Raw genomic sequence first — 72,089 nt, 5'->3', positions numbered from 1 at the left:
GTTTCAGTACACATCATGCAGTTTCAGCACACAACAAACAGACTCAGCATACAAACCTAGACACACATGCAGTCCTGTCTCAGTATACATACCTAGACACACATGCAGTCTCAGCACATATAGATAAACACACAAGCAGTCTAAGTACACAAAAAGCCTTACATGCATACACACACACACACACATGACAGTAAAAAAGTAAACAAAGGGCCAGCCAGTATCTTGTGTGAAGGGCAGCATGTATGGAACAGCAACCTTTAGACTGAGCAGTTTAAGGCCACCCTTACTTACTTGCCAATTATTGTAGTCTGGCTGCAGCTCTTCATACTTCCAGCACTGTCTCTGAGTTCAGGGGACGGAGAAAGCCAGATGGGAGGAGCCTGGTGCATAGACAGTAGTGTAGACCTGCCTATGCTGCCCCAATTTGTTGTATGCTGCATATCTCTTCTCCCGCTGGTGACAACACCCGGCAAATCATCTTTTGCAATCATCCAACAGCAGTGGCCTTTGGGAGACTCGGGTCCCTGAGTCACTTCAACCTCTGTGACCAGCATCATATTTTACAAGAGTCGGCCGAAACCTCTGCTGCTTGTAGTATTAGCTGCAGCCGGCTATAGTAAATGACGCCATCGGTTCCCTAGGCTAGGCTCCGCCCTGCGGTAATAGTGGGCATGGCTTTAATCAGCGGGGCCCACCGGGGATTACCCCGATTTACCGGTGGGCAAGTATGACCCTGCCTCAAGAGTTACCTTTGAGAACTACGACTGTTCGTAAGAAAAATCCATCTTTTTGTACTAGATATCAACTGAAGGTTGCTAAATCTATAAGTTCCTCATACCGAGGATGAAAATATTTTTGGGATTTCTCAAAGTTTTGAGTGCTTGAAGATATCTGACAGGCTCAATCAAGATTGAAGAAGTTTTTGTTTCTTTAAGTTTTTCTGGAGTTTCAAGTTTCACCTTTTTTGGAAGTTTTCTTGTATTCCTGGAATATTTTCTGGAAGGACATTTTGTGCACATTTTCGGTGTCTGGAGTCCACACTGTCAGGATGCGGTATGGGATCGGCCGCTAAACACCTCCGCACAGGCGTCCTTGGGCTTAGGTGTTCAGTCGCAGGGAGTGGTGGTGAGTGGTGACTGAGTATTCTCCCCAGGGTCTGCTAGGGCTTCCATGCATGCATCCTGGTTTCCGGGGTGCTGGGCATGGGTGCAGCCAAGTTGGTCCATATCACCTGACTAGTCTCTCCCAATGGTAGTCCTGTGGTCACTGAGCTGATCCAATGATCAGCTACCCAGGGGTATTTAAGTCTGACTCCATGAACAGGAAACTGCTGTTCAACTTTGCTGTTCCAGTGACCGTGGGACTCACCAGTGTTGCTCTGTGTTATTTCCTTCAGAGTGTTGCTTCAGCCTACTCACAGTTTTTCAGTGTTAGTTGTATTAGCTTCCATGCTGATTTTCAGTCTGAGACTTTAGCTCTCTCTCAGAACTCCAGTGTTTTATGTTGTTATTCCTGTGTGTCATGTAGTGTGCTGCTGAGTTTTAATGCAGCTTTCCTGTGTTACTGTGGAGTCAGATTTCCTGCTAATTATTAGTTACTCTCAGCTGAACCTTTAGCAATCCCCAGTACATGCCTGTGTCCACTTCTTTCAGTGCAAATCAGCACCTGAATCTGTAACAATTCCCAGTATATTTCCCTGTGCTCTCAAGCAAGCCTGCAACTAGGATCTCTAACATTCTCAGGTTCATCTCCAGTGCGTGCATATAAGCAGAATTGTGATCCGTAGTGAATCAGGCCTCCGTAGTGAATCAGGCCCCCAGTTGTAACCAGCAAGAAGCGACATTGTACAGGCAACAGAGGCCAGTCAGGAAATTTAATTTATCGGGGAGAATCCCCAGGGATAGGATGCTGAGATCAGCTGGTATTGTAGAAGCACTTTGAGTGGTGGAGGAGAGTCAGGTTACAGAGTCCAACATGGCTGCACCTATTCTATGGTTTAGGAGGGAACTCTGGCATGCAGCTTGTGTGCCATAATGCTGGGAAGACACGCTGTGAGCAAGGAGCTGCAGAGAGCCATCTCCATGCTCAGTGACAGGACACTGAGCGAACGGGGCAGGAGCAGCACTGACAGGCCTCAGTACCTGCCGGGAGCAATGTGCAGCATGAGCAGACCTCTGTGTTAGCCTAGACAGGCACCGGAGAAAGTATTTTTTATTGTCCGAAGCATGACAATTACACAGTAGTGTCATCAGAGTCAGTGTTATAACTGCATACTAATGTAGAACACCCCAGTTGCTAGGCTTCAGGCTAGGATTAAGCACTGCATGCAGCAGCTATGAATGATCCATCATGGTCTAAGGTATGGGCAAGTGAGAGATCTGATCTAATTTGCGTTATGGAAATTATGCTATTCATCAAATTCCGAAAATTTTTGTGTCAGAACAGCAGATGGAGCCGGAGGTGGCTGCAGCGGGCAGGTAAGTCGGGGACAGGGGTGAGGTGAGGGGAGGGTTGGGGGACACACACAGAATTACCACAGCTGTAGGCAGTGCTGCGCATGCGCTGCTTTCACGGATGTAACAGCGCATGCGCAGCACTGATTACAGCTGCGGTAAGTTAGAGCAGGCAGGGAAAACTATCTATTTAATGAAAAGCTGTCATCGCAAAAATGACAGCTTTTCGAAATAGTTATGGAGAGGAGGAATGATGAATTCCTCTAGTAATTAGGTAGAACTCCATGCGAGTTCTAAACCTAATTGCCTGCAGAGAAATATCCAGTAGTTCCGGTCTTTCTGCCATTCCCAGGTACCTGTCCAAAGGGCCGCGACCTGCCCACTTGGTGCAGCGAAACCCAAATCCCGACTGGAGGGGTCACTAGTGAAGACCACCAAGTGGGTTAGACTCTGTGCCTCTGGGAAGGTCTAGCCAAACCTGGGTTTGGCCGCAATAGGGACACCTAGCTGTCACTCACCTGCTTATTCACTAACCTTCCTATCCCCTGGCTTCTCCTCTATGGTTCCTGACATTACCTTTCAAACAAAAAAGCAAACCCCCTGTTACATTCTTTTGATATTCTGTGTAAGTACCTTCAGGCATGTCTAATCCCATTATAGATCCTGTTCTACCTTCTAACTTATACTACCAATTACTACCATCTACTACCATTTCTCACAAGAAAGTTGCCTTCAGGGAATACATATATTTCTCCCAAGCTTTGGCCTAACATTGGGATAATGTTTCTTGGGTCACTTCATAATTAAAAAGACTTTGGAGCTTCTACTTTGAGGGAACAGGTGGACTACTATTACAGCAGATGTTAAAGTGTACATTTCTGCTTGTTCTGTTTGTGACCAACGTGAAATACCCACATAAGTTTCTTTTATTTAATTTCTACCATTGTAAATACCATAATGATCATGGTCCTGTATATCAATGGACTTCATTACCAAAGATATAGAGACGTTTCTTAGAACACAAATCTCCGCTTCTCAAGACGATTGGTAGACCTTCTTCATGAGCTGAATTAGTTCACAGAAAAGCTTTTGGTAGACATGCAACCAATCTTATCTGCATCTTGCATAAAATTTTTTTTAACAAACTGCTGCTCTGAGCCCACCCCCAAGATGAGGGATAATGTCATGCAGCAACGGAACTCAGGGCCTGATTCAGAGCTGGACGCTATTTGTGCTCGCTCGTTCAGAAAAAGGGGCCAGATATTTAAATAGAGCGCTCGCTCTTTGCGGTCTGTTGACGCCGCTATGTCTGAATGAGCGAACGAAACATGCGCTCGCTATTTTTTGAAAACGCCCCCTGGCCGCTCGCATCCTACGTCATCTCCGCTATTTATTAGATTAATTGAGTACATCGAAAGGCGTATGAACTGCTCGCAGTGCTTGTGGTAGCATTTTCCTACCGCAATCATGCGAGCAGTTCAGGCTAAAAGACAACCAAGTGACGTGGTCGATGACGTTGCTTTGTTAATTATGCACACCCTTAAAACGCCCGTTTTGACCGTTTGGCACGCCTGCGTTCTGATCTCCACACCCCGTTTTCAAGCACCTTCCCCTGTTACCACCCACAAACGCTTTATTCTGTCACTCAAATTAGCAGGCATTCGCTATTTTGCGAGCACACAATTTCCGACCGCAATGACTGGTTCGCGCATGCGTATTATTACAACCCATACGCATGCGCAGTTGTGCGAACATCGCTCGGAGCGAACGAGCGGCCGCTTACGAGCGGCTCTGAATCAGGCCCTCAGTCGGCACTTACAAGGTCTGCTGATTCATACTGCCTCACTACTACATTTTTATGGCTTGCAGTCTATGGTAGGGAGACAACTGCCAATTAAAAAAAAAGTTGCTTAAAGATTAAGGAGCCTATGGGCCGTATTCAATTAGTTTTGCATCCGCTGCAAAGTTTCGCCTGCCAGGCTTTTCGCCTACATCACGTGTTTTGGACGCACACACTTATTGTGCACGTCCCCGCTGTTCGCCGTATAAAATTCCAAACTACGCGAAAACGGCAAGCGGCGAATTCAGAACAGGCGGAAAGTGCTGTCAGAATTGGGGAAATCAGTCTGAACCCCCCAAAAAGATGCACTAACATTGGGGATCAATGTAGATGTGTCCGAATAGCCCTAATAAAATTGTTTGGGGTAATTAAGTTGTTTCAATGGCTTCTTATTAGTGTCTTTGCACAAGTGGTGAAGAATAGCATAAAGCTGTATTTTTTGGTGAAAATAAGTAGTCCTGTTAAATTTGGGTCTCTAATAAAGTTTAAAAAAACTTGAAAAATGCACCTGTTGCAAGCACCTGCAATCTTACAAACACCTGGCCCATCCTTGCAGACCCCCAAGAAGCCTAATTCACTAGTTTTTGTGCTTGTCCCCCCACTTTGTGCTTTTTCACTACCAAAATGAAAGTACTTTTTTGGGGTGTTCTCAAATTTTTTCCCAGGATATTTTGACACAGTTGTCCTTTGGGGGGCTGTCCCAAGGCTTCGGAGTGGTTTCCCCACGTTTGCACCCCAAAATAAAAATGTTGCACTTCTTGTTACCTGTTATTCTATTGCGTTGACTTTCCGTGTAGGAATTGAATTTGGAGATAAGTTCCAACCACGCGAAAAACTCAGTTCCGCAATACTTTTCTACGGGAAACGGCTTTTAGCTTCTAATTGAATACGGCCCTATGTATCAAAGCTGGGAGAGAGATAAATTTGTGAGAGATAAAGTACTAATCCATCAGCTTCCAATTTACATTTTGCAGGCTGTGTTTTAAAAATGATAGTTAGCAGCTGATTGGTTGGCAATTTATTTGTTACAATTTTATCTCTCTCCCAGCTTTGATACATAGGCCTCTAAGTGCTTGCAGTCTACCACATGGACACATGTTATTTTAGTCATAAGTTAATTAACCTATCAATATGAAATAGGCTCCTTTTTCAGAATCAAACCCATGACCCCAACACTCTGAAGCAGCATTGCTAACCACTATGCCACTTTGCTGCCTGGCTAATCTTATGTAATTTGTTAATTTTAGTTGCTGAATTCTGATTTTATCACATAACAGTGATCATTTGAAAAGTATTGTGAGAGCTAACACATCTACTGTATAATTACAATTATTTGATGTCAACTCAGTCTTCTACAACCTGAATAAAATCAATTAGCCTGTGGTCTAATTAAGTTGTGATTTCTGATATCCTTGTAATCTTCAATGAGTGGGATGACATGAATTATTCCATATATAAATGCCCAGAAAAATATATGGGCACATGTCAACCTTATTTATCTGCATATTTACAAATCTTCACATTCGTCAGTTTTCTTGACCATCAAAAGTAAAATATCATCTATATATAGTTGTATGAACAGCGCACCTAGGAATCAAAATGTCTCACTGTACCAATCATTAACTTAAAAGCATCTATTACCCATAAAAATATATTCTTTGACACAACATTTTAAAACATATACAAGAAACATTTGTGTATCCGGTAATTTTAGTTTGACAGAATGAACAGGTATAGTACTCCAGTTGAAAGGGCTCTGTGTGGCATAAAATGCTGTCACAAAAATGTTGACAATGTATCGATATCGACATTTGACATGTTGACAATCGTTATGTTGACATTGATATAGTATCGACATGATCAACGTGCCTACATTATGCATGTTGATGGTGAGAATGTTAACAGTACTATATAACCCTAACTGCAGCCCTACCCTAACCATTGCCTATACTAAAGCTCATATGTTCATAATTTAGGCGTGCATAATGTCCACGTTTTGAATATTACATTACAATGTCGACAATGTCACTGCATATTAAATTAACAATATGGCAGCAACTGTTCAGTTTAATGAGTAAGTAGTGTAAATGTTTAGAAAAATAAGTTTCATGGCAAATAATTCTGTTGTCGTTGACCTAAAATATATAATAAATACCATATATATTTTGTTTTGCTGTCATTTACTGTCCGGTCTTGACTGACCTGGAGACAAAAATGTTACATCAAACACCGTTCTTTGCGTCCTGCAGCATTGCCGATGGTTGTTGTTTCATGTATACACACGTATGATTACTTTAAGGCATCTGTGTTTTATACATATGAAAACTGCAAAGCAAGCTTTCTGTTTCCTGAATTCCTAAACAATTGAGCAAAAGCTGTTATCTTCAGCCAGCTGCCTGGTAATATGAATAGTAATTAGCAGCTCCCATGTGAATTACTGATTGAGACGGCTTATACGGGTGGGGGGAGTTTCTGCCATATTCAATCATAAAACTAGAAGCGTTTAACCAAAAAAATACAATAATAGTACACTATCATTTCTGGAAGCCTTCACAATTATCAACATATTTTTTTTTTTAGTTCCAGGTACATTTAAGTTAACCTTCACAGTCTACAATCTTTTAGCAATTATAATGAAATTGGTATGTGTATTACAGATGTTTAGCTTTGGACCTGTATTATTGCTTTCTTTGTAAATATTGTTTAAAGCATTCAAAGACAGGAACTCACTATATGACCAAAACCACACATACACCACCACCCCCCCCCCTCCTGAAATATGCACCATTAGTTCTTCTGTCACTTTACATCCATTCCTCATGTTTGCCTGCACAGTGCCATTCTTGATCCATCTTGCAAGAGTCTGTTGGTCCTTGACAATGTCCCACATGAAGAGCAAACAGTTTTACTGATTTTTTTTTTCAGGAAAGATACACTGAAATTGTTCTTACAAGTAGATTTATAGGGGTATATTTACGTGCAGGTTTTTAGAAATGGAGATGTTGCCCATAGCAACGAATCAGATTCTACTTAACATTTAACTAGCACCTTCTAGAAGATAATATCTAGAATCTGATTGCATAGTGTGCAATCCTTTTTTTTCTCGTTGGCTGTTTGATTCTCACAAAGACACTTTCTGTATGTAGTTTGTATGTTCTCCATGTGCTTGCATGGATTTCCTCCAGGTGCTGCAGCTTCCTTTCACACTCCAAAAACATAACAGTATGTTAATTCTAGCAAAAATAACCCTAGTGTGTATTTGTGTCTATGTGATAGAGAATATAGATTGTAAGCTCCACTGGGGCAGGGATTGATTTGAATGAAATATTATCTGTAAAGTTCTGTTACGATGTGTGCACTATAGAAATCTATATAATAAGTGAGCAAGCGTGCTTGTCTGTCTGTTTGTCCTTTATGCACGGCTAGAGTTTTGGACCTAGCTCCACGAAATTTGGCATGGTAGTGTAGTTTGACCTGCTTGACCTGGAGTAGTTTGACCAGGATTTTTGCCTAGGTTTGAACTTTGTCAGGGCCAAACACTGTCACACAATCCCTAAAAATGTAGACACTCTTAATTACAAAGGTTCTGGGGCTGGCTCCGGTGGATATTGGCAGTCTGCCAAAAACCTGTGTGAAAGCTTTTACCCTCACAGTCTGAGCAATTGTCAATTTTTATGACTTATGCAAGTTTCTATTAGCAAGAGCATAACTAAAACTTTGTGGGTCTCATAGCAAGAACTTAAAAGAGCCCCCCCCCCAGATGTAAAAATAAAACACAAACATTTGCCACCACACACACAGTCCATTCATGTTATGCCACACAGAGCCCTTTCAAATTATGCAACACAGTAGTACCCCTTACCCTTATACACGTTATGCCACACAGTAATGCCCTTTATAGTGCCTCTTATACATTATTCCTCACATTAATGCCCCTTACACTGCACATTACTTCCCCTTACACATTATACCACACAGTAATGCCCTTTACAGATTATGCCATATTGTAGTAGACATGGGTTAAAGTGGGCCAGAATGGGGCGGAACTGCATTTTGTCTCTCCTATTAGGAGACGGAACCAGTTCCGCCTCCTCCGACCCGCCTCAGCCTGGCGCTGCAGGGAGGCTCCATTTGCCAAGCACCCGCTGAGATTTTGCTACCAGCGGGACCCCGGCTCCCTCCCAACAGCAGCAACCGGAGGCTGGAGCTCACTCCTGAGCTCCAGGTTCTGACTCGTGCAGTGCATTATGGGAGAGACGTCATGACGTCTCTCTCATAGTTCCGAGGAGCGGGCCACCATACGGATGGCAGCAGACAAAGGAGCGGGGCTTAAGGTAAGTATTGCGGATTTTTTTTGTGTGTGTGCTCGGCATTACTATTGGGGGCAGTGGCATTACTGCAGGGGCCATTACTTCTACAGGGGCCATTACTGTCGGGGGCATTACTGTTGGGGGTATTATTTCTACAGGGTGCATTACTAAAGAGGACATTTCTATTAGGGGCACTATTACTGCAGGGGTCATTACAACAGGGGGCACTATTACAGGGTCAATTACTGCAGGAGGCACTACTACAGGGGGCACTACTACAGGGGGCATTACTGCAGGGGACATTTCTATTGGGGGCCTAACTACAGTGGGCATTACTGCAGGGAGCTTTACTAAAGGGAACATTACTATTACTACATGGGGCATTACTACAGGGGACATTACTACAGGGGGCACTACTACAGGGGTCATTACCACAGGGGGCACTACTACAGGGGGAATTACTACTGGCGGCATTGCATAGGGGGCCCTGCATAAGGGGCACTGCTACAGTGGCCATTGTATAAGGGGCACTACTGCTGTGGGCATTGTATAAGGGGCACCGCTACAGTGGCCATTGTATAAGGGGCACTACTGCTGTGTTCATTGTATAAGGGGCACTACTACTGTGGGCAGTATGTGTATTAGGGGCACTACTACTGTGGGCATTGTATATAAGAGGCACAAATGTGGCCATTGTGTAAAAGGGACAATGCTGTGTGTCATAACATGTATAAGGGACACTACTATGTGGTGTAATGTGAATAAGATTGTGCCACTGTGTGGCATAATTTGAATTGGGAATACTATTGTGTGACCACGCCCCTTTGTTTTGAGACCATGCCCTTTTTCAGCACGCACCTACGCCGTGCGCTGTCTTGTTGTTGAAAAGGAGCCGAGGGAGGGTGGGATGAGTTCCACCACTTCTCTAGGACCACTTTAAGCACTAGTAGTAGTGTCCCATATAACACATTATTCCACACAATGGTGTCTATAGCAGCTGCACCCCTTGCACCCACGGTAGTTACGCCACTGTTTGCATGCATGTTAGCAAACAGTGGGGTCCATTTCAGGATCAATGGAATGGGGTTATAGGCAAGGGCAATGTAAACAAATAAAGGCTGCAGGCGTACTTCGGGGTCCAGTCTTCAACCAGGGCACCACCGGTTATCCAGCTAGTAACTGTTAAAAATAAAATAAATAAATCCCACAGAAATTTGTATACATAGCTTGCCAATGATGTAGGTGAGATGTAGCTGTAGGTGGCCCAGAAGGTGAAAAGGTCTGTCATAGATAGGCTTGAACCAGTATCAGGAATGTTCCCAAGCATTTTGTATGTTGCGCTCTTCTTGTAGCTGTAATATGGCAGTGTGAGTGGAGTATTCCTTAAACTTGAGAGTGCGAAGAATACATCTGAATCATCTCTTGAACACTTCTAAAGCAAGTGTTTATCGGAGCAAACTGCCCTTTCAACAAGCCCATCTGACTGTGGGTATTGAGGGCTCTTGATCTTGTGGGTGATGTCCCATTGTGGTGTAAAGTTCTTGAATTCACTACTCCTGAATTGTATGGTTTGGTCTGCAAAAAGTTGCTACGGTATGTATATGTACCAAGAAACATCTCTTTAGCTTGTTGGTGATTGTGGTGCTTGTGATGCTGTGTTGGTGGTCCACTTCAAACCAACCAGAATAGGAATACACCAATACAATTTGCTTTCACCCCAGTCAAAAATGTCAGCTTCAGTAATGGACAATGGAAAATCAGGAACTTCATGGAGAGTGAGAAGTTCTTGACATCATGAGCATGAGAGGCATCGTACGGAGCACAAGCAACCAACATCGTGTTCGATGTCAACCAAAATGGATGGCCAGAATGTATGGCCAGAATAAAATTAATTTTTTTTGGTCCTGTGTTTTGTAGCTTCACATCCAAAGTACCCCAGTTGAACCTGAATGGCATAGAAACATTGTAGAGCAAAGGGGAGGACAAAATGCTGAGCCCTCATGAGGACTCTGTCAGACAAAGTGAGTACATCACGCATGGTAAAGAAAGGGCGTAAATCATGCTCCCAGGAACTTGCGAAGCTTAGCAGTAACCTCACTATAAGAGTGGTTGGAAGCTGAATTTGTCTGTAGGGATGGGCATTGGTGGCAGTACCAGGCATCGCACCTTGTGAGGTAAGAAGGTGACCCATACAGGAAACTTCTGTCACCTGGAATTAGAATTTGTCAGGGTTGAACTGCATATTCATAGAGCAGATTCTCTAGTAGCACCTTTAAGTGGCGCTGATCATGATCTTTAATGGTGGAACCCCAAACCAGGATTTCGTCCACAATAATTTCACAAGAATAGCCTTCAAAATGGTGTACCATGCAAACATGAAACACCTAGTTGATAGAATATATGTCTGAGGAATACAAATCTGCCAGCCAGTGTCATGAATGTGGTTAAATTGGACGATTCTTTGTCCAGGGTTATTTGCCAGAATCATTATTTGGCATCCAGAGTTGGGGTATGTTGGCAATCATTTGCTCCACAGTTTTGAGGGTATGATGGGGCCTCATGAGCACCTTATTTAAGGGTACTGTGTCAATGCAGATGTGCACAGATCCATCCTTCTTTACAGCAGCCATCATGGCCAACACCCACTGAGTAGCTTCTTCCACAGGGCATTTCTTCCACATGCAATCCTGCTTAGCAACTACTTTGTTCCACATGGCAAGTGGTATCTGCCTGGGAGCACATACTGTGTGTGACACCTATATTTAGACACATGTGATAGGTGACAGGTAGTTTCCAGATCAAACAATCGTCGAGGAGGTCTCCAGAACTTCCTGATTTCCGGGACATCCTGTTGAATGACATGCACAACAGCTCCCAATGTGATTAGACCCAATTTATCACTATCTGGTAGACCAAGGAGTAGCTCAAATGTCAGTCCCTTTTCAGGTAAGAGGTGGGTACATGTTCCATTGTTATGGATCCTGCAGATTATCTTGTGTCTGATAAGCTTGTTTGTTAGTGCATCATAATCACATTTCTTGCACTGCTGTTTTTAAATGTGTGTCTGTTCATGATGATATTTTTTGCTAGTAAAGATAGTGCCTCAGACTTTTTAGAATGAGTTCAAGATCTTCATTAACTTGTACCACTACATAAACAAAAGTTTCTGTCTTATCCTCAGCCTCAGCCCCATTTAGATTCAAGAGTGTGTAAGCCTGTACCTTTTTGGACTTGTCAGACAGCCGGAACTTGAGCCAGGTGTCCAAAATGTGGTAATCACAGACCAGCAAATCAATTCTGCTGATTGCCTGAGCCATCACGTCCTCTCATCTAACACCCTGCAGATTCGTCCAAATCAGAATAGCTAACAATGGCCAAAGAGGGCTTCCATGGCAGGGACTGGTTGTCGTGAGGTCACGCCAACCAAGATGTACACAAGTCTACAGATGGCTTTTTACTGTATTGATTATCCAACCATTTACCTGTACAGACTGTTCTCTGCTGGCAATGTGCTCCAACTTCACTGTTATAAAAATGTTATCCAGATAATGGAGAAGTAGATAGTCTGAAAGGTGTCCCGATACACAAAATCCGAGAAGCTGATCATGTTGAGCTACAACAGGAATGTACAAATATAGATATGCATCTGGAAGATCTATTGAAGTACTGTAAGGAGTCTCCTCTTTTTGTATTGGATGTGGAATGAATTGTACTGATTCTATGCAGAATGTCTTGAATTAATGATTTAATTGAGCTGTCTTAAATGAAGAGCTGTTGGAAATTCCCTACCATTTTAGTAACTGCTGGTGATGATAGCTGAGATATTCCTTCTGGGTACAGAGTGTAACTCTATCTTGTGTCTTTATTGATGATGCCAGAAGCACATTGATCCTGAGTGGCGAGCATCCATTTTTATGCTTACTATGAAATCCTGCCACCCATAGAATTCCATGGATGTAATGGTTTTGGCTTTGGTTTACCTTCCCTAACCTAAAAAGCTGTTTAAATGTTGCTGAAAAGATTCATCATGGTTTAATCATAGGGTGCCACATATTCTGCAGTACCAGACAGTTATCTTACAGATATGATATACATCTGACAGATATGATATATACATGAATGTAATAACCATAATAACAAACACATGAATAGTCATGAGATAACCATTGAATCTAGCTTAGATACAGGTACATATTCTAAGCTTGTCAGTGACCAAACCTCAGAAGATGAGGTGCACAGACATGCGACATAGGGTAAAGAGGACTCTGTGCTTCTCTGAATTGTTGGCTAGAAGACAATAAGGGAACACTATTGCTTCTATCTTGTTTCATGGTAAGTGCAGGTTCTCCATCCATGTACGGCCTTCTGTGTGTGCGGTTGATCATCTCTGTACACAACCGCCTTCAGTGACACGCCCCCGCCACCCATAGCACTGCCATAAAACGGATCATCTCCATGTGTCCGCTAAGCCACCTACCTGTCATCGCCCAATACATTTTCAAGACATTTCTGAGACTGTGCTTCTCCTGTGCACCTCAATGGCAACTCCATTCTGTGTGCATGCTATCCGGATGCATGCCAGTGTGACATAGACACATGCGCAGAAGAAAAAAACGCCCCACTGTGTCCAACATCGGCAGTGCTTGCAACCCAGAACCACGCTCATTGTGTCCAACTTTCACAAAACAGGGAAATATTGCTACAGATATGTCCTGTGGTATCTTTGCCGCTGGGCAAATCGTGCCACGTATGGCGCGAGTCACACATCCGTGACCGGGCACACACGCTGCGTTTGCACGGCCTGGCGTACCGAGGCACATGAGTATGCAGCAAGTCACATGACGTGATGTGTGCGCATGTTTGCAATCAAAGCGGCAGAGATGGAAGTGGACACATCTTTATGCCACTACTAACATAGCATGTACAATTTTTTTTAAATATGTGCAGTAGCTATTGCTACTGTTTGTCACTGCTATGCCATATATTGCTATCATATAAGATCAGATGAACCATAGCAGTTAAGAGCAGTTTACTTCGTAAACTATAAGTTTACCAGCACTGAACTCTGTTTGACTCAGGCGTCTTTCATTTGTTTGCTAGCACAGTCACAAGGTGATTGTGGAGATTGAGTGGTGTCCTATGTTTTCTTTAGAGGCCGCAACCTGTATAATGATCCTGGAAAAAACAACAGTCATCAGTCAGGACAAACAGGGCTTGTTTCAGAGCTGCAAGCAACTTTTAACCACTTCCTCTAGGGCTATATTTATTTACCATAATTGTCTACTGTTCTAAGGACAGTTCCAGGTTTTAAAGATAGGTTTCTGTAAATGTCCCTATTTTTCCGCAACAACTGTATGGAAAAATGTATTTCTCTGTGTGTCCTATACAGTTCTTACCATAGATCAATGTTCTCTGGCCTTTTTAAGATCATAATGATAGTTGAGGAGTATTTAAAATGTTAAATGAGCATTGTAATCACATTTTGTAAACATGTCATATTAGGGATTGTAGTACTTCAAGGCGAGGTACATAGATGCAGCGACTTAGCAGCAAATGATATATTAAAAAAGTAGGGGTGTGCACCGGCCACTTTTTGTGTTTTGTGTTTTGTGACCACCCACAGCTTTAGCGAGTGACCAGGTGATGGTCGCGATGGTCGCGACCATCGGGGCTTGCGACGAGACCCTTGTGGTAGGGTCTCGTCTGCCGCAAGCCCCAGTGAGCTTCCAGTGAGCCGGAAGCTCACCACTGACATCACTCATGATGTCAGTGGGGCCGCCCCCAAACGGCAGGCTTTCCTTCGGGAACGCCTCCATTTGGCCAGCCACCCCCCCCCCCTGACCCGCCTACCAAATGGGGCGAGCTGTCGATCAACATCGACAGCTGCCCCTTTTGGATGCGAGCGCCGGAGCAAGTGATTTCTCACTCGCCCCGGGGCTCGCGCACACACAGTGCGCATGCCGCACGTGCGTATTGCTCGGCCATCGACCCGCTTGCGAGCGGGTCTGAATCAGGCCCACTGTATTATAAGCCGCAATATTACAATGGATCATTTGTTTGCTCTTGTTGATCTGACTTCTCTGAACCCTAATTTTGCAAATTCTGTGTGTCTATTTTGTTTATCGTTCATGCCTCTGATTTTGGCAAATAGGGGATATGATAACAAGTAAGATATTTTTAAATCCTTTGCGTGCAACATTTTTCTAATTATAGACATTATGGCCCTCATTCAGAGCCACTCGCAAACAGCAGTACGCTCGTTGCGTTCCGATGTTGAATAACCGCGCATGCGTCGGTGTAACACTGCGCATGTGCGTACGGCAGATTGCGAGCTTTTTTGGTCTCGTTCATCAAATAGCGTACAGGAAGTGACATGTCAAATGTGATTGACAGAACAGGGCGTTTTTGGGTGTTGACGGGGGTGGAGATGGAAAAACGCAGGCGTGGCGAGGCGTTTTTGGGGCGTACATACATTAGCAGATGCGAGCGTAAAATGTGTTCGGACCGACTCATACGTCACTGGATGATCCTCTTTCCCTTCAAAATGCTCGCACAGCTTAGGGTCTGGATTACTCGACCACATTGGCGATGGCCTTCTCCTCCGTCCCGGGACTCCACGATGTTGTTGCGATTAATCGCGGGAGGTCTGAAAAGCAATTAGTGTTGGATTGAAAACCGGCTTGGTATGTGTTTTGAAATCAGTTTTTTGGGATAGCACAAAACCGTACGCAGGTGGAAATCAGAGCTGCTAATGTCAGGATGACACAATCAATTTGCGTACATTTGTGGGGGTTTATTTTGGCCTCAATTTGGTGGTTAGGGCCTATTGTAACAATAATGTCATCATGTTTTAATTTTCTCACCATTTTATTTTTGCCTCTTGAATTTGCCTCGTTATATGAATTTTTAAACGTTCCTTAAAGAGCCCTTTTTTTAAAAAAAAAATTATATTTTTTTTGGCAAGTTTTTGCCTTTTGGGCCAGGATTAAATGTAACCCATTTGTACAATAATTTCACAATACAATGTCAGATTTTTGGTGTCAATTTATTGGTCAAACCAAAAATAAATTAATAAAAAATTTTGGGACATCTTTTTTTGGCAAAGATCAGTCCCAAAATCAAACAAATTGGCCCAACATAACTGTTGACATAAACATACAACAAAAAATTAAAAACATTTCACAAGAAAGGAGAGGGAAGTTTTGACCAGAAAGGAATATGAGCCAAGCACAGAAGGATTGTGGGAAAAGTCGCCATTGCTGTCACCGTTTTTTCACCCGTTTGGATGGGGGAGGGAGGGCGCCAGACCGGGTCCGGGATGTCATCGGGCTGGCCTGTCCAGAGGCAGATGTTGTGGCCTCTGGACTAGGCACAGGGCTAGGCACATTTGGAGGATTGGCTGATGTTGTGCCAGAGGTGGAGGATCCTGATGTTCCGGCAGGAAGGGAGGTCGGCTCCACCATGTGCTGGCGAACGAGCTGCTCCAGGGCATTGGCGATGCGGATGTTGGCCCTGGTATTTTCCGCCAGGGCCTGACCAATGGTCACGTTGGCCGCAGCATTTTGCTCCAAGGCCTCAGCCACCCGTAGCAGACTGGCGTCCATCCTCTGCAGAATCTCCGTATGGAAATCCGATTTGAAATTGAGTTCTGTGAGGAGGGACACTGCCTGCGAGGGGGATTGCCCTGGACTGGCTTCTGCAGGGTCCTCAGCCGAATGTACTGGTTCCTCCACTGCAGAGCCAGCAGAAATTCGGCGGCCAAGGCTCCCCTCTGGAGCAGACTCATCCGCCTGTGTCTCTGTTAGGAAAAAAGAGAAAAGACTCACATTAGAATCTACATATTGGCACAATAACATTTCAGAGTTGGTGACATCAAAAGATTTACCTGGGACAACATGAGGAGCCGCAAAGTCTGGCATGTCCGTATCCATGTTGGACACGCCAAACACCTCCACAGGCTGCACACACCCCTGTGCCAGCTCTTCTAAATCCGTCAACTCCAATGACACATGGGTGGGACCCCCACCTGTCCCCCTTGCATGCCTAGCCCTGTCCGCGAGTTTTTGCTTTAGGCGATATTTGAAGTCGCCCCATCTGTGGGAAAAAATGGAAGCCATTATCCTTTTGTTTAAAATGGTGTTTGTTTTTAGGGGGGGCAAGTGTTTACTTACCGCCGTTTGACATCCCGGGCTAGACGGACATAATCACCCACCCTATTGACAGCAACGGCTACCTCTTCCCACATTCTCCCCTTCTGGCTTAGACTCATATTCCTGTCTGCCTGTGGCAGGATGTCCACACACTTCTGTATCAAAACCTCCATCTCCTTTCTTGTGAAATGTGGCTGCCTTTTTTTTTTGGCAGCTTTGGCCGGAATACTTTGCCCAGCAGCCTCTTCCATGTCATCCTCCTCACCTATTTGTGTAAATATTCAGATTTCACAAATTCACAACTTGCCCAATCTTATGTTTCAAATTAATCATTGATACAAAATGCATGAAAGACTTACCGCCTGACTCTTGGGCATTGTTTCCCTGGTCTGTCGCCATGTCTGAGGTCCAAACAAGAAATACACCAGAATTTTAATGTGTTTTCGTGACGTATTTATACATGCGTCCTTATTTTGCGGCCGCATCATTGATTGTGCGTTCCTATGATCCCTCCTTAATTTGTGCGGGAAACGAAACACTATTTATGGCTTGGTGTGTCTCGAGTCGAGGTGGCGTTTTTGGATTGTTGGAGGTTACCTTGGTTGGAGTTTCTTGTTTGCGGATAAAGGAGTTGGCGTTTGGAGTTTATTTTGTTTGCTAGATTTGCGTTTTTATTTTCCGTTCTCTTTTTTGGTTTTTTTTTTTTTTGGCCTCGTTTCTTGATTTGGTAAGTTTTGTGAAGTCTAACTTTGGTTCAATTGTTGTCTCATTGTGTTTCTTCTTGTTTTTAATTTTTGGATCCATAATTTCATATATTTTAGCTTTTTATTAATTTCGGACCCAAAGACCTTTTGATTTGGACTCTTATATATTTGCTCTTGGTAAGTCCATTTTTTATCTTGTATTTGTGAACTAATTAGCGCATTTTTCTCAGTTTGTATAGTGACTTGTATTTGCGAACTAATTAGCGCATTTTTACTACTTACTATTGTGACTTGTATTTGCGAACTAATTAGCGCATTTTTACTACTTACTATTGTGACTTGTTTTTGCGAACTAATTAGCGCATTTTTACTACTTACTATTGTGACTTGTATTTGCGAACTAATTAGTGCATTTTTCTCAGTTTGTTTATTAACTTGTATTTGCGAACTAATTCGCGCATTTTTAAATGCTTATTAATCCTGTAAAATTTTTTGTGGTTGCCCTTTCGCTTTTTTGGCAAACATTTCAACCCATTTTGATGTACTGTGTGCAATGTCGTTTTGCTCTTTGCCAAAAGTGTGTTTCGCATATTTTAAGTTTTGTCTAGCACAAAATTTAGAAACATAAATGCACAGAGTGAAATTTGTCAAATTATTTTTGTGATTAATTTCAGTTTGGACGTATCATGACAATACCCCGGCATGTAAGCAGCAATGGATGGTATCATCAAGCTAAGTTGTTTTTAATTTTCTTTTGGGGTGGGTCCAAAGCCTTACATTCCAATCTTGCCATTTCAGGTTGATCTTGGGCGGATTGTTCTGGCCATGCTCCCGGAAGCCGACCAACCTCAATCTCGTCCCAGGCGTAGGCATCGTAGGCGTGCAAGGCCCCAGATATTTCGAACACGTGTCACCCTTTTTGGAATGCCCGATGATGAGGTTTTAAGACGCTACCGTCTTCCTCCCAAAATCATCATAGACACTCTCTCATTAATAGAGAGTGATCTTGAGCGGCAAATTGACAGTCCAACAGCAATACCACCAGCAATACCAAATGCCTTTGGATATGGGTGCCCTTAGTGTGGCCAAGGCCAATTTTTACCAAATAGCTGGCTTCCCACACATCATAGGGGTTGTGGATGGTACTCACATACCACTTCAGCCTCCAGCACGGCTGGAGGCCATATTTCGAAACAGGAAACACTATCACTCCCTGAATGTAATGGTGGTATGTGATGCCTCCCTCCAGATCCTGTCCCTGAATGCAAAATTACCAGGAAGTGCACATGACTCCTTCGTCATCCGGCAATCAGGGATATGGCACAAATTAACCAACCTACAAGCTGGTGATGCGTGGCTTCTGGGTAAGTGTAGACCTTTAGTACATAACAATGTTAAGCTTGATACACAGTGATCCTGATGTTGTCTATTCTTTTTCACAGGAGACAGTGGATACCCTTGCATGCCCTGGCTGCTCACTCCTTATTTGGCTCCCACACCAGGTTCACAAAGTGAGTTTAATACCGCACTTACAGCCACCAGGCAAGTGGTGGAGCGCTGTATCGGCCTTTTAAAAGGCCGATTCAGATGCCTCCACCGCTCTGGTGGCGAGCTCATGTATTTGCCGGATATGGTTTCGAAAATTGTGGTCCTGTGTGGGATCTTTCACAACATCGCCATAAGGAGTGGTGTTCCAATGCAGCCAGAGGATGCCTTACCTGAGGATGGCCCCCCCGAGGTTGGTCGGAGGTCAGTATGTGGGGGGGCCATACGCGATGATGTGGTGGCCCGATATTTTAGGTAATTATTGACCAAACAACAGTGTGTATACCCAATGTGTTACGGTTTTTTAACGTTCATCTTTTTTTATATTAATTCTTGCACCATCTTCTGTTTGTTTGCATAATCTTTGGCACTCCCACGATGACTACTTCCTGCTACCCTTCAAAAACCTTTATGTTGAAACTTCGGGAATATATTCTGACACCAATATTGCAACGCCATATTTTTGAAATCATGTGGGCATGGACCTTCGTCAACCAGTTCTTGATTTGTTGTGTGTTTGTTTAGTGTTTTTGGTATGTGGTGTTTTTCGGATTATCACTGTGTGTTTTGTTTGTGAGTGACCACTTTGTATTTTGATTTCTGTTGTGAATAAATATTTGGAGAGTGTAATTTGTTTCCTTTTTGGGCACGTTAGAAGCAAGTGTAAACAAACTCCCAAACGTTAATTTTACCTAAGGGGTAACCCAGTAATGAAGCAAGTGGAGCTAAAATGTAATATGTTTTCGGGGTACTAACCAACACAACAAGGAATCGTGTACAATCAGTTGCCTTCGTAAGATTGTCCGAAGCAGTTTGGCCACCAAATAGGAACCTGAAAAATGGTGTAAACTATCATGTTGACCACCACAAAAAAGGAAAATGACATTGGTACTGGGAGGTGTTTCTTGTGCCTGTTTGCATTCAAAATACAACACACAATCTGTAGTGAGATTCTGTGGCAAACCTTGCTTGAAGAGTCTACTTATGTCAGTGTAAAGAATCTTGGATTTACTCCAAACACATGAGACAGAGCTTGATTTAAAACTGATTTATTAAGAAACAATTTGAAAAAAAATTAAAAAAAAAACTAATTCCTAAGGAGGACCAACAGATGGTCAAGGCCCTGCATAAGCCCGGTGACCTGCTCCCGCATACGGCCCACACAATTCACTAGCTCTTCCCGACGCCTCTGTTCCTCTGTGGGTGACAAAAGTTTGGGGATTAATAAATCGATAATGAAGCAACATTCTACAATAACACAAAACAAGCAAACCAAAACTTACAAGCTTGTGGGCCAAAAAAACATTACACGGATAAAACCCAGCACCCCAAAATGTCTAAGGGCAAAAATACAAGGGCCCTAAAAAAAGGCACACAGGTGTGATATGTGTATGGTGACATCAGCAGGAACAGGTAAAGACAACCCCCAAAAATACCCTAAGGCGACAAAAAGTCAAAAAAAATGGGGACGACACATGATTACATACAAACAGTTTGTGGTGTCCAAAATAAACTTTAAAAACATACCGTTCTCCAAAACGACAGAGCCAGAAGCCACTCCCTGGACCACCTCGGAGGTGGCTACATTCCCCAACCCTAGGGGCAAGGTGTTTTCGGAATCCTGGGAGGGGGTATTTGGAGGAGGGACGGATGGAGGAGAGGGGGAATTGGGCTGGAGGGGAAGTAGGCCTGAAATTTCGGCCACAGGGTCTGGGGAGGAGGGGGTAATAGAGGAATTGGGGGTTGGAGAGAGGGGCCAGGACCGGCGTCTTGTGTGGCGATGCCGCCGTAGTGTTTGCTGTGCCCCTAAAAAATGACAAAAATATTGTGGTTAGTTTCAACAGGAAACCAAAAAAAAAACACAATAGGACAGACATGAAAACATGCACATGCAGATATGACTACAATGACTCAATAGGACAGACATGAAAACATGCACATGCAGATATGACTACAAAGACTCAATAGGACAGACATGAAAACATGCACATGCAGATATGACTACAATGACTCAATAGGACAGACATGAAAACATGCACATGCAGATATGACTACAATGACTCAATAGGACAGACATGAAAACATGCACATGCAGATATGACTACAATGACTCAATAGGACAGACATGAAAATCAGCACATGCAGATATGACTACAAAGACTCAAAAGGACAGACATGAAAACATGCACATGCAGATATGACTACAATGACTCAATAGGACAGACATGAAAACATGCACATGCAGATATGACTACAATGACTCAATAGGACAGACATGAAAACATGCACATGCAGATATGACTACAATGACTCAATAGGACAGACATGAAAACATGCACATGCAGATATGACTACAATGACTCAATAGGACAGACATGAAAACATGCACACGCAGTTAGGGCCCACAAGATAAACTTGAAAACCACAGTCCAGAACACTTACTTTCCGCAATCTGCATGCGAAAGCATGCCAGCAAGCGGGGCGTCCGCCGGTGCAGGTCCGACCACCTGCGCTCCAGCTGGCCAATATGTCGGCGTGAGCCTAAGGAGCGCAGGCGTTGACGTACCTCCGCATATGCGGAACGCTTGCGCCTATTGGAGATGGGTGGAGGCTGACTGGTGATCCTCCTGTCCATCACCTCCGTCAGCACCAGCAGTTCGCGCCTGGTGAATGCGGCGGATCTCATGATGGCAATGGTGTTTTTTTGACAAAATATTTTTAATAAAGCACCACAAAAAATTTTGATTGGCTAATGTATTTGGGAAATTAACAGGACAAATTCTATTGGTTAGTGTATGAGTCATGTGTTCGACAGGGCCACAAATCTCTTGAGAGTTATGATAGGCTTGATGCAGTGACATGCGTAAGCAAATTTAAATAAAGAAATGAACCACAGAAAAATTGTGGGGAGACAAACAAATAGAACAATTGTTTAATTGGGGCTAACATGTCTTTTGAACAATAAAAGCGAAGGTTTCAGCCGTACGTATTCTGCGAGCAAATACAAACACGGACAAGATTAAAGTTTATTGCATTGTGTTGAAAAAAAAAAAAACAATTAAGCTAATTGATACATTGATTGCCATGATACGATTGAGGGAGGTAGGCCGAAAAAACGAGCAGGTAATCGGAATCTGACAGTCCCACTTCCAGTTTGTACTTGTCCGTGCATTCCCTTCAAGCCATTTCGGGGATGTACGCTCGCTATTTGGCACGCTCGTTAGTTAGAGGAGGGGTCGCCTGAGTTTGGGGCGGATTTTTAGCTGCGTACGAATATACGAGCGAGTGCTTGAATTTAAATATTTTTTTACGTACGCCGAACGTGCGTACGCCCACTTGTGAGTGGGTCTGAATCAGGCCCACTGTATTATAAGCCGCAATATTACAATGGATCATTTGTTTGCTCTTGTTGATCTGACTTCTCTGAACCCTAATTTTGCAAATTCTGTGTGTCTATTTTGTTTATCGTTCATGCCTCTGATTTTGGCAAATAGGGGATATGATAACAAGTAAGATATTTTTAAATCCTTTGCGTGCAACATTTTTCTAATTATAGACATTATATTTCAATAACCAGTCATTTTGTTTTGTAAATAGGTTTTTCTAGAAATCGCTGGTTATAGAAAACCCACAAGTATAGAGTAGTGTTTATTGTATAATTCTCATTTGAGAAAAAGCCTATATAAAAGACGGCTTTGTGTTATTTGTAAACCAAGCATTAAAATACCACTAATCCTAAAACACAGGTTGGGTTATATAAAAGAGCTTCTTGTAAAATACACAGATCAAGAAGCCTACTTAACATAACTCACTCAAAATATATTTGTGATCACATGGTGTAATTTCCTTATAGCTGCATAGTCTACAGGCATGTTTGGGAGACTGCCGCAAAATTGCAATACCTTCCAGACTGCAGAGAAGATAAGCTAAACTCCTGCATCCCTGCCATACCCTCCAAATGTATACACTTTTCCAACGCCATTCAACAGGCTAAATAAAATACTTCATTAAATAAAGTCATCTCCCACCTCCCTGACAGGACCTTGTATAGCTGTGGGATAGGTGCACTTTGATTGGTTGACTCTCCAGCCGGTCACACTGCTACTGAAATGTATAAGTAGGGATCCCTTCAGTGCTCATGAGCCCTAAAGTGTGTATAGCTGCAAGTGCTGGCATTACTAAGGACCTCATTCAGAGTTCGCTGTGCCGATGTTTACGCAGTTGATCGATTATCGGTCGTCTGAGCGTGCATCTGAGTTGCACTGCACATGCATCAAGGTACATCACCGTAGTCGCTCACAGCACGTATTTTTTCACAGCGTGATTGACAGTCAGGGAGCGTTTTGGTGGTAACATGGAATGTCGGCTAAATCGCAGGTGTGTTGCTACTTTTTCTGGGGAATGTAACATCCTGCAGCGGCAATTCCATACGCAATGAATAATACTCCGGCATCTCCATTTCTCGCACCCATTTTCTGCGGCCATAGAGCATACTTGCCTACTCTCTCGATTCGGCCGGGAGCCTCCGAAAATCGGGAACCGCTCCTGGCCCCCCAAAAAGGCAGGCAAGCCTCCCAGCCCCAGCAAGGCATTGTGAAAAGGGGGCGGGGCCACGATGATGCAATCGCACTGTCACACCCTATGCCCCCAATGACGCTGTATGATACACTCCATGCCCCCTTTTCACCGTGACACGCCCCCCCATGTGGTTGCCCAACAGCTCCCTCCCGGAAGGAGGGAGCCAAATGTCGGCAACCCTGCCATAGAGTTACACTGGGCTGCTAACATTGAATGGTCTGCGACCAATATTGCGCCTTTGTACACAGATGCTTGGCTTTGCAAAGCACCAGTGGACGTCTCAATGCATCTCCCGGCAGCTGTGACATTTGCATATTTTTGCACCACAGCTGTGTGCGGGATCACAGCTGCGGTTGCTGAATCAGGCCCTAAGTGCGCTACTGCTACAGGGAGAGGGGTAACGAGGCTACGAGATTGCCGTCTCTGCGCTGTTAGTTTAGGCTCTTTATGCTTTGTTTTAGCACAATAATGACTTGATCAGGTATAAATGTTTTTATTTTCTTCCTAGTAAGAAAACATGTTTATATAGCCCTAAATGTGTGGGCCATGTATGTAATCAGGGCCGTAACTAGAGTGGTGCGACATGTGACACGGCACAGGGCACCACAAGGCAGGGGGTGCTGTTTGGGTCTGTCAATTTACTGTTTATAATCATTCTCACTTGTAGCTTCCTTTTTGCCCGTGGGCCTCTCAATATATATGCCAGCGGCTGAGAGATTTGCATATTAACTCGCAGTATCTCTGTAAATAGATGCAGTCTCGACGGGATTAGCGTACTACTCTGAATCAGGCCCTATGTCCACTAGAGGGGCAATTTCACACTCTTTTGCCAGGCTGCATACTGGCCGGGCCCAGGATTCCCTGTGGGATGAGCTTTCATCATGTTTACATGAAAGGCCTGTTTTTTCCTAACAATGTTTATGGTGACAACATAATTCACGTAATTCAGGCATCTGTGAATGACATATGGGCCCTCCCAGACAGCCTGGAGCTTATTTTGGGTCATAGGTAATGGAATCCACATTTCTGACCCACTTCATAAACTCCCTCACAGTCAGTTCTGTCATACCACTGCTTCTGGTCTGCCGAGGCCTGTGCCATATTCTCCTATTCCAACCCCGTCAGAGCCCGCATTTTATCTCAAAGTTTCAAGACATACAGACACTGAGGATTTATATTTATTTCCTTATTGTCTTTGTAAATTGACAAAAAATATACTTATCTTTTTAACCCACCCCTCTGATTGAATTTACTTTATACAAAGTTAGTGACAGCTCTAAAACATATAAACCATAAATATATACAACACAATTGAGAACCCTCGGCGTTACCTAATACAATCGATAGTAATGATATTATGGGGCCTATTCATCAACACTAAATTAACGTTTTTAAGGACATTTTCCTTAAATAACGTTATTTTAGTATTCATGAAGCCACTTAGCACAGGAGATATCTCTGATATCTCCTTGCTAAGTCCCCCTGCGTTAATTTCCACACTCCCCATACATTAGTAGGTGAGCGGAGGTGAGCGGAGGGGGGCGACACAAACTTACCGCATGTGTAGGCAGTGCTGCGCATGCGCTGGGTTAACGAATTTAACAGCGCATGCGCAGCACTGTTTCCAGCTGCGGTAAGTTAGTGTAGATAGAGATAACTATCTATTTCCTGAAAAGCTGTCATTGCAAAAATTACAGCTTTTTGGAATAGATAGTTATAGGGAGGAGGAATGATGAATTCCTCTGGTAATTAGGTAGAACTCCATGCGAGTTCTAAACCTAATTACCTCCAGGGAAAGTTTAGTAATGATGAATAGGCCCCTATGTCCCTTAATACAGTGTAATACGCATTCCCTTGTATACTCAAAGGAGAGGAGGCCATCCCCTTCTGGAGAAATTTTCTGTTTTCCTAAATAGTAATCCCCTCAACATATATTTAACCTATAATATCAGTGAGTCCACCGTAGATTGTTTTTGGATATCACTATTTTTGAAGAAGGAGGAAGATTATGGACTAAGCGTTATTACAAACCTACAGGTTCTCACACATATTCAGGCCAGCAGTTGCCATCACGTCAACTGGCATGAAATGCAGACAAATTTTGTAAGTAGTGGCTATGAACCCACCGTGGTGGAGAAAGCAGCTCAGGAGGCAGAATACGGTATATCAATAGATGTGATCTATTGAGAAATAGCATAACAAAAAACTTTAAAAAATAAACAATCAAAGAAAATTGAATAGGCATTCGTAACTGGTTTTAATACACAACATAAATTCATATAAAAATCTTTATGAAGACACAGGGCCTGATTCAGAACTCTGAATCAGGGCTTTTTTTTTTTTTTGGTGCGTCCTCCCATGGGAACGCCTCCGTCCGGCAGCCACGCCCCCGGCACGCCCACCAAAGGGGGCGTGCCGTCACTCACCATCGACAGCACGCCCCCTTTGGTGCAAGACCCGGAGCGACAGCTAGGCTGTCGCTATCTGGGTCTCGCACATGCGCATGACGGAGCTCCCTCCGTCGTGCGCATGCGCACTAGGGCACCATCGACCCGCTTCCAAGCGCTCGCGAGCGGGTCTGAATCATGCCCACTGGCCGATGCTTAAAAAGAATTCTATAATAGGAAATATCATCCCTAATAAACCCACGGTTTTACAGGATAGCACCAAAACTAAGAAATAGTTTGTTTAGGAGTACCCTCCCCAGATAACCAACATCACATCCAAAGGCATTAAAGATGCGGATCCTGTATAGGTTGCAGGGAAAGTAAAAGTGAGGGTGTTAATTAATTAGTTGAGATATCCATCAATAAAAAGAAAACATGTAATGAAAGAGTTTGACATGTAATACTAACATTTTTATATACACCATTGAGTTTAACTGCAATTTTTTTTATATTAATCGTACGTCAAGACCGCTGAAAGTGCGCATTAATGAACACCTTTGGAATATCAAAAAAAGTCTGGATAGCGGATACTCATGCACTTTTAAATAATTTTAAAACACATCATGGTTGTTCTATTGCAGGCATTAAGAGGTTCTTGGGAATTAAATTAGTAAAGAGTAATTGGCGACAAAGTGATTTAGTGAGCCAATTAGCCAGAGCCAAAATTAAATGTATTTATAATTTTTGGGACCCTAAAACCAGACGGTATGAACCTCGATTTTGAGTTGAAATGGTTTTATACAGTAGATTGTTCGTTTATGTATCTGGGAGTTTTTATAATTCTTTTAAGAAGTTTTTAACAAGTTTTGTTTCTGTATGTTTATATTAAAGTTGCGGTGTGTTGAAGGCCTAACACGGGGACACCTTATGAAATTATATATCGGAATCCTCATGATTTACTAGTGGTGGTCAGTCACAATGGAAACCAATGCAACGCAATGCAATGCAAGGTAACAGGATGTCCCTTTATAACGGGGTTTGTGGCGTGGAGACAAGAGAAACAGGAAGTGTTGATCCAGAAGCAGGGAAATCCAGACAGTGAGTTTACGTCAGTTGAACACTAAGTAAAGTACCCTGATCAATACCGTCAAGTCGGGATTCTGTCATTGATTTGGAGGATTTCCTACAGTATTGGAATAAAGGGGGTGGATCGATAGTTAATTTTGTATAGGTAAAGTATATTTGTTTAGGGGTCCTGATAGGCCGGTCTGGATAATTGATAATAGGGGTTGGCAGTAGGCGCTCTCAGGATACCTTTCAACTATACCACTAGCTGCTTACTCTATGAGGTGTTCCAGCCTCATTCATAAAGACAAAAGAAAGAAAAAAAGGGGGGATAGAGTAGGCGCTCTATGTGTGCTAGAATTATTTGTTAATAATATATCATGTATCTTATTGCCCGTATTCAATTTGAGGCGAAATGTCAGAATCGGCGATAATCTATTGCAGATGACATCATTTTCGCCTATTTGAAATATCCCTGTATTCCATTATATTGACTTTTCGCCGGTGCAATGTAAAAAAACGGGGATAATTTTCGCCAGCCTTTAGCAGATGAAAAAAAATGCAGAATTGGGGTTTAGGGGTGCAGGATTAAAAAAAATTGCCTGCACCCTTGGGAATGCCCCCTTAAAACGAAATGTGCAAAAAAAAAGTTAAAGAATAAATCGGGACACCCCAAAAAAATAATTTAAAATTTTGGGGAGAAAAAAAAATAGGGGAACAGTGTTTAAAAATAGGGAAATAGGTTCAGGGGTATTCTGTAAGTGTTCGGCAGGTGTTTTCTAGAATAGGCTATTAGCGGCAGGTGCATTTTTTGCTGAATTTTTTAAAAATTAGTTTAGGGACTTAAAAATATACTAGTACCCATTTTCATGTACCCCAAATTTGATGGGACCACTTTAAAAAACAAACAAAAAAGCTAAGCGCTCTTCTGCATCACTTCTTCAATGTCGGGTAAAAAACACCTGCTGCGGCTATTTAAAAACCCAACTTTCTTCTGCAGGCAAAAACAGGGGTACCCATAGTCATCCCCCAGGTCTGGACATCTTAGGGGTCCTACAATTATTCCCGAAAATTCCCGTATTTTTTCGCTGGTCCCCGATTTCGCCTACTTTGAAATTGAATACGGGGAATAGTGCGCACGCGCACAATACTTTTCCGCCTGGAAAACAGGCGAAGAAGGCGAAAAGTCCAGCAGGCAAAAAGTCTGAACTTTTCGCCTCAAATTGAATACGGGCCTATATCTGTGTATATACTTTTAGAAAGTGACATCAATGTGGGCAGTGTTTACCAGTATTTACCTGTCCGGTCTTGATAATTATTGACTGATGCTGGATAGATGGACACTTACCCAGCTTTCCTTGAAAAAGACCCATGGACGGGTCGAAGCGCATTGGCGGGGAGTGGACTGCCTTGTAGTGGTGAACACTGGCGATCCGGCACAACTGAGTCTGAGACAGGAGGTGACCTGGGACTTCCGTGTGTTTTGAGAACTTAGGCATGCTTGTTTTTCCAAGAGAGCTGATATTTGCTTTACCTTACCACTGTAGGGATGTAACCACATTGCGTGTCATTGTGTTTCTACAGATGTTTCCTCATACATCTAGCCTCAATACGCCACACAGAGCGACTTGTCTGGTGTGAGTGAGCGCCCGGTCCCATGCAACTCTGCTAGCGTCAGGCGTCTTTTTTTGCAATGCGATGCGACTAGGACACACTAGCAGACTGTTGATAAGCGACACTTGTATATCTGTGTGCACCTGAGTCTGTATATGAACCACAACGGAACGTGGAATGGAAAAAGCTGCAGCCGCTACATTGTAGCACTTTGTATACAGATTCAGAGACTCAGTTGCACACAGTTATACAAGTGTCACATCACATTGTGACTTAGATGCATTTTTGGCAACAAAAAAGATGTAAAAAAATGCCCAGCAAAGTCTCACTGGCGACCTGGCGCACTGAGAGGGGCTTTTTATCGAGACTGCAGCAAAAGATGTATAAGGACACATCTGTATATACATTTCATATACATATTGCACTATGCTAATTTCAACTACATTTTAGGTATACCTGTCATGTATTTAAATAGTTTGATTAGTATACTGTAAAGTATATTTAACAGGAAGATGTGGATAGCATGCCCTTTTAAAATGTTCATGGCTTCCATTGGTCATTATACCCCACCATATTATGATAAGAAACTCTAATGAATAAGAAGTCTTTAGCTCAAAGACAAGAGACTGTTCGATTGTTTCATGAATAGTCTGTGTATTGTGCTTTATTCCGACAGACCAGCTGACATCTGCCCAGACTCACCTCCACTCGTCAGACAGGACTTTTTTTGATCCTGGCCTAGGGCCATTACCCAGACAAAGCCTATCTCAGGGAAACACATGCAAAACTTAGTGTAATCTGCTGCCTTAATCTCAGTCTGTCTGCTACAAGAAGAGAGCAATTGTAAATTACTGTGAACAAACCAGGTGTAGTCAAACCAGCGATATGGATATATGATGATGGATCATTACATAATGCTAGAAAGAGAGCCATGTTACAATGTAAGAACAAAGTCAACATTAGCATTAGTGGAGATGCTTGTTTTGTTCTAGTTTCCGGATTTAGGACCTGTTCTGTTCCATGATTCAGCCTTCTCCAATTAGTAATCCCAACAAGCATGTTTATTTGTATTATTAGTCTTTGTTTACAGCGTATATTGTTCATCTAAATATTTACTGGCAAAGTTTGAAGTGGGCCTGTCACCTCACACAAAATATGCTGTTGTTATGTGGTCTGTACTCATATGGAGCAGTTGACCAATTTACTTACATGCCTAAAACCGCACTCACATTAATGACGTAGTGAACTTTAGTGGATGGATAGGTTGCATTCTCATGAATTCAAGTTAAGCTCGCAGAATGGCTACTTCTAATATGTTGAGATTACAGGTACTGTACTCTTTAAGAGCATACTTACATATTCTGACAAAAGGTGCCCAAGAGGCGCTGAGACACAGTAAACTTACCTCACCAACAGCTTATGATGCCCTCTTGACATTAGCAACTTCACCACTGGCTCTCGCTTAAGCTTTGAAATCTCACAGCCCAAGTTTCCACCCCTGGAGCTCTGAGCTGCACCTCCCACGGCTCTGACACTACCACCAGGTCTTCATATGACCTCATGAGCACTTTGTGACCTAGTCTAATTCTGGCCATACTGAGTTCAATACCTTGATGGAGTGGGCGCACAATTACTGCTTACACTGGAAGCTCCATCAATGGAGCTCCATGTTATAATTTCCACTGAGAATTTTATTTGCCTGCTACAATACCTCTGGAGCACTCCGCATTATATAAGGTCGGCTGAACGGAGACTTACTCTGGTCTTTCTGTGCTCAGAGAAGAGGTGGTATTATTTCTGCTGGCCATGACATTATCCATGAACTTGTCATGTCATATACATGATTAGAACAACCACAGCTTTATAAAATAATCTTATGTATACAGTATATTTTTTTACGTATATATCTTTTGTCTTTGTTGAAAAAATTGAGGTGTTTAGACTACAAGAGACTTGGTGAATTTTGAGATGCACAATTCCCTATATATATATATATATATATATATATATATATATATATTTACAAATTAGCTACTTCAGCTTACTTATTCAGATGAAAAGTGCAAGACTATGGGAGGAATCTAATAGGGTCCGATTTTGTTAGTCATGATTTTTGTGTGAAATTGTACTTATCGTATGTAATAGGATGCAAGTACAGACTACCTCTGTGGAACGGAATCTTCACCACACCATTTTTCAACGCGACCCAACCCACCCTCTAGATGTTTGTAATAGAAACATATCAGTTACTGGATGTAATAGACATGTTGTAAATGGTGGAACGAGGGTGTGTGGTAAAGTCATTACATGTACCCCCTGCCACCAGGGTTACAGAGAGGGCTGGTTGAACCCTGAAAGGGGACTTGTACATGAAGAAACCTTGCATAGGTCTAGTGGAATCATGGTGGGGGTTCTACAATGCGGGTCTCCCCTCTATGCTTTCACTATCCCTGGCTGGTCAAACCTAATGCTAGTAAAGGAAAAATTGGGGGAACTCCATGAACTTTTTCACCAAAATTGTTTTCATTTAAAAAATAGAGTGTTTCCAGCAGTCTTGCTGAAATGCTGGCGAGTGTGGCTTTTTAGCCCACCACACATTGCCAAACAGTTGCAGATTTAGGGGCTAACTAGTAACCTATTACTTTTGGTAAGTTTCCACTGAAACTTTATGAAAACTCTCCATGGGTTCCAGCGACTTTGACACTGGAAACCCAAAACCTATTACATTCCCCACAAGATCTCCTGTGTATGATAACACTCAAATCTACCTCACCTCCCCTGACCTCACTCACTCCTTACTCTCTTGTGTCTCTAACTGCCTATTTACCATCTCCTCCTGGATGTTCCAGTGTGTTCTGAAACTTAACATGTCCAAGTCTAAAGTTATTGTTTTCTCTACTTAGAGGGTCCCTACACCACCAACCCCCCCTCCCCCTACACACACACCCCTCTTGGTTGCTAACATCTGTTCCTCAAGTATGCTGCCTTTGTGTCATCTCGACTCATCCAGACTTTACACATATTGGTAATGTTGCCTGGCCCATGTCAAGCCAAATGTTTTGTCATCCTTCTTTATTTCCTTACACACTAAATTGTATTTTGTGAATTCCAACAAATAATCAGCATTTTAATACCATATCATATATTGTATAAAACATCAGGAAATATTATACTAGAAAAATAAGGTAGGTTCTTTTACAAAACAAAAAAACAATAATTTGACACAACCAAATGGTTGAGCAGACCAGTTAATACATACAGTAACAATTTATTGAGAAAAAACTCTTCCTGTTAAAGTTTATACATTTTATTGCATTACTACCTGTAAGCAAAATGCACTCACCAGCTGCTGAGCCGTATAAAACCCTGTTCTGCTCAAGTTATGCTACATTACCAGTGTACACTTAACAGTGAGTACAGCTGTACCCGTTATCTATCAATAAGCCAACATCACCAGGCTATTCATAATTTGAGTTATCTGCTGATTTGTGCCTATATGACTGCAGTATCAACACCTGCACACACATCATTTCCAACTGGTTATAGGCCCAGGCACACAGGTGTAAAGTAACCAGGTACCCAGATACCTAGACATACAAACTATTGGAGATGCCCAGAGCAGCATACAGATGCCATTTTAGGCACATGTGTAGGTGCACAGTCATGTCTGTAAGAACTTGAAGCAAAATTACAGGAGCTGCATCCATAAGGGGGTTTATCAAACTAAAAGATGCAGAAATTATGCAACTTGGAAGTTTGCTATGGAAATGCAATTAAGGCATAAATGGTTGTGGAAGATCGCTATAAAACCAGATGTAGATTCAAGCCCAGATGGTACAGAAAGAGCCATGGGGACCATAGGCTTAAATGTAGTGCAACACTTGTACTCTATAATACATGGGAAAGAGTCAGTAAGACATGTGGATAGCACTGCAAGCAGTGTTTAAAGATGGAAGCCTTGTGAGGAGGATGCATTTAAGACATATATTGTATAAAACCAAATTGAATGAATGCAGCAGTGTAAGTGATTACATAGACAAAATGATGTCTGTCTGTCTGTCAGCAACTGATGTCTGTTGAAGCGCAAGTGGATGATGAAGAGAGTGCTACAGTAATGCTGCTGAACTTGAACTTGAAGCCTGAGTTTGACTTCTTGGTTGTGGCATTAGAAGCAAACACAGCAAAGTTAACAACAGACAAGGTCAGACCAAAGTTATTACAGTTTCAAGAATGTGTGCCTTTTGATTTGAATGCTGTATGCATTACATACAAAAAGTGAAAAATTCTGAAAATTAAAATTTAACTGTTATAATTGTCACAAGATTGGTCACAAAGCAATTGACTGCATGCAAAACAGTGCGAATCCTATGCAAGAAAGAAATGGAATTGCAGAGATTAGTCAGCCCTAAGTGTTACAGTTAGCTGCAGAAAGGAATACTGGTATATCAATTAAGGTGCAACAAGGCATTTTAGCTGCAATGGGGAATGGTTCACCAAGTTAACCAAATGTGACTCTATCACTATCAAAATAATTGGCAATCAAGTTGGGACTACTTCTAGGGGCACTCTCTGAAAAGTTTAATTGAAATGATGACAATATTAAATATAACTTTTATTATTTATACCCTTAAAATTTAGAATAGAGCATCATCTATTCATGAGATTCAAATTTGGTAACAAAATTTATTTGCTTGGTATTTCTATAATATACCAACCAGGATTGGCGAAAATATGTATTGATAATCCTAGGTTATATATACAATGAACGATGCCATGAGACTACATGCAGCATATAACGCTATATCGCTGTGTTGTACACCGGATCGTGTAGTGCGTATGGAGCACACAATGCATCACATCCATCGCTGGGTACACACATCGTATAGTGTTTAACCAGCTTTAATCACATAACCGATACAGAGAAAAGACTCTCACAGTGTACCAGAGACACTAGACTGTGACCATAACCGCACAGGAATTGGTTTTACACGTGAGAAGATGAAGGATAACAGTTCTTGGCCTGAGGAAAAGCTGCAGCTCCTCACATCGGTGCCCTTTTTACACATATTTGGACTCAGTCACACACAGATGTACAAATGTTGCATGAAGTGGTGGTCTATGTATGATAGCAATGCAGTTTTGTCACTTCCTGATGTTTTATTTATGCACATTTTCAGTGAAAAGATGCTCTGCATGGACGAGTCGCCCAGGACCTGGCACACAGAGGGAGGCTATTTGGACGCATCTGTACCACATCCATTATAATTAGAGATGAGCGGGTTCAGTTTTCAGAGATCCGAACCCACCCAAATTTTATAGATCCGAGTTGGATCCAAGCCGGCTCGGATGTTCCCGCCTTACCCGGATTTCTCAAATCGAGGAAAAACCATAGAGACGAAATCTCACAGTTAGCGAGCTCTTGTCTCTATAAATAAGGGACGCGACAGGCGCCATTTCACTCCGGCTGTGAAGACTGAACAGAGAGGGTGGGTAGTGTAGGGCTAGGGAGAGGTGATGTGCTGTTCTATCTGCTGTGTCCTAGGCTGGTGCTGATCCATTCTGGGCTTGTTTTGTTGTGCTGTCTGCTCTGTCCATCTGGACTGTTGTTGATCCATCAGGGCTGGTACTACTGCTGCCACTGTGCTGTGTCCATCTGGGCTGTTGCTGATCCATCTGGGCTGGTGCTGTCTGCTGCGTCCATCTGGGCCCAAGTTCTGGACCCCCCAAAAAAATAAAAATATTTTTTTTTGTGTAATATATATTTGTCTGTTTGTGTGTTAGGCTTAACTGCACAAGATCTAGCAAGTCGGCAACGCAACCTAGTGATGCCCGACTCCAGTCGTCATCAATCTGTGCTCTGGGCCCAAGTTCTGGAGCTGGAAAAAAATAAAAATAAAGGTTTTTTTTGCGAATAATTGTCTGTGTGTCTTGTGCGGCTTAGCCGCACAAGATCTAGCAAGTCGGCAACGCAACTTAGTGCTGCCCAACTCCAGCCGTCATCAATCTGTGCTCTGGGCCCAAATTCTGGAGCTGGAAAAAAAATAAAAACATAATCAGGGGTATTCAATATGGGAGCGAAAACATCGTTTTTGCGTTAATATCGGAGGTATGACGTCATTATCGCAGGTTTTACTTTTACACCGTATTCAATTTCAAAGACTTATCGCAGTTTTGAAAAGTCTTTGATAAAAGACGGGGATAACTTTTCACCATTAAATAGGTGTCGAAAAAAAGTGCAGAATTGGGGTTTAGGGGTGCAGGCTTAAAAAAAATAGCCTGCACCCCTGGGAATGACATTTAAAAAAGAACTGTGTAAAAAAAAGTTTTTTAAAAAAAAATAGGGACACCCCAAAAAATGTATTTAAAAATTGGGGTGAAAAAAAAAATTGGGAAAAAATTGTATAACAATAGGGAAATAGGTTCAGGGCTATTCTGCAAGTATGCGGCAGGTGTTTTGAAGAATAGAATTATAGCGGCAGGTGCACAAATGCAGAATTTTAAAAAATTTACTTTAGGGACTTAAAAATATGCTAGTACCCATTTTCATGTACCCCAAATTTGATGGGACCACTTAAAAAAAAAAAAAAATAACCTAAGTGCTCTTCTGCAACACTTCTTCAATGTCGGGAAAAAAACACCTGCTGCGGCTATTTAAATCCCCGACTTTCAATTAAAGGCTAAAACGTGGGTACCCATAGTGTTCCCCCATGTTTTTACAACTTTAGGGGGGTCTTACAATTTTTTTAAGGAAAAATTCATAGCTTTACGCAAATCCAACTTCGGAGTTTCCCGTTTTCGTTAATTTTATATTGAATACGGGGATAAGCGGGAGCGCGCCCGATACTTTAACGCAGGTCAAACCTCCGATATGAAACGTTAACTTCGACAGTGAAGTTAACGTTTCATATTGAATACTCCAGTTTGTCTTTTTTTCAAATAATTGTCTGTGCGTCTGTGTGTGTTAGGCTTAATCGCGCAAGATCTAGCAAGTCGGCAACGCAACCTAGTGCTGCCCAACTCCAGTCATCATCAATCTGTGCCCAAGTTGTGGACCGGCAAAAAAAAAACAGTGTATTTTTTTGTAAATTTTTTTATGTCTGCGCACGACTGCATGTGTGAGAATTTTATAACCGTACCTTGGCTACACTATTGGTGCTTGTGACACTGCTTCAAGACCGCAGAAAATATCGAGGTCTGTCACATGACAGGAGAGCAAGGCCAAGAACCACATGTTGTAGCTGCCACCAGCAGTGCAAGACCATCAACTTCCTCATCCTCTATGAAGGCCCATGCCCCAGAGTTTAAGTCACGCCATCGATATGGTAAAGCTACTTTTACTGAAATTAAGAAAAAAGAATTGAAAGGGAATTTGCCTTTAGATAAACAAAAAATTGGCAATATGCCATTCACTACACGAAGTGGCTAGGAAAGGATAAGGCCTTGGCCTTTCTTTATGAAGACTGCTGGTTCTGATTCTGATAGCCCTTCAGAAAAAACAACTGTGTACCCTGAGAAATCGAAATCACTAATCCCCGAGGACAGTGCAAGTGTGTCTGCGGTTGCCATGTGTGAGCCAGACCTAAATACTAGTGTACTGGAGGATCCTCCAAGTTCCGACATTTGGGTGCCCTCTGTAAATGTGGGGAAGGGCAGTCAACATCTTGCAGACGTAGTCAGTGAGGATGCTTCTGTGGAATTGCACATGGAGGAGGATATTTTGGTAGTTGAAGGTGCTAAGGATGATGAGGATGTTGATGATGAAGATATTGGTGATGAGGATGTTAATGCCGAGGATGTCCTTTGTTTAAGTAAGACAACAGCTGTTACCCATAGATTGAAAATGCCAAAGCCCATTGTTGTCATGCCGGGGCAAATCACCAAAAAATCCACTTCTCACGTGTGGAATTATTTCCACCCCAATCCGGACAACAGTTGTCAAGCCATATGTAACCATTGCAAAGCAAGAGTGAGTAGAGGGAGGGACCTAAACCACCCTGGAACCTCCTCCTTGTTACGTCACTTGGAGCGCATTCATCAAATATCAAAGTGAATGTCGTCAAGTTCCAAAACTCAAAACGTAACAAGTCCAGTGTCACCTACCTGCTCCCTCTCTGTGTGGATCCAAGCACCTTCGATCTACAACAACATGTCCTTTTTAATATTCCACATAAGAGTGGGTGGGATGGACAATTCCATCTTGCACCTCTTTCCTTTACATTTGGCACAATTTGGGGCATTGCCGACTGACATTATTATAGTTTATTAAACTGCCATCCTGTCTGGCACTGCTGTGTGGCAATGTTTCATACATGTATTATATTTTTTTAAACTGCCGTAATTTGTGCTGCTGCTCTGTCGCTTACTTTAGCCAGCCAGCTCGCTGCAGACTTTGGCCTATATTGGTGAAAAATAGTGAAATCAATATTGTGAGCTGTGAGGTGGTTAAAAATGCCTAGAAATGCCTGAAAATGATTGTTATTAAGGTTAATAATACTGTAGGAACAAAAACAGGCCCAAATTATGTGGTTTTAGCTGTTTATATAATTTTTTGGAAAAAACACCAAGGAAAAAAATCCAAAACCAGATTCAGATCCAAAACCATGGGAGATCCAGATCCAAAACCAAAACACGGTGGTCAGCGCACATCTCTAATTATAATAAGGGCACTTTATTGGATTATTTTCACCATTTACTGCCCTGAAATGTGCCAACCTCATTTTGCATGGTCATAAATCATTGAAAATCTTTTCAACAAAATCAGTTTAAATCATTCAAATACAACAGCAGATTTCCACAGCTTTTTACATTTCCTAATTCTGTGAAGTTAGTTTACACAAGATATATTGCATGAGCTCTGCCCAGCTTCAGTGGGAATTAGACCTGGGTCACCCCATTTCAGATTCCAAATTGGAAAGTATCTATTCTATATCCTTTCGAACGTCCAATTGTTTGAAACACACAGAAATGCAAGTCAGATTGTTACCTTACCTTACCCCTGATAGATTACACACCTTTTGGCTCTCCTGCTCTGAATTTTGTTGGCGGAATTGTGGGTCATATTTTTGAGGTTTTTGGTCTTGCCTTCCCCGTTGTAAGTTTTGGATAGAGGTGTTCTCCCTGATTAATAAGGTATGTCCTTGTACCATTGGTTCAACCTCATCAGAGGGATGTGCTCAGTCATATTTGTATCGCTGCGCGAGCTGCCCCGGCTCACTCGTGGAAACAACCCCCTCCTCCTGTAATGAAGGTGTTTCACAAGATTCTTTTTTACTGTAAACCGTTTCTATGCCTTTTTTCACCTCTGCGTTCTCCCCATTAATAAAATGGATGGTGTGGCATGAACATGTGACTGATGGTAAAGCGCTCAATTTGTCTACAAACCATCTTTGTCAGACCTCTTACAGTTTAGTTTAAATTTACCTGGTACCTCCAGTTAAGATTTTTGTATATTATGTTTGTACTGCATTGTGTGCTTTCTGAAATATGATTTATGTATCTTCTTTTATGTTTCCCTCCCTTCCCTTTCTATTTTCTGTACCCCTTCCCGGAAAAATTTCAGTAAACATTTTTGATGAGAAAAAAAACAAAAAACAATGAGGATAGACTAGAAGATGTTTTTTTTACAAAAAAAAATCATAAAAAAAAAAAAATAAGTAATGTTTATATTAAATGAATACAATTAACTGAACAAACAATATTGAATGCTGGGAATGGAAAGTAACTTCCATACCACACAGAAACTTGCTCCTCTTAACTTCAGATAACACCTGTTTCCCAAGTGATTTCAATGATAGACACTTCCCATAGGAGTAATTGATAGCGTCTGTACTAGTTTTTAGGGGGACTAATAATAGATACCTCCCTTAATACAATATTTACTCCTATAAATAGATGGGGTCTCCATTATTTACTACACATGCGGGGAGGACAGCTAGCAATAATGGAGATTGATATTTGATGTTTCTTAGTAGTTGGATAATGTATAAAACTTTGTCAATGTTTGTAAAGTACATTACAATACACTTTAAGCCTGCAAAAAAATGAATATGCTTTCCATGACAGAAAGTATGCAGAAGCACAACTTAAATACTTCATAAATATGTCTGCATTCAGTGTTCCCTCATTGAAGCCCAAGTCTTATTGATAAAAAGGGGAAACTTAGAAATGTTATGTGTTCAACCTGACTCTTTCATTGTAATTCACATATGAATGAACGGTTTGTAGATCACAATAGCTCACGGTGAAAAGTCGGTAACTGATGCTGAATGGAAATATAAAACCGGCATTGTGCATCTGTGTTTGCAGAGCATGAAAGAAGTGGTTGAGATATAACGCAGCTCATTTTTCCTTTAGGTTACAAGAAAAGAAGCAAAGTCTGCGCAGGGTATGATCCTGGGGGTGACAAGGATTGTGTTAAACCAACTTCCATCTAATCCAACTATAGGAAATTCAAATAGAAAGAAACTGGACACCATCCCTTCTTTTCAGGTTGGTTTTCTGAGGAACTGGACCTGGTTACATATCCACAAACGTTTAGCAAAATGTCAAGAGGTGTCTCAATTTCCCAATTGGATGGTTTTCCTTTGTGAAATGGCGAATAACAGTACTACTCTGAGCATGGCTAAGAAAGTTACAGCAAGGGTTTATTTGTGATCTTTGTTCTATTGAAAATGGGACCTGTATCAAAATCAGTTACTATACCTGACCTGGGTACGTACTACAGAGGGGCTGATGGGTAGAATGAGGTTTATGATTGCTGAGACCTTTGAAGCCAGCCAGCCCACAAAGGGGTCAGATAACCATCTATGTCCAGGTTCTCAAGATTTGCAGTATGTTGCTATAACTGTGCCCTATCTCTTGTGCAGACAGATCTAGGACACTACTTATTGTAGCCTAGAAATATTGTCAATACTATAGAAACAATGCCCTCATTCGCTTTAAATAGTTAATTAATATACATTGACTATCCAGACAAGGAGCGCTTTTGTATGGGTAATAATTTAATACACAATAAATTATACAATATAAAACGAGCATACATGAATAAAATACTGCATACATGCAATATGAAAAAATAAAGAATATCACACTCGATTAAATATTACAATTGTACAAAAGTATCCTCTTGATTTTGATGAGGCAGAGTCCGAATAAGACGTTCACCTCTGCAATAGGTGTCTCTTATATATGTTCTTGCTTTAAAGTCCCCTTAAACTCTTGCTCCAAAAAGAAAAGACTCTGGCATAGATGTGTCGAGATTTTTGAATCTCTAATGGACCTTTCCTTGATAACAAGTCAGTTCAGGTGTTGCACCGCTGATGGTTATAAAGCTCACACAATCTTGTACACCAGGTTATTTGATGTTTAAGTTTAGGCTGTAACCTACTGTCCGTATATCTACTCCTGTCAATAGGTAATCACCTTAGTATAGATGCACAGGTTGTGATTAAGCAGTGTAAACGGCAGTCCCGGTGACTAACCTCATAGTCCACATATGTACTGTATGCAGGGAAGTGATACACTGTATCCAGGTATTGTCAGCTAACCACCGGCCGGCAGATGGTAGCATAAATCGGTCTGTCTGTAAATGTCAGACGGAGCTCCTGGATTACCGCTGGTAGACTTTTGCAACCTTCCTTTGTGCTGCGATGTATCTGCCAAAGCTCAACCGTTCTTTAGCCAGAGCGCTGTTGCAGCATGGGAAGGAGACCCTTACGTGTTTCTCCGCTGAATATAGCAGCGGTTTCGTCAGAGGATCTCCTAGTGATCCTGTAGATGCTTTTAAGCTCGGATCCTCTAATAGGGATCCATTGCTAATTAAATCACATCGGGATCATCTATGTGTGTGTGTCCATAAAGATATATCATAAATAGAATCTTCCAAATCAATTGATTACTTGTCTTACAAATAATAGTTTACAAATAGGTACACCATTACTCAGAATAAGCGGTATAAATTAATTATCCACATCAATATATATATACAGAATCATTATTGGTTACATTCAGAAGTGTTCTCATTATTAGAGATATATATTGGTTACATTCTCTGATCAGTATGCCAAAGAGCTCAGAGGCAAGACAACCATTTAGCACTGTGGTGACCCTGGTTCAAATCCCACCTGAAGCTAAACATTTTCAAAATGTCATTTTATTGTTATATTTTATATTTTATTTCATCAAAGAAAAATAGACCTTTGTTTTTCATCTTAGTGTTCTTGTATCGGGTACTGTTTAGACCTGTTATTGTACTAATATTTCAAATAGATATTACTTGTGCCCATAACACTCACACCGAATATAATTCTATTATGATACTATTACTTCTGGCAAATGCCAGTGTATTATACCCCTGCATAAAGTTTGCGCAATAGAAGCATTCCCTGTATATAAAGAATCACATTACTGATGTCTATTTTCGGAATCACCACATGATCAAATTAGTTAGATTTCCAAATAGAGTGAATATGCCTGGAGAATAGCTCCAAGGCAAACAGCCACCCATAGCTTCAGAGACCCGAGGTCAAACCTTATCGGAGGTCAGATATTGGAATTATTTTCCTGTTTTACTGTTCTTTTCATTAGTGTTTATTACATAGATGATATCTTCATCAGCCTAATCTCATAGAACTATTTAGTGAAAATAGAGTGGTAATACTATTAAATTTTATTACCTCCAATAATTAGCCTACCCCCGATCAGGTACACTTATATATGATATTATATTATTAACCTTAATTCACTGTTGCACAATCTTCAAATCGGGATCATCAGTTCCATATTAGAGACATCTCTACAATCTTAAAGCAATACAGTTAATTTCACCTTAAATCTAGGGAAGGGGACAAAGAGTTCAATTATAGAAACCATTAAATTCTATGCTTTCATTTAACCCCTGGGAAAAGAGTGTCCCAAGGGCAAAAATCCAGTAGGCCTCCCTTTTGTATTCCATATCTGTCTCCTCCTCTACATGTAGCTGTTATATGTTCAATTCCAGTAATATTTAGAACCTTATTGTCCCCTTTATGTTCATTCCTCACATGTCTAGAGAGACTGTGTGTCATTGTACCCTTTATGACATTCCTCCTGTGTTCCAGGAACCGAATATTTAAACTCTGTGTGGTGCGACCCACATATTGGATATCACAGGTGCATGTTACCACATACCTTACATAAGTAGACAAAAAATGAATAAGGTGCTTGATATTATGCTCTTGGTTCATGGAGGAGAAAGACAGTTTCTTATGACTGATTTAATTGCAAGTAATACATTTATTTTCCCCACATTTGAAGCAACCTTTTAAACGTGTAGGTAACCATGTTCTGCTAGACCGACTTAAGGTACAGTAATAATACCCTATCGAGTTTCAGTAGGGAGAAGTTATTACATATAATCTTGTGGATCTTGTCACTACATATATTGAATTCCTCATGAAGGGCAAGATAGGACTATCTATGTCCTTCTCTGTGTCAGGCTAAACATAATTATCTCATTTTCCAACATAAAATTTGGAAAATGTTATATTTATGTTTTCTCCATATTTAAGTGCAGTGAAAAGTATGGAGACATCTATGTTTTCTCTAACTTTTCACAGTTTCTGCCATTGTCACCAATGGGACTTTTCTCCAGATCATATATATATAACGGCATTTGGAGATAAATATCTAATTTTTTTAAACAAACATATCACCATCTCCAGATGGTGATAAGTTGCCTTTCCCCTCAGTACCTGTACAATATATATATATATATATATATATATATATATACAGGTTGAGTCTCCCATATCCAAAATGCTTGGGACCAGGGGTATTTTGGATATCGGAATATTCCGTATTTTGGAATAATTGTATATCATAATGAAATATCTTGGGAATGGGACCCCAATATACACACAGAATGCATTTATGTATTATATACACCTTATACACACAACCTGCAGCTCATTTTATACAATATTTTCAATAATTTTGTGGCTCAAGCAAAATTTGTGTACATACATAAAATAAATGTATGTTTCATTTACACCCTATACACACAGCCTAAAGGTAATTTTATACCATATTTTTAATAATTTGTACCTTAGACAAAGTTTGTGTACATTGAACCATCAAAAATCAAAGGTTTTATTATCTCAGTCATGCCAAAATTATTCCGTATTTCGGAATATTCCGTATTTCTGAATATTTGGATATGGGAGACTCAACCTGTATATATATATATATATATATATATATATAAATTTACACATTATACATGGTACACTACAGTATAGGCTCAGTATATAGCCCCCCAGCTCACAGCAGTGGACAGCCCCCACTTTCCCCTTCAAGTTCCAGGACAGTGACAGCAGCAGCAGATCCCCCTCCCCACTATATTGTGACAGCAGCGCACCCGCCCCCTTTCTACCAGTACACAATGCAGCAGCAGCTGCCAGCCCTCACCCTCCCCCTCACCCCCAGTACTCCGATAGCGGTGAACAGGATTGTGGGTCCACCTTCACCACATGTGCATGGTGAGTCTCACAGCAGACATGGCGGCCCAACACATGGCCAGCTACTGCTCCAGGATCCCTGCCCGGCCAGCAGCAGCCTCCCTCCCTAGCCTAGCAATTGCTGGGCTGGGGAGGGAGGCTGATGCTGCTGCCTGTCGGGCAGGGATATTGGACTGATAGCCAGCAGGAAAGAACTTTGTAGCACTGCAGCAGGCTACACATGCACACTACACAAAAAAACAAACATCGCAAATGCAGATCTCGCGAGGACAGCCCGTTTTTGCATCATCTGTCCCAGCACCAAATTTCTATTAAATAAGGAGAAAAAAAATGCGATGTTAGGTGAAAAAAATGGAGGTAAATAAGTTTATTAAATTTCCCCCTTAGTATCAGACATAAGTAAACTCTCTCTATCTATTTGATTCACTTCTTCACTATATCTGGCCAATAGCCCAATAGGTTAACCTTGATCTATAAATGCCATTGTCAACTCATCTGCTTGCCTTTGGTAAGTGATGTTATCAGAACAATTCCTCTTAATTCTTATATATTGTCCCTTGGGAATATTTTCTTTCCACTTGGGGTGATGGCAAGTTGAAAAATTCAAGAAATTGTTTGTATCTACTGTACCTCTTTTCAGTTTGTACTGGTATTAATGTAGCCATCCTCAACTGAAAAAGCAATATCCAAGAAATTAATTTTGAATTACTGGCTGTGCTCGTGATCTTCAAAAAAAATGAGTTTACATTAAGGTGATTAACAAAATCAATAATAGAACTCCAATCACCATTCCAAATAAAAATCAAATCATTGATATATCTGCCATAGAGCACCAAGTTTGCCCCGAAGGTACCATTCAAGATCATTAGATCTTCAAAGCGTCCCATATAAAGGTTCACAAAACTTGGGGCAAACTTAGTGCCCATGGCAGTCCTGTGTAACTGTAAATAAAACTGTGAATCGAACAGAAAATAATTATGTGACAAAATGAAACCCATGGAATTCAAAATAAAGTCATATCTCGTCTTTTCTAAAGTCAAATGTTGCAGAAGATAATGGCCCCTGTGCAGCATAAAAAATGCAACTATCCCTATGCCTGTTGTTCAATCTTTTGGAGAAGTCTATGGTCAATACCCTCTAAAGCCGGGTACACACTAGACGATATGTCATCTGAGCCGGTGGATTGGAACAACATATCGTCCACAACGGACAGTGTGTACCCGCTATGTCACTGATGATGCGCGCTCCATCAGCGACATCGCCCGTTGGACTTGCATGCAGGTCCGATGAATGATATAGTCAGCGGAGGCCAAGACTGAGAAAACTGCCCTTTCTCCAGACTTTTAACTGCACTTAAATATGGTAAAACTATAAATATGCTTACTAAAAAAAGGCCCATAAACTCTTAATCTTTACATGCTTTCTGACATTCTTTCCAGGTATATCTACACCTGTAATGTTGCTAAGGTCTATGCTACATACATGTGACATTATTGTTTGAAAAATCATCATTGTGTGAAGGTAGAATCAAACGTAGGGGTGGACAATAAGGCGACCCCCCCAGCTGTTGTAGAACTACACATCCCAGCATCCCCTGCCACAATTTTGCTATTTGGCCATGCTAAAACTGTTGCAATGCATGCTGGGATTTGTAAGCCAACAACAGCTGGAGGGCCACTTATAGCCCACCCCTGCTCTAAGGGCTACTTCTAATTATCCCTTCATGGTGGCAGCTGATTTGTTTTATTCACCGTAAGTGCTGATGTGACTATTAACCATGACCAGCAGTTTCAAATTTAGGTATCTGAGGACCAGATGTTCGTGACAGTCAGTATCTGATCGGTTGTTATGGTGGATTCAGTATGATTGACCGCTGGCCACATGGCCGGCAGTTCAAATCCTGACAGCGGCATCCTGGCAGCAGTAGAATTCCCGATCATCCAAGGTAAGTACTCTCTAACCTAATTCCCCCCCTAACCCAAATCCCCCCTCTACATGCCTAAACCTAACCCCCCTTCCCCTCCGCCTAAACCTAAGTCCCCCAGGGGGGTGCCTAACCCTAACCTCCCCCCAGGGGTGCCTAACCCTAACCCTCCCTTCCCCTAGCCTAACCCTAAACTCCCAGGGGGTGCCTAACCCTAAGTCCCCCCCGGGAAGCCTAAACCTAACCATCCCCCCGGGGGCAGTCCGCGCCCGGCTTACCTTCGATCGGTAACCTGGGTGTCGTGCTCCCAGCATAAATAAAATGACAGGCATCGGGATTTCAACGCCTATCATTTAACCCCTTGCCGGGATTAGACAGTGGGGAAGCCGACAGTCGGGATTCCATCTGTCGGCTTCCCAACTGCTTCCCGTTATGGTTGATACCTCCACTTTTGCAAATTACTGGATTGTCAATGCATGGCAAGGCCAAGCCCCTACCAACACCAGAGGCCTGAATCTTCCTGCTTCAAATTTGTCACAAAATTAACTCCATGGTAATATTACCCAAATAATTTCTCAGGTTTTTTTTTATATATTTCCTAGCTCCAAAAAAGCAGATAGAGCCATGGGGACAAACAACAGCACATGATATCTGTGTAACTTTGCAGATGGCTTATTATTATTATTATTATTATTATTATTATTATTATTAATATTTATTTATATGGCATCACAAGAGGCCTGCAGCTCCTTACAAAGTACATAAATTGTACAAAACAAGAAAGAAGTAATTTACAGTACAGAGCATTGCAGAACATGGACAAGGTTTATGAAAATTGCTGCATCAGTGGTCATAAGTACCAGAATGGTAGAACCATGGGCATAACTACCATAGGTGCAGCTGCTATGGGGCCCAGAGCTTAGGGGGCCCATTTTCCTTGTCAAAGTTACATGTCATGTACATTTTCTACCATTGGGTGGTACATAGGAGCCCTTACAAACTTTTGCTATGGGGCCTTCAAATACCTAGAGTAGTTAGGTCCCTGGGTAGAACCCAAGGGTAAGTTGTGGCAATAGGCAGTGGGGAGGAGATGATGGTATAAGTGAGAGAAGGAAAAGCATATGAGGGAAGAGGGCCCTGCTCATAAGAGCTTACATTCTAAAGTAGAGGGGTAAACAGACAGGCAACTGTTATTACTTTTATTACCTGAATGCTGGCTGGTCACTCTGATTGTGGCCGGAGAGAGGCATTCTCTGCCTGCCTACCGGCCGCGGGCAGTGATGTGTATGCCTGTAGGTATTAGTGGCAGCAGCGGGGTGTGTTGAGTGATTAGAGCATACTTAGGCCCTCATTCAGAGCCACTCGTAAGCGGCAGCTCGTTCGTTCCGAGCGATATTTGCCAAACTGCGCATGCGTACGGATCGTTATACGCATGCGCGAACCAGTCAGTGCGGCCGAAATTCATGTGCTCGCAAAATAGCGAATGCCTGCTAATTTGAGTGACAGGATGAGGCGTATGTGGGTGGTAACAGGGGAAGGTGCTTGAAAACGGGGAGTGGAAATCAGAACGCAGGCGTGCTTAAAGGTCAAAACGGGCGTTTTATGGGTTTGCATATTTAAAACAGCAGCGTCATTGACCACGTCACTGGGTTTTTTTTTAGCCAGAACTGCTCGCAAAATTGTGGTAGCAAAAACCAACCACAAGAATAGCGAGCAGTTCATACCCTGTTCGATGTATTTGATTAATCTAATAAATAGCCGACATGACGTAGGATGCGAGCGGCCAGGGGGCGTAGTTTCCCAAAAAACGACCGCAAGTTTTGTTCGCTCGTTCAGACCTAGAGGCGTGAACAGACCGCAAACAGCGAACGGTTCATTTGAATAGCCACCCCTATTTTCTGGACGAGCGAGCGCAAATAGCGACCGGCTCTGAATCAGGGCCTTAGCTCATACTTTTAAAGTCTTCTCTGCGGACTTCACCGGAAATTTGGCGGCAAATAAGAATCACTTGGCCCATCTAGTCCTTGGCTCATCTGCACTTTGATTTGGTAACCTCAACCCTACTTGATCCTTAGTCCTTTGCAAGGATATTTTTGTGCCTATCCCAAGGCTGTTTAGATTGCTCTGTTGTCTTATACCCCTTTTACACCAACCAAATAACCCAGGTTATTGCTGGGTCGATCTGGGTCGAGGCTCTGTGTGAACGGCTCCCAGAAAAATAACCCGGGACGATTTACCCGGCAATCTTACTCGGGTTGAGAGCAGGGTTGAAAACGAATTGTTCCTGGGTCATGCGGCAGTGTGAACAGGTGCTACCCGGATTATTTGACCTGGCTACATTCCGCTATTTGTTGATTGGAGCTTCTAGGGCTCTGGCAGATGATGTCATTTGTCAGTGCCCTGCAGAGAGATGCATACGCAGCCATCACTTGCCTGCCTAACCTCCTGCACACTGGGCCTGATCCAGAGCCGCTCGTAAGCGGCCGCTCGTACGCTCCGAGCACATCTGCGCATGCGTATGGGTTTTAGTACGCATGCGCGAACCAGTCAGTGCGGCCGAAAATCGTGTGCTCGCAAAATAGCGAATGCCTGCTAATTTGAGTGACAGGATGAGGCGTTTGTGGGTGGTAACAGGGGAAGGTGCTTGAAAACGGGGAGTGTAGATCCGAACGCAGGCGTGCCAAAAGGTCAAAACGGGGCGTTTTAAGGGTGTGCATAATTAACAAAGCAGCGTCATCGACCACGTCAGTTGGGTGTCTTTTAGCCAGAACTGCTCGCATGATCGCGGTAGGAAAATGCAACCACATGAATAGCGAGCAGTTCATTCGCCTTTCGATGTACTCGATTAATCTAATAAATAGCGGAGATGACGTATGATGCGAGCGGCCAGGGGGCGTTTTTTACAAAAAAACATCCGCATGTTTTGTTCGCTCGTTCAGACATAGAGGCGTCAACAGACCGCAAAGAGCGAACGGTCAATTTAAATAGCGAGCCCCTTTTTCTGGACGAGCGAGCACAAATAGCGTCCGGCTGTGAATCAGGCCCACAGTCTGCACCAGAGCCTGACCAACTGCCACAAAATGCAGGCTGATACACAGCCTGCACCACAGCCACACATGTGCTCCGTCTGCCATCATTGCTGCAATGCTGTAAGCAGTCCCCGCCCCTCTCTTTTGTTGCCTTTTGTGACCTCATCTTTGTCAGCCCTTAAAAAAGACCATTTTTAATAACATCTATAGAGAAAAGCAGGGATTACCCGTTCAGTGTAAACGGAGAAAACCCGGGAATAACCCGCGTCGAGTTGCAGTGTAAACGGGGTCTGAAGCCGAGTTCGACCCGGGATTGACCAGTGTTCAAATTCCAGGGTCGGACCCGGGATTTTGGTGTAAAAGGGGCATTAGCCTCTACCACCTCTGATGGGAGGTTATTCCACTTATCTGCTACCCATTAAGTAATTGTTCCACAGATTTCCTTTGAACCTACCTTTCTCCAGTTTCAGTGCATGTCCTCGTGTTTTAGTACTTCTATTCTTTTGAAGAATGCTTCCCTCCTGTACCTTGTCAAAACCCTAGTTTCTATCATGTCCCCTCTTTCCCTTCTCTGCTCCAAACTATACATATTTAGATCTTTTAGACTTTCCTGCTAAATTTTGTGATGTGGGCAGTGCTTAAAGTGATCCTAGAGAAGTGGTTGTACTCACCCACCTCCCAGGCGCTTATTTAATAAAGGGACTGCATGGGCTCAAAAAAGGGGTGTGGTCACACAATAGTATCCCCAATTCAAATTACACCACACAGTAGCACATCACACCACACAAAGGGCTCGATACAGATCCGCTCGCTAGATGCATTCACTCACAGCCATCAGCAGCCAAAGGAAGCAGATTCCGCGATCACACAGCAAGGCATTAGCATGCCCACTATGTCTTGGCGTGTGATCGCAAGGTGTGTATGTAGACGTCCACTAGCCTGTTGTAAGACAGCCACTTTCCCTTAGTAATACACGTCATCTCCAGGAAGTGTATGAAACAATCGAGTGCCATCGGACCCATGTGCAGCACTTGTGGCTGACCATACCCTCCCGCAAGCACTGCGAGCGCTTCAGTGTGTAATTCTGCCATGTGAAGTGTATTATGATGCTACATCTTAATTATGCACGCCTCTGAAACAGCGTTGAGATGCACAGACAATGCCTGAGTTCACTCCACCACACCCCCGTTTCCGTCACAACCCACAAATGGCTTGTCCTGTCACTCATTTTAGCCAGCTGTCTGTGTACAAGGGGCGATCGTTTCGCGATTGCATGGACTGGTTTGCGCACACGCACTGCGACTTATACGCATGCGCAGATTGCAAATATCGGCTCGCTACGAGCAAACACATCCTAGCGAACAGGTCTGAATCGGACCCATAGTGCCCCTGATTCACATTAGACCACATAGTAGTGTACAGTACCTTATTCATGTTATCGCACACAGTAGTGCCCCTTTTACACAATGGCAACATTAGTGCCACTTATACACAAGGGCCCTGATTCAGAGCCGCTCGCTGCTGGCTGGTGCTCGCTCTGAAGGTGGGTATTTTTTTTTGGTGTCCGGCCGCTCGCATAGCTGTGGGTGACCACCCACAGCTTGTGCGAGCGAGCTGGAGATCGTTGCGATTATCGCGACCATCGGGCTTGCGATGAGACCCTGGGGTAGGATCTAGCTGCCACAAGCCCGAGTGGACTTCCTGCTCTAACATCACATGGACCTCCACTACTGACATCAGAAGTGCTGTCAGGCAGCCCTCCTACAAATGTCAGGCATTCCTAAGGGAACGTCTGCATTTGTCCGGACACCCCCCCTACTTGCCCACAAAACGGGGTGAGCTGTCAATCAACATCGACAGCCGCCCCATCTTGTTGCAAGCCCCGGAGCGACTGAACATCAGTCGCTCTGCAGGGCTCGCGCACGCACACGCTGGATGTGGCGCATGCACAGTGGGCAACCATTGGGCCACTTGCGAGCGGCTCTGAATCGGGCCCAATTCCCATAGTAGTAGTGCCCCTAATACACATAATGCCAACAGTAGAAGTGCCCCTTCAACAATGCCCACAGCAGTAGTGCCCATTATACATAATGCCCACAGCAGTAGTGCCCCTATGCAATGCCCACTGTAGTGGTAGTGCCCCTTATGCAGTGCCCACAGTGGTAGTGCTCCTTATGCAGAGCCCACAGTAGTGGTGTCCCTTATGCAGTGCCCCCAGTAGTAGTGCCCCCAGAAGTGGTGCTCTTTATGCAGTGCCCGCTATGCAATGCCCCCGCTAGTAGTGCCCCCAGTAGTAGTGCCCCCATTAGTAATGTCCCCTGTAGAAGTGCCCCAGTGGTAATGCCCCCAGTAATAATGCCCCCTGTAATAAAGCCCCCAGTAGTAATGCCCCCAGTAATAGTGCCCCCAGTACAGTGCTTACCTTAAGCTCTGCTCCTCTGTCCTCTGCTGTCCTTCTGGGTGCCCGCTCCTCGGAACTATGGGAGAGACATCATGATGTCTCTCCCATAGTGCACACTGCAGGAGCCGGAAGCCAGAGCTGAGGAGTGAACTCCAGCTTCCGGCTGCAGCTGTGGGGAAGGAGCCGGTAACAAAATCTCAGCGGGCGCCCGGCAACTGCCTGTGGCGCCGGGATAACATCTTGGGTTAGGAGGGCTGGCGGTGGCGGGAGCTGGTTTTGTCTCCAAATGGAACTGACGGAACGCAGTTCCGCCCCGTTCCTGCCAAATTTAACCCCTGGTTGTAGGCCATTCACCATTTTAGTTGCCCTTCTTTGTACAGTCTCTAGTATATTTATATCAATCTGGAGATATGGCCTGCAGAACTGAACACAGTATTCAAGATGATGCTGTACCAGTGACCTATACAGTGGCATTATTACTTCTTTTTTCCTTCTACTGATTCCTCTCCCTATACAACCAAGTATCTTGCTTGCCTTTCGTATTGCTTTGTGACATTGCTGACCTGCTTTCAGGTCATCTGAAATAGTGACTCCTAAATCTCTTTCCACCTCTGTAGTTTCCATTTTAGTACCCTTGATACTTTATTTAGCCTTTGGGCTTTTGAGACCCAAGTGCATGATTTAGCATTTTTTAGCATTCAGGGGCATATTCAATTAGATGCGAAAAGTCAGAAAAGTTTTGCCTGCCGTACTTTTTGACGACTTTTTGCTTTGGAAGCAAAAACTTTTTGTGCGCAGCCCCACTATTCGCCCTATTCAATTTCAAAGGATGCGAAAACGGGACCCGACGAAACTCAAACAGACGAAAAGTGCTGTCGGATTTTGGGAAATCAGCGTGAGACCCCCCAAAAGATGCACTAACATTGGGGATCAATGTAGATGCCCCCGAATAGCCCCACTGAAGTTATTTGGGGTACTTATATACTCTCAATAGCTGCTAATTAGCGTCTTTGCACAAGTGGTGAAGAATAGCATTTAGCAGATTTTTTTTGTGAAAATAACTAGTCCCAGCAAATTTGGGGTACATGAAAATTAGTGCAAGCATGGTTAAAAATCGCTTAAGTTAAGTCTTAAAAAACCTTAAAAACGTTCCTTCAGTAAGCACCTGCAATCAAAAAAACACCACCCCCATACTTCTAGACCCCCCAAAAGCTTATTTCGCTAGTTTTTAAGTTTGTACCCGAACTTTGTACTTTTTCACCCCCTTTTTCAAAGTCATTTTTTGGAATGTTCATTTTTTAGGATTTTTTTTATGCAGTTAACCTTTTGGGGGCCTATCCCAAGGGTGCAGGGTGGTTTCCCCACCTTTGCACCCCAAAACCGCAATTCTGCACTTTTTTCCGCCTGCTTTCATAGGCGAATCTTTTTCGCCCATACCAATGCATTGGCTTTACACGTAGGTGAAAAGTCTTTGGAATTGAATACGGGGATAAGTTTTCGCCTGGCAAAATGAAGTCATCGGGAAACTTTTTCGCGGCTAATTGAATATGCCCCTAAACTGTAGTTGCCATGTTTTTGACCATGCTCTACTCTACCTAGGTCCTCAATCGTTTGTTGTACTCATCCTGGTGTGTCTACCCTGTTGACTATCTTTGGGTCATCTGCAAAAAGAAATATCTTCCCTTTAATACCATTTGCAATGTCACCAACAAAGATATTAAAAAGCACTGATCCAAGAACAGACCCCTGGGGTACTTCGCTGGTAACTATTCACTCCTGTGAATGCACTCCATTTATTACAACTCTTTGTTTCCTAACCTGCTTATAACCTTCATATCCATTCAACCATCTTGGAATCCAAATTTATTTATTTTTTTACTACCAGTTATTTTTATAGTGCACACATATTCTGCAGTGCTTTACAGAGAATATTTTGGCCATTCACACTCTGTATTCCCTATCACATGCACACACACATACACACTAGGGTTAATTTTTGTTGGGAACCAATTAACCTACCAGTATATTTTTGGAGTGTGGGAGGAAACCGGAGTACCCGGAGGAAACCCACGCAAGCACAGGGAGAATATACAAACTGCGCACAGGTAGGGCGATGGTGGGAATCGAACCCAGTGCTGTGAGGTAGTAATGCTAACCATTACACCATCTGTGCTGCCCAAATCAACACTTTCAAGTTTATTTAGCAGTCTGCGATGTGGGACTGTGTCAAAAGCTTTACTAAAGTCTAGGTAAGCTACAGATAACCCCTTGATCTATTACTCTAGTCACCCAGTCAAAAAAGTCAATAACATTTGTTTGGCATGAGCTCCCCCTAGTAAACCAATGCTGATTGGGATCGTGTAAATTGCTGGATTTAAGATATTCCACGACTTACTTTTAATAGTGTTTCCATTATTTTCCCTACTACTGATGTAAGGCTTACTGATTGGAAGATGCATCAGACCACTGCAGTGGGCGGGGCTGGGCTCTCACATCATTAGGCCCGCCTCCAAATCTGAAAAATACTGCAAGGGGAGGGGTGACTCTAAAAAGATGCAATTCATGCCTTTTTAGTCCTGCCTCCTCAATATGGGCCGGCGATTCGGGTATTATCTCCCCAGCCTGCCCACTTGACTAGTAAGTGAGCGGGATGCAGGAGATCCACCCACTCTTCCGAGACTGCAGGGGACTACCTAAAAAATCATGAGTCTCTTGCACCTTCTGGGAGAGTAGGTAAGCTTGAGTTACAGTAAGTCCCTGGAAGCTCAACCCTTCTCCCTGTACACCTGCCACTCCCAGCAGTTGTCCATACTGCACTCTAACCCAGGCTGCCTGTCAACAGAGCCGAAGCTAGACTGTATTTAGGTATGTATAAGAAGCCACTGGACCCTTACTATCCAGGCTTGCTGGGTCCTGTAGTTCCACTGTAACTAACACAATTTGTAACTATTTATCACACATTAACCTTGCACCCACCTCCATCAGGAGTGGAGGGAATGGCCCTGGGCTTCACTCCAGACTTAGGGTATTTTTTTGAGGGCACTCAGTATGGCTCTAAGCTGTGTGCAAGAATATGAATGAATATATAGATAGGATACTGTCTATATCTCAGCAAATGACTTCAGTGGGCATACAAGTTGATGACGAGGTTACAATGGTGATGCTGCAAAACCGTACGCCAGAGTATGATTTTCTAGTAGTAGTTTTGGAATCTTGCATTGCCAAGCTATCAACAGAGATTGTACAGGTGAAACTAAAGCAGGTTCAAGAGTGCATACCTGCTGAGACCAATGCTGAGATTTCTATTCTGTTATTCTGATGTCAAATGGGGGTAAAACCTAAGAGGCCCAATTACAAGTGCTTTAAGTGTTACAAAATGGGAAACAATGTCTCAGAATGTAAAGCAAGCCAGATCTTGGAATCAATGCTGGATCTGTGTACTTGAAAAGAAGCGATACAAGGTCCAATTCACAAAAGGACAGTAGGGGTCATTCAGACCCTGTCGTTAGCGCCGATGCGCTCGGACCGGGTCGATGGCCACCCACAGAGCATGCGCATGACGGCGCCGGTGCCGTCGTGCGCATGTGTGAGACCCGCTACGACCGACAGCGCCGGTCGAAGTGGGTCTCGATCCAAAGGGGGCGAGCTGTCGATGTTGATTGACAGCTCGCCCCGTTTGGAAGGCGGGCCGGGGGGTGGCAGCCCAAACGGAGGCGTTCCCATGGGAACGCCTGCCGTTTGGGGGAGGCCCCACTGACATCACTAGTGATGTCAGTGGAGAGCTTACGGCTCAGACAGAGCCAGAAGCTCTCCGGGGCTTACGACAAGGCCGACCCTACCCTAGGGTCTCGTCGTAAGCCCCGATGGTCGCGATGGTCTCTGACCATCACGACCATCACCGGAGCAGTCGTTAGAGCTGTGGGTGTAAACCCACAGCCTAACGACCGTAACAGAGGCGGGCGGTCAGGATGCAAGCGGCCGCCCAGTTTCTGAGCGACCGCTTGCATCCTCCGACCGCCTCTGAATGAGGCCCTGTGTGTTGTATACTATACAAGAAGGTCTGTAACTGCAATAGCAACCCAGTGCCAACAACTGTATGTCCTAGACACTGAGGAATGTTGTGCAATGGTGGTTTATGGAGCTATGTTTGCATAGGAAACTGGGTTACTCAGGATAAAACAAAGTACATAAACCTCTAAATGGCATGGTTATGGGATTATCAGTGAACAACCCAGAAAGACAAGAATGTGAAAGTTGCGTGAAGGGTAAGAAAATACATTGCCCCATTCCAGAGTCAGCATCCAGAGCTAAAGCATCTTTTTAACTAGTGCAAACTGATGTGTTTGGACCAATGGAGGTGGAGTCAATGAGTCATGACATTGGGCCTGATTCAGAGCCGCTCATAAGCAGCAGTACGCTCGTAGCGTTCCGATGTTGTGAAACCACGCATGCGCCGGTGTTACACTGCGCATGTGCGTACGGCTGATTGCGAGCTTTTTTTAAGTCGCTCGTCGAATAGCGAACAGGAAGTGACATGTCAAATGTGATTGACAGAACAGGCCGTTTTTGGGCGGTGACGGGGGTGGAGATGGGAAAACGCAGGCGTGGCGAGGCATTTTGTGGGCGTCCCTAAATTATCTCATGCGAACGGCAAATGTGATCGGAACAAGTCATACGTCACTGTCTGATCCACTTTCCGTTCAAATTGCTCGCACAGCTTGTGGTCTGGTATACTCTACCACAATGTCGATGGTCTCGTCCTCCTTCCCGTGCCTCTTTGATGTTTCTTCGATTTATCATTTCAGGCCAGAAAAGCAATCAACTTAGAATTGAAAACAAGCTTGTAATGTGTCTAGCAACTAGTTTTTTTTTAGTAGCACAAAACCGTACGTAGGTGAAGTACTCAGCTGGTAATTTCTGGCTTAGACAATCAATTAGCGTACCAATTTTTCTATTTTTATTTTTATTTTTTTTTATTTTTTTGGTTTTGTGTTATTGCAACAATATTGTCATCATGTTTGTGTTTTAGCAACATTTTTAATGGTCCCGGAAATTTCTTATCCATTTTGTTTGGGCAAAGTGTTCCTTTAAACTCCTAAATGGTTTTTAACCCTTTGTAATCTGTTTTTTTTTTTCTCGTTTTTTTTTAGGGGGCCGGGATTACCTAAAAACCATTTTGAGAATAATGTCACATTACAATGGAGCAGATTTTGAATTGTTTTTATTTTTTACACACATTTTTATATTTTCATGTGCATTTGCCAGTTTGCAGTTCTGGCTTACGTCAATAATTGTGCCAAAAATTGAAAACACAAAATTAGTGGCATTTTGCATAAATAAAATAACACACATTAAAAACAATTCACAAGAAAGGAGAGGGAAGTTTTGACCCTTAAGGAATATGGGGCAAGCACAGAAGGATTGTGGGAAAATTAGCCAGTGCTGTCATCGCTTTTTGCCCCGTTTGGCTGGGGTAGGGTGGGCGCCTGAACGGGTCCGGGATGTCCTTTGGCTGGCCTCTCCAGAGGCAGATGTTGGGGCCTCTGGAGTAGGCAGAGGGCTAGGCACATTTGGAGGGATGGCTGTTGTTGTGCCAGAGGTGGAGGATCCTGATGATCCGGCAGGAAGGGAGGGCGGCTCCACCATGTGCTGGCGAACGAGCTGCTCCAGGGCATTGGCAATTCGGATGTTGGCCCTGGTATTTTCCGCCAGGGCCTGACCAATGGTCACTTTGGCCGCAGCATTTTGCTCCATGGCCTCCGCCACCCGTAGCAGACTGGCGTCCATCCTCAGCAGCATCTCCGTGTGGTGATCCGATTTAAAATTGAGATCCGTGAGGAGGGCCACTGCCTGCGAGGGGGTTTGCCCTGGACTGGCTTCTGGAGGGTCCCCAGCCGAAAAGAGTAACATTAGAATCTACATATTGTCACAAACACATTTCAGAGTTGGTAACATAACAACATTTACCTGGGACAACATGAGGAGCCGCAAAGTCTGGCATGTCCGTATCCATGTTGGACACACCAAACACCTCCTCATACTGCACACACCCCTGTGCCAGCTCTTCCAAGTCATTCAGCTCCAATGAAACAGGGGTGGGACCCCCACCTCTCCCCCTTGCATGCCTAGCCCTCTCTGCCAGTTTTTGTTTCAGCCGATATTTATAATCGGTCCATCTGTGGGTGAAAAAGTTGGCATTATTCCTGCAGTATTTGGCCCTGTAACCACTTTTTAAAGAAATGTAGTTTTTACGTACCGGCGTTTGACATCCCGGGGTAGACGTTCAAACTCACCCACCCTATTGACAGCACTGGCTATCTCCGCCCACATTTTCCACTTCTGGCTTGCACCCATATTCCGATCTGCCTGTGGCAGGATGTCAACACACATTTGTACCAAAACCTCCATCTCCTTTCTTGTGAATTGTGGCTGCCTTTTTTTTTTGGATTCTTTTGTCGGCCTACTCGGCCCAGCAGCCTCTTCCATGGCATCCTCAACACCTTTTTTCAAAAACATTGTTTAAATTTAGATGTTCAATTTTCTCTAAATTCGGGTTCTATATAATCATTTAAGCCAAAAGAGTCAAATACTTACCGGGCGCCTCTTGGCCATTGTTTTGCTGCTCTGTAGCCATTTTGAGCACACCAACTTGAACTACAGCAGACCGTTTTGGACTTGGATTTATACATGCGTCCATATTATTCGTCCGCATCATTGATTGTGCGCTCCTATGATCCGTCCTTAATTTGAGCGGGAAAATAAAGACTATTTATGGCTTTTGGCGACTCGAGTCGAGGTGGCGGGTGATGATTGTTGGAGGTTTCGTGTGTAGTAGTGGATTGTTGGCGGGATTAGTGGATTGAGGCGGGTTTTTGGAGTAGGAGTTGGTTCTTGGTTTTTTTGCCTTATTTTCCGTTCGCTTTTTTTTATTGCGGTTATTTTCTTTGTCGGTTATTTTTTGAGTAAGTATTTTTTACAATTCCTTTAAAAAATAAGGGATCTACAAACCAAATGTTCTTATTTTTTTTTTATTTTTTTACTTTTTTACAGTTATTTTGGCTGGGCCCCATTGAAGTTTTTGGACTGTGACTTATTAGTCGAATTTCTGTAAGTTTATCTTTTTTCCTGATTTTCCAAATTTGATGTGTTGGTCTTCGCATATATTTTGTACATTACTGTTTTATTTCTAAGTTTAACAATCATGTATTAACACTAAATATAGCGTAATGTTTAGCCAAATATATTACCTTTGTTTATCCCTTAAAAATGCGAACTATTTAGCGCACTAATGTTTCCTTATTCCCCATGTAAAAATGCAAACTATTTAGCGCACTAATGTTTCCTTATTCCCCATGTAAAAATGCGAACTATTTAGCGCACTAATGTTTCCTTATTCCCCATGTAAAAATGCAAGCTATTTAGCGCACTAATGTTTCCTCATTCCCCATGTAAAAATGCGAACGATTTAGCGCACTAATGTTTCCTTATTCCCCATGTAAAAATGCTAACTATTTAGCGCAAGAATGATTTTTATATTATAAATTTGGGCATTCTTGTTTGTCCACTCAATGTAGGGTGCATTTTCAAAATAATGTGTGCTCCACCCTATCTTTGAACGCATTTTGCCAAATTTAAAAAATTCAAATCTGGCCCCCCAAAATTCTAAACCGAATTCCTAATTTTGAAATGTAGGTTGTTGCACTCATGACAATACCCCGGCATGTAAGCATCTTTGGATTTTGCGGCAAAGATAAGTATTTTTTTGAAAGGTTGATGTTGGTCGTCTTATTTTGGCCATGCTTCCGGAACCCGACCAACCTCAACCTCGTCCCAGGCATAGGTATCGTAGGCATGCAAGGCCCAAGATATATAGAACACATGTCACCCTTTTTGGAATGCCCGATGATGAGGTTTTAAGACGATATCGTCTTCCTCCACAAATCATCATAGACACTCTCTCATTAATAGAGAGTGATCTGGAGTGGCAAATTGACAGTCCTACAGCAATACCACCACTTACGCAATTAATGGCGGTGTTACATTTCTGTGTCTCAGGATCCTTTCAAACCACGGTGGGAATAGTGGCCGGAATCTCCCAATCCTCCTTTTCAAGGATCCTGAGGGCAGTGATGGAGGCCCTTTACAAGCACCTCCATCATTTTATTAACATGCCATTGGATATGGGTTCCCTTAGTGTGGTGAAGGCCCATTTTTACCAAATAGCTGGCTTCCCACACATCATAGGGGTTGTGGATGGTACTCACATACCACTTCAGCCTCCAGCACGGCTGGAGGCAATTTTTAGGAACCGCAAGCACTATCACTCACTGAATGTAATGATGGTATGTGATGCCTCCCTCCAGATCCTGTCCCTGAATGCAAAATTACCCGGGAGTGCACATGACTCATTCGTTATCCGGCAATCAGGGATTTGGCATAAATTAGACAACCTACAAGCTGGTGATGCATGGCTTCTGGGTAAGTGGAGCCCTTTAGTTGAAACCAATGCAAAGCTTGATACACAGTGATCCTGATTGTTGTATTTGTTTTTTCACAGGAGACAGTGGCTACCCTTGCACGCCCTGGCTGCTCACTCCTTATTTGGCTCCCACACCAGGGCCACAAAGTGAGTATAATTCCGCACTTACAGCCACCAGGCAGGTGGTGGAGCACTGTATCGGCCTTTTAAAAGGCCAATTCAGATGCCTCCACCGCTCTGGTGGCGAACTCATGTATTCGCCGGCTATGGTTTCTAAAATTGTGGTCCTGTGTGGGATCTTTCACAACATCGCCATAAGGAGTGGTGTCCAAATGCAGCCAGAGGATGCCTTGCCTGAGGATGGCCCCCCCGAGGTTGGTCGGAGGACAGTATGTGGGGGGGCCATACGCAATGATGTGGTGGCCCGTTTTTTCAGGTAATTATTGTCAAACATTTACTTAATTGACACAGTGTCGACATGTACCATTGTAATGTTCCTTTTTGAAATAAATTTTTGAACTTTAACTTTTCTTGTCTTCCTTTACACACCTCGACAAAACGATGCCTACTACCTGCTCCACTAAATTGTGTACATGTGGCCACATTGGATCTTACTTTGGAATCAATGATTTCATCACCTCATTTGTGGCTTTATGTTGTCCTGCTACTTATTTCATCAGTTCTTGATTGTTTCTTTTTTTGTTTGCTTTTGGTGTTGGGTTTTTTGGGGATTGTCTTTTCACTGTGTGAATTGCTTGACACAATTCACTTTCTGTATGTGTTTGGTGTGTATAAAATTTTAGTTTGACTTTAAAAAGACTGTTTTTTACAAAATTCTAGTCATGTGTAACCTGGCACAAAAAAGGCCAACTTTCGTAATGCCTAATCCTGTAATGTGTGAAATGTTTACGTGTTTGAACATGCTTTTTGGCTTAACAAAAACATCAAAGGTATTATGTTGAATCAGTAGGTTTCAAAAACTAGGCCTAAGCTGTTTTTAAAAAAAAAATACATTACCCACCCAAAGAAAAACAAGAAAATGTTTGATTTGGTAATAACCTATTGGTATGTTGAGGTGTTTAATGTGGCACCTTACATACTTCCTAGCGCTTTGTACAATATAATTTACCTTACTTTAAAGAACATGATCAAATAGTGGACTTATGGAAGGTTAAACAATGTAATTGTTTCAGACAATGAATGAGACTCGTTAAAATACAACGAAATTTTAATTTCCAAAAAATAATTTTCCACAAAAAAACAAGGAAAACAAAAAATTATCTCCGAAGGGCCGCCGCCATGTGGTCAAGGACCACTAACATGGCAATCATGTGGCCACGCAAGGCGGCCAAACCTTCCTGGATACAATGCATCCGCCTCTGGTCCTCTGTTGGAAAAAACAAAGAGAAAAAAACAAAAACCTTACATTAGAAGTTTAAAAAACCAATTCCTCCCCAAAAAAAAGTGTAAACAAAGATCCAGTTGTGATGAAAAAAACAAAGTACTGGAAAATGCAAAGATGGCAGAAATACTAAATTACAAATGAACACACAAAAAGGCAACCACAAACAATAAGAAGTACCCTTGTTAGGGTAAACAATAACTACCCAAGTATGAGTGTTTGGACATGTGTGATATGTATCATTGGTAAAAAAACAATACATTGTCTATCAAAATAAAAAGGTCAACACGACAAATTTTCAAATTTATAACAGGGAAACCTACCGGTCATTGGGAATTGGGGGTTTGTAGGCCCTACATCCTCCTCTTCCTCGGAGGTGGGACAGTGATGTAGGCTCCATGGAGGGGAGATCTGGGAGCAGCTTGATGGCGATGAAAAGCACCGGGGGGTGGAGGGGAGGGTGAAGAAAAGAAAAGGGGGGGGGGGAGAGAAGTCGGGAATTTGTGGGGGGCTACAAATTCCAGAGGGAGGGGCCACAGGAAGTGGCCGGTCAGGGGTGGAGGGAGAATTGGGGGAAAGTTGGGGAGTGGCTGCTGTGCTGGGCGTTGGACTGAGGGGCCGAGCCCGGCGTCTGTGCCTGCGGCAATGGCGGATTCTGCGTTCAGCCCCTAAATGAGTAGCGAAAAATGTTTTAAATATTTTTTGGGGTGGGGGGGTTGGGCCACAAATTAACAACTACACAAATGTTAGAACATTTAAAATTTTGAAAAACATGCACACGCAGGCCTGTCCAAAAAATAACAACAGGACTAGACTGAAAACATGCACACGCAGGCCTGTCCAAAAAATAACAACAGGGCTAGACTGAAAACATGCACACGCAGGCCTGTCCAAAAAATAACAACAGGGCTAGACTGAAAACATGCACACACAGGGCTGTCCAAAAAATAACAACAGGGCTAGACTGAAAACATGCACACGCAGATAGGGCCGCAAAAAAAGAAAGGAAAAAAAACAAACAAATACTTACTTTCAGCTATCCGCTGTCTAAAACAGGCCAGCAAGCGTGGCGTGCGGCGGCGCAGATCCGACCACCTGCGCTCGAGCTGCCCGATCTGTCGGAGTGAGCCGAAGGAGCGCAGGCGGCGGCGAACCTCCGCATAGGCAGATCGCTTCTGGCGGTTGCTGATGGGGGGAGGCTGGCTGGTGATCCGACGGTCCATCACCTCCGTTAGGACCAAAAGCTCCCGCCTGGTAAACGCGGAGGCTCTCATGATGGCAATGGTTTTTTTTAAAAAAAAAAGTTTTAATTAAGGCCAGAGAAAAAATTTGATTGGCTAATGTAGTTGGTAAATTAACAGGAACCATTCTATTGGTTATTGTATGAGTCGTGTCCTCCAGGCTAAAAAATATAATGTGAGTTATGATAGGCTTGATGCAGTGACATTCGTAAGGTAATTTAAATAAAGAAATGAAAAAACTAAAATATGCCTAGCACAAACACAGGAAAACAATAGGATCATTGGTTCAAACATGTATTTTTTATAAAGTTAAACATTGTTGAAACCGTACGTATTCTGCGGGAAAAATGACACACGGACAAGATTAAAGTTTATTGAAAATGAAAAAAAAAACGGATTGCAAACATGTGAAGAGCAATTAAGCTAATTAATATATTGATTGGCATGAAACGATTAAAGTATGTATGCAGAATGAACGAGCAGGTAATCGAAATCTGACAGGCCCACTTCCGGTTTGGACTTGTGCGAGCGTTCTCTGCAACCAAATTGGGAGATGGACGGTCGCAATTTTGCTCGCTCGTTAGCTAGAGGAGGGGTTGGGAGACTTTGGGGCGGAAGATTAGCTACAAGCGAACTTTCGAGCGAACGCTGGAATTTACATTTTCTCGCTCGTTCGTCGAACGAGCGTACTGCCGCTTACGAGCGGCTCTGAATGAGGGCCATAGGCAATGCTACAAGGATGGGGCATATACACTTCCTGAAAACTAAAGTGAAGTAACTAGCAAAGTTGTGGAATACAAAAGTTTAGAGGAAAAACAGACAGGCCTGAAAATAAAAGTGTTGAGGTTTGACAATGGTGGAGAATATGAAAACAGATAGCTTGATACTTTTCTAAAGAAGAATAGCATCCAACCCCAATTAATGCTTGTATACACAACTAAGCAAAGTGAGTGAGTGAGAGGGCAAATAGAACAATCATTAAGAAAGCACAGACTGTGTTAAGTGATGCAGGTCTGGATAAAAGATTCTGGGCAGAAGCAGTGCTTACTGCGGTGTACATTAAGAATTGAGCACCTACAGTGGCTGTTAAAATTAAAATACCATTGGTAGTGTTGTCTATTAAACAGCCAAGTGTTATTCATCGCTCTGTCTTTGGATGTAAAGCATACAGTAAGTCCATGGGGTAAATGTAATAGGTTGCGATTTTGTTTTGTTTATGAGTTTGACATTAAATTTGCACTTTTCCGGAACTCTCAAATGTAATAGAGTGTGAGAACAGGCTTTTTCACATGTTTCTCTTCTTTTGCAAATTCGCCATTTTGAGATTCGCATCCAGATGTTTTCCAGTATTAAAGATACAATTCTCCAAATGTAACAGTGTGCGAGTTAGGAATTCTCAATCCAAACTTAACTATAAATCGCAAAAACTTTAGACCAGGTTCAGATAGGAGAGTTTAAAGTCAGTTTCATTTAAATCTAAAAATCTGTGCCAAATTAACCCATGTGAAGACAATAAATCATCAGCACATGCCTAGATAAACCACACCTACAGCCTGTGCACCTGTGAGGGTTGGAGTAATGGAGTTTGTACAGTCTTCATTGGAGCTGTATGCTTGTGGCTTGCTTTCTATGGAGGAGCTGCGCAAGAGGAGGGCGCAGGAGCATCACCCGATCCAGGTCCCTATTAGGCTTCATGCCAGGTGCGGTTATCAACTAAGGATGAACCTGGACTCCCTCTCAGATCATGAGGTGGTTCAGTTATTTCGATTGAACCGCACAAACCTCATGACCCTATATGAGCAGGTGAGAGATGATTTGGAGCCTGTGGCTGGTAGCAACTATGCAGTGCCTGGGCTGCATAAATTAATGTGTGCCCTGCATTTTTTGTCACTGGCTCATTTCAGTCAGTGAGCGCTAGAGTGCTGGGTATTACACAAGCCACTTTCTCTAGGCATTTATCTCAAGTGTTATCTGCCCTGAAAAAGTTGTGGCGAACAAAAAATATCTCATTCCCTTGTTGCGAGTCCAAGTGACAGGACCTTAGGGTAGCTTTCTATAGGCTCTCAGCATTACCTAATGTGCTGGGAGCCATAGACTGCACCCACATTGGGATCAGGTCACCGCACTTGAGGGGGTAGGTCTATGTAAATAGACATGGCTACCACTCCCTCAATGTGCAAGTGGTCTGTGATGCTAACCTCAAGATTCTCAGTGTGGTTGCAGGTTACCCTGGGTCTTGCCATGATGCCTATATCCTGCACCAGTCAGCTCTGTGGGAGAGGTTTCAAGAAGGACACATGCCAGAGGGCTGGCTACTTGGTATTTTATTTTTCTAGTTACAAATACTTTACATTTAAGTTGGAATAAATGTGTCTTTCTCTCTATTGTTTTTTTTTTTTGGCCTATTTTTTTTAGATTACAAAATGCCATGGATTACAATAAGTACTGAATCTAGCTTGACATGTTATTAAAGTGTTGTTTTATTTTAAATGCTATGTGAGTAGTTTTATTTGAAGTTTTGGGTGTCAGACTTGGCTCATGACACCTCTGTTGCGACCACGAGGCCCTTCACAGCACTGGTACAACAACGCACACATTGCTACATGGTCAGTAATTGAGCATACTTCTGGGGTTTTGAAAAGCAGGTTTCGTTGTTTGGACCGGTCGGCTGCCATCCTACTTTACAATGTGCATAAAGTGAGTGACATCATCCAGTCACGCTGCATGCTCCATAACATGGTCCTTGGGCAAGGCCATGATGACCTTGGGGACACTGTGCAGTTGTGGAGGAGCCGGACCCTTTTCCATCAGTGGGCGTTATCAATACAGAAGGTGGGAATGAGGTTCGACAGAGGATCATACAGCAGTATTTTTCAAGTAAGTATTTGTGACACAATGTTACAGAATGTGTATGTGTATATGTGTGTGAGTTGCTTGCCTACAGATTACTTAAAATGTAGGTACTTTTCACAGGGGACTGAGCTGTAACCGTGGAAGATGCTGCATGATTTATATATATATATATATATATATATATATATATATGACCTTGAGACTGTCTGGTAAGTTTTTTTAAGATCAAAATGAATACACACTTCAAATGAATATGGTATAAGATGATTAGGTAATAAATGGAAACAAAAACACACAAATTTAACCTTTTATTTCAAAGAAAGCAATACTCCAACATTGGAATAATATGAATGAACTCTGTAAGATCTTTCAATATAAAAGTGAAAAAACACACATATCTATATATGCTGCATTCAAATATGCAAAGCAATCCAAAAGTGCTGTAATAACATTTTAAACATACTGTAATATGTTACTTTTACTGTTTGTCTGCTGAACCTACTCTACCTCTAACTATGGCTTTAAGTACACCACCACGTGTGCGTAGACTGGGCGGGGGTGGAGTAGTAGGTGATGGACTAAGTGAAGTTGTACACACACTACTAATAGTGGATGATGATATTGCCTCTGCCCTACTAACACTCTGTGAAGGTTTATAAGTGCCTCGATGTCGTGATCATCTTCTTCCTGATGATGGAGTTGGTGGATGTGGACGTGATGAACCTAGAAAAAAAAGGTAAGGATTATTATTTTCTTTTTAGTAATGGGGGGGGAGGCTAGACAGTTGTAATGCTTCTGCATTGTTTGCAGATTGTGGCCACATGAATTTTTTCTACAGTTATGTGTATTTAAATCTAAGGATAATGTCGTCATTAAAGCATGATTGCTTTGGGTCAATTTCGGCAATAAATGTTCATGTACATACTAAGTTGATGTTTTTCCTACATTTCTATTTTAGCACATACCTGCAGCATGTTCTGCCACACGTGGACAAGCCCTTTTGGCCGTTGAATTCTCCCTCCCTGGAGCAGCTGCGGAAGAATTCCAAACATTATTATTTGCACCATTACATGTGTTTAAAAATTGAAATCAGTGGGCAAATTAAAAAAAAAATTACTGGTTTTTAAGCTAACAGTGAAATGGCCCTTTCTATGCTAGCTTAACTCCAGAAACATATTAGTGTTGAGTTTTATTCTAATTTTACATAACATTATTCTTTACATAAACCCCCCCAAAAAAGAAAAAACTGTAGCATTACACGTCCCAGCATGCCCAAACATTGACATCGTTGTACTCTGTGCAGTCTAGGTCACTATATATTATTATTACCAGTTATTTATATAGCGCACACATATTCCGCAGCGCTTTACAGAGAGTATTTGCCCATTCACTTCAGTCCCTGCCCCAGTGGAGCTTACAATCTATATTCCCTATCACATGTGCACACACATACACATTAGGGTTAATTTGTGTTGGGAGCCAATTAACCTACCAGTATATTTTTGGAGTGTGGGAGGAAACTGGAGTATATATATATATATATATATATATATATCAGCACTTCGTCTGGGATACAAACAAATAACATACACATTAAATACACACATAATTAAAAATTACCTGATTCAGGTGATCCGGAACCTCAGCGTCCACCTTCCTCAGCCACAACTAGCACGCGTCCAGCAGCCGCGGTCGCGGATAGAGTGACATCATCAGGCTGTGTCCGCGACGTCACCGGATCACGTGAACCACCCACATAGTCATGGCAACAAAACTGTTGCCGGAAAAGTAATAACGTTAATAAGGATTGTCATTTAATGAAAAACAAATTGGCATCAAGCGTCAACTACTAAGTGTATATTATGGACAATAACAGGACCACATAATCCCAATCACCCTATAAAATATATATGGCAATTACAGATACACGTGAAATACTTATACTGACACCGCCAAACATCAAAGCCATAAGTAATAGGAAATACAAAGTTAACAACATCAACCTCCCACACAATATATGTAAATAAGTATAAAACACCAATCACACCCCTAAGGTGTGGAAAAACATAGTTATAGAAGGCATCTACAGAAAACATTGCAGGCCAAGAGACTCATTCAGTCCGTTGGGGGCCATGGTATCAAGTTTATAAATCCATCGGCATTCTGCTTGCAACAACCTTTGAGATCTATTCCCCCCCCTAATACTGGGTGGAATATGATCTATGATTTTAAATCTTAGATCAGCCACTGTATGTTTAAGGGCTATCCAATGCCTAGCAACAGGCTGTTCACTAAAGCCAGCGTTAATCCCTAAGCGGATGGCCGAACGGTGTAGGGCCTACGTTCTTTGATTTGACGTTCTGTTTTGCCCACATAATTGAGTCCACATGGGCAAAACAGTAAATAAACCACAAAAGTCGTGCTACAGGTAACAGGGGATCTAATAGAATTTTTTTTACCTGTGTGTGGGTGATTAAAAGTATCACCCAAAATTACTGCCCTACAAGTGATACACCCCAAAATTCGATGTTAACCATTCCTCAAAGAGAGAAAATGTTGAGGTTTTTTTCTTTATTTTAGCTATATCTAATTTTACCAGACGATCCTTTAAATTCCGACCTCTGGTGAAACAGGGCATTACTCTAGAATCTTTCAAAGTCGGTAAATTACCATCAGTGTTGACCACAGGCCAAAGACTTTTTACAATCCTGATGGTCTCTGAGCTTCTAGTATTGAAACGATTAACCCAAGGTACAACCGACCTAGAATTCTTATTTACACAATTAGACCTAAACGTAATTTCCCTAGGCACATCTAGTACTCTCTGTTTTATCTTGATTAGTTCATTTCTTTTATAGCCACGAACCTCACATTTATTGATCATTGCATTCAATTGATGTTCTAATTGTGTTGGATCACTAGTAATGTGCTTTACCCTCAACATCTGAGAGTATGGTAACCCTCGCTGCAACGGTAATGGATGGAAACTGTCATGTCTTAAAATTGTGTTCCTGTCCATCTCTTTAATGTACAAATCAGTACTTAATACCCCGTTATTCAAAGAGATACTAACATCCAAAAAATTTACTGTCTCACTATCGATGGTGAAAGTCAATTGTACCTCATGGCCCGAGCGATTATGGGACTCAAGGAGATCTTGCAATTCCTCCCTTGGTCCAGACCATAGGATCAACAGATCGTCTATAAATCTGCAATATAACAATAATTTGCTAGAGATGTCAGGAACCCAACTAAACAGTTGTTGTTCTATCATATACATATAAGCATTGGCGTACGATGGGGCCAAATTAGACCCCATCGCACACCCATGCTTTTGCAAATAAAATGTATTATCGTATATGAAATAATTCCTGGTCAGGACTAATTCAAGCAATTTCAAAAAGAGACTGATAGGAGGACCTGTATATAGTGGATTATCACTAATAAGCTGTTCAACTGCTAAGAGACCCTGTTGGTGTAGTATGCAGGTATACAAGGCAGTAACATCTGCACTACAAAGCAAAGTATTAACAGGTACCGTACTAAACTCATTCAGTTTAACCAACAAGGATGTAGTGTCTCTGAGATATGAAGGGATATTCTGGACGCACACATTAAGATACCCATCCAACATTACTGAGATCGGCTGGTATAGTGAACCCCTGGCCGAGATGATAGGCTGGCCAGGGGGATTCACTAGGGTTTTATGTACCTTGGGCAAGGTGTAAAATAAAGGAACCAAGAGATATTCAATCGACAAAGTAGAGCTCAATTTACTAGAAATTATACCTTCAGATACAGCCTTAGACAAGATGGAATCTAATTCTTTTTTATAAATAGAGGTGGGACCACTCGGCAGCGGCTCATAGGTATCAGCTCTGCTCAGCTGTCGCAGGCATTCCCTGTCATATATCTCCAAATCCTGGAGCACTACTGCACCACCTTTGTCTGCACTACGAATTACCACATCGGACATTTTTTCCAACTTCAATAATGCATCATATTCATCACGAGTCAAATTATTAGCATGATTTAAATTAGGGGGCAATTGTTCAACACGTTGATCCACCATCCTAGAGACAGTTTTAATAGAAGAATTAGTAGTAGCAGGATCAAATCTAGACTTGGGTTTAAATTTATTCAAAAATTCAGGTATCACCTCCACTTCTGACTCAACCGAGCATGGCTATTTACCGAAATAGTCTTGAAGACGTAATTTGCAATTCAATCTGAAAGTATCAACTTTCCACTGAAAGTCATTGAATTTCCCTGTTGGAATATAGGATAGACCTTTAGCCAACAATCGATGCTCAGAAGGGGTCAAAGTCACTGATAACAAATTGAAAATAGTACTCATCATCTCCGTGGCGGTCTCCGAGTGACGGTTTTTCCTCGTGCTTTGCCCACCACGACGGGTAGGTCGCCGCCTGGCCACTATATATATAGTGCCCTTAACCTGCACTCAGCTTTTGTTAGTATATAATAAATGGCTGCAAACCTTCTAAAAACAACCCCCCTGTTAGTAGGGGATAGAACACAATATTTTATAGAGTAGTATAGAAGATGCGCCCCAAAGAAAATGAATAACGAACTGTTCACTTCAATTAAATATATTTAAAAGGTCCAATATATAATAAGCTCGTAATCCAATTTGCAGTATTATAAATTCTTGGATGAGATGGATCCTACCACCGACTTGTCCACTTTATGGATACTAAAAACTTTAGTGTGGCTTTTCTCCCATACAATTGGATTTTCCTAACATGAAGAAAAACTCCTTATCATCTTAAGGAGATAAATACCTAAAAATAAACCCTTGCACCAAGAATACACCCAAAGAAGGCCCAAAGGCTTAACAGTACAAACAATGCAGGACAGATACATGATTAATACATTGCTGCATAACACTTAGATAAGCAGCATGGTGTTAGCAACCAAGGGTGGGGTACTGTTGTATATTAAAGTATAATTAAGTGAAGGAGAATCACATGAGGGAAGAGGGCCCTGCTCGTGAGAGCTTACTGATGGCACTGCTGGGGGAACTGCCGCAATAAAATGGGGATGCAGCTACGTTTCAGGACTACAGGCCTAGCTAACTACACGTAGGGGGAAGAGAGTAATAATGTAACTTCAAATCCTTCTACTAACGCTTTATAGCTATACACTTCTCTCATATTATTTTTTCCTCACAAAATCCTACATGCTCCAGCCTCATTTTTGTGTTACAGTAATTATGAGAGGGCAGCAGGCTGTTTATATCATGTGTCCTCTATCTCTTTGTGACTATCTTATAATGCCAGTGGAGCACTCAGGGGGAGGGGTGGGGGTGTCCGGGTACCCAGAAACCCACCCATCATCATCTGGCCAGAAACCGCCTCACTAACAACCATAAAGCATCCGTGGCATGTTTTTTTTCTAGCAAATGTTATATATATATAACTTTTATATATATATATATATATATATATATATATATATATATATATATATATATCAAGGTTAGGTCCAAATCTAACACTATGGGCCTGATTCCGAGATTTAGGCTGATGCAATTGCAACTTCTAATGGATTGCAGTTGTAAAAATACGCTAATGCCTTCCAAAGCTCAGCCAAAGCATAGGGACGCCCACTGCTGCCTTCTCATATCTGTATGACGCAGTGCAACAGCATAAACATTGGTAACATTGACGCAGATTGGGCAGCCGTGCAGCATGTAAGTCACATCTGACCTGCCTCACACAATGCAGCTCTCCTGACATGCAGGGAGCTCTCATGCTGGGAAGGAGATCGCAATTGCTAATTTATGCACGCCCATGAAATGGAGTTTAAACGGTCCCAACACACCTGTGTTTCCCTAGTTACCCCCAGTTACCTCCCCCAAACGCTGACTTCCTGTCATTGACTTTGCCAGTGAATCATCTGTGCTCAATCTGCGTAAATATCAGCATTGCACAAATCATGGAAACAGGCCCTGTATTTCCCTAGTTGGTGATATCTATATATATATATATATATATATATATATATATATAGATATTAGGGGTGAGCGGGCTTGGATTTCTGAAATCCGAACATCCCCGAGCCCCCCCGATCCGAGGCCGATCTGAGTCAGGCTCGACTTTTCCCGTCTGACTCGGATCTGAAATCGAGGCAAAACGTCATCATCCCGCCTTCCGGGTCTCGCAGGTTTTGGATTCCTTATAACTAAGGTACACACGTCTGCGCCTTTTTCTCACTCGGCTGTGGACAGTGAAGAGGGAGGGTGGGAGTTAGGGCTGGCTGGGCTGTGCTGCTATTGTCCATAGGGGCCGTGTCCACTCCTCCAAAGTCCATAGGGGCTGGCTGTGTTGTGCTGTGCTGTTGTTGTCCATGTGGGCTGTGTCCACTCCTCCAAAGTCCATAGGGGCTGGCTGGACTGTGTTGTGCAGTCAGTTGTCCATAGGGGCTGTTTCCACTCCAAAGTCCTGTGCAGTGTCCCAGTCCTAAAGGGGTGCAAGTGCAAAAAAAATATATATTTTTTCTGTGTTTGTGAATTGTGTGCGCAGTAGCCGCACGTGCATTAACAAAGTAGCGCCAAGCGTGCGCCTGTGTCATAAGTAAAGGGTCGGCTGGCTCATCCGTTAAAGGGTGCTGTAACCCCCAAAGTGCACTCCAAATAATATTTTTTTTTCTGTGTTTGTGAATTGTGTGCGCAGTAGCCGCACGTGCATCAACAAAGTAGCGCCAAGCGTGCACCTGTGTCATACGTAAAGGGCCGGCTGGCTTGACCGTTAAAGGGTGCTGTAACCCCCAAAGTGCACTCCAAACAAAATAAAAAATTATTTTCTGTGTTTGTGAATTGTGTGCACTGTGGCTGCACGTGCATTAACAAAGGAGCAGCGCCAAGCGTGCGCCTGTGTCCCATAAGTAAAGGGCCGGCTGGCTTGTCCGTTAAAGGGTGCTGTAACCCCCAAAGTGCACTCCAAACAAAATAAAAAAATATTTTCTGTGTTTGTGAATTGTGTGCACTGTGGCCGCACGTGCAACAAAGTAGCGCCAAGCGTGCGCCTGTGTCATAAGTAAAGGGCCGGCTGGCTCGTCTGTTAAAGGGTGGTGTAACCCCCAAAGTGCACTCCAAACATAATAAAAAATTATTTTCTGTGTTTGTGAATTGTGTGCACTGTGGCTACACGTGCATCAACAAAGGAGCAGCGCCAAGCGTGCGCCTTCGTCCCATAAGTAAAGGGCCGGCTGGCTTGTCTGTTAAAGGGTGCTGTAACCCCCAAAGTGCACTCCAAAAAAAAAAAATATATATATTTTTTTGTGTTTGTGAATTGTGTGCGCAGTAGCCGCACGTGCATCAACAAAGTAGCGCCAAGCGTGCGCCTGTGTCATAAGTGAAGGGCCAGCTGGCTTGACCATTAAAGGGTGCTGTAGCCCCCAAAGTGCACTCCAAACAAAATAAAAAATTATTTTTTGTATTTGTGAATTGTGTGTGCAGTAGCTGCACGTGCGTAGCGTCAAGCGTGCGCCTGTGTCATTAGTGAAGGGCCGGCTGGCTTGACCATTAAAGGGTGCTGTAACCCCCAAAGTGCACTCCAAACAAAATAAAAAAATATTTTTTGTGTTTGTGAATTGTG

Source organism: Taudactylus pleione, unplaced genomic scaffold (assembly GCF_031769625.1).
Source record: "Taudactylus pleione unplaced genomic scaffold, aTauple2 ptg000012l, whole genome shotgun sequence".
Classification (NCBI taxonomy): Eukaryota; Metazoa; Chordata; class Amphibia; order Anura; family Myobatrachidae; genus Taudactylus; species Taudactylus pleione.
This window is presented reverse-complemented; position numbering follows the sequence as displayed.